Genomic DNA, 72,089 nt, shown 5'->3' on the forward strand with positions numbered 1-72,089 from the left:
CTATTTATAAGGTTTCGCACGCATGGAGCCACGACTATTCTTTTTTGGTGAACCATGAGAAACATGAGTTGTTGGGATAAGGTAAGTAAACTCTGAAGTCTGTTTCGGACCATTTCCTGTGTGGTAATGTTTTGACATAAAAAAATATTTATCTAATAATGTAAAATATTGATTTTTTTATATATTTAAAATAGTTATACTAATTCTTATATTTTAAAGTGGATTTTAGTTAGGTACCATTTTCTAATCACAATAATGCAAAAAGCATAATAATCTACCACTGTGATGGAAACCAAAGCTATCCGGACTCCGACAAGCTCTGCCACTGCAGTCACTTCTTTCTTCCTTTATCTTTTCCTTCCTTCACCTCCACCACACAGTTTTATAAAATCTCATTTCCTTCAAAAATATAGGGGCCATTTGTTAGAACAGAAGAATTTTAGTTTCTTAAAATCTGAAATTAAGAATATTTGTTTCTTTTGTTTTGATTTTATTTTTTAAAAATAAAAATTTCAAGAAAAAATGATCCCAAAGAGAAAGTAAAAAAATAATCTTTCAGAAAAATGCTTAGTTATAGTGAAAGTACCATATCACTTATTTTCACCTAAACAAAAGCAAACGAAGATTTGAAAAAAAAAAAATTCAAATTTTAACGTGAAAAAAACGAGACAACTTTTCTTTTAATTTTTTTTTTCATGCGAATTTCTGCGAAGAAATGATATAAATAATAATAACAATAATTATAATGATAAATAAATATAAATAATAATTGTTTTATCAATTAAAATGTTATTTCAATTTATTAAAATTATTAAATTACTCATCAATTTCTAGAATTTTTTTTATCTAAAATCTTTTTATTTTTATTATTTTTCCTTTAATATAAAGAACATCTTTCTTCTTATTAAATTCATACTTCTGAATCCATGTTCATAAACAAACTCATGTTTGTTATGAGAAATAATTTTATTTTTAAAGATCATGTTACTGTTAAAAGACATATTTATATAAGTACACTTTTAAACTTATATAGAAAACTCTTTGGAGTGAATATTCATGCCTGATATATAAGATGTCAGAAGAAAAGACAAGATATCATCATGAAAGATGATTGTTCTACAACAATAACTCTTAATAAAGTATTGAGACCCATCATTAAAGCAAAAATTCAATCAGAAACATATTATGTCGTACTTGTGGCATTGTAAGACCCACGGGGAAAGTAGTCTAGGATGTGATTTTAAAATTTTGTACAAAAGATGGTTTTATATTTCCGTGACTTCTAAAATTTACAAATTTAATCATTGTCAACAATAATGATTTTAATTTTATTTTTTGTACGTAGTAAACTTCTTTTAAGACTCCTTTTACTGTTTTAAATAAGATTAAGAAGTATAATATTTTTCATAAAATAGTTATTAAGTTTCTGATTAATTTTTATTTCTATTCAAAGTGTATGTATGCATATAAAACTCTTCTCCTTGATTTTGTAAAGTTCATATGCATTTTGAACAAGAAATATATTTGTTAAAGTCTGTAAGATTACAAAGTATTTGTCGGAGTTTTTATTCCCACTTTCAAAATAAATATTCAAATTATTTTTAAAAAAAACATGTAGAAAATAGGAGTATATTTGTTTAATAAATAGTTAACATAATTTCAAAGGAACCAACTCTTAAAATTGGAACGGAGCAACAAATTATCAAACATTGTTAATCATTAAATTAATTTATTTTTAATTCAATAATTTTATTAACTAATTTAATCGTTTGCCCACTTATTTCACTCAGATAGAAGGTGGAAAATTTCGTATCACCCCTTTCTCCATAAAGCACTTTTTATGTATTTCTTAAACAGCTTGACTTACTATATATATATATATATATATATATATATATATATATATATATATATATTTTGTGGAGGAACTTTTTTTAAGGAAATATATATATATAAAAGAGATAAGAATAAAAAAAAAACTAGTGTCTCTAAAAATTAAAATTAATTTATATAAGTTAATTTGGATTTGTTTGGAGCAACCTCTATACTCTTCTAAAAAAGAAATAATTTGGCTAATCTTGTGTAAAAAAATTATCTAAATATATATTTGAAATTAATTAATTTGAGAAGAAATGTATGAATGAAGAGCACTAATCTTGAGTCAGAAAATTGGTATAGAATTTCATTGATGAACCTCTGTGGTCAACTTTTTCGGTTTGAACGTACTTGTCTTGGAAATGTTATGTGCATATATAGTGAAACATATTTAAGGAAGCATGTGCCTAAGTAGATACGACAAATAGTGGTTTGGTAAAGTACATACGTGATTGGTATAAGCATCACTCTCAAAAAAACATGACCACAAAATATTTATGATATTACATATATAGCGATGACTACTTGGCCCAGCCGAAAAGATAAAAAAAAATTACGCAATTGCATGCACATCGTGAATTTCGTAACTGTTATTCATCAAGTATTCCTTCATCATCTATGTGACTTCACAAAAGTTTAAGAAAATTATCTTTTAATTTCCTTGGCTAAAGAATTGAAACCTAGTTTTTGGTGTTCTTCGTGGAAGTCTTAGTTGTTTACTTGTTATTACATTTGTTATTTGGCTACCAACTCTAACTCTGTTTCTTAAGTAATTAATTCAACGAACAGGGCACTAAAAACCAAGCAGCAAAACCCACGACACCATTTAACACATTCACATACTAAATTTGATGAAGTTGTCGCATGATAATAGTAGGTGTTTTTAGAAGTTCATAACCACACGACTTGCATAAAGCGACTTTTTCCCGATAAATTAATTAAGCTTCATGTCCAATTCTGTACACTCATTTTAATTTCAAATAATAAATCACAGGAACTGCATTATTGATCATATTGAATGTCACCTAATTCCACGTCCACTAACGTACACCATTCATGTCCATGTGTTTGAGAAAACATCTTAGTTGTTGGTTCAACAAAAAATGTTTGAAATTTTTCTCTCCTTTTAAAAGGCACGTTTTAATAAAAATAATAAAAAAAAATAAATATAAACTAAGATATAATAATGCAAGCCATCCTATGTTTTTTTTTTCTGATATATTCAATAAATCTTACGTCACTTCAAGATCAAAATGAAGTTCAAACACAATTTAAATATTCCTACATCTCTTTTTCAAATGAAATAAATTACACAAATTATACTTCAACTTTAAATAAAATATACTTGATACCCATTTGTGTTTAACATTGCAACGCTGATATTTTTTTTCTTCATGACATGTTGCAGGCATCTTCTAGTACGGGTATGTTCGCAAGTATTTTTTCTTGTTTCCTTCTTTAAGTGGTTAGTTATTTTGGATGTGTCTTAAAGTTTTTTGAAATTTTGAGTGTTGACTTTTTACGTTGGGAGATTATTTTATCAAATATAGCGGTGAAGATTATTGATGTTAGAAGAGAGAGAAATCTCAACAGAAAAACATTGAAAACCAAGAAAGGATGAATATTATAGTTGTAGGTTAAGTGGGTTTTACATGGAGGATTTTGAAGGGTTTTTTGACAAGATTGTAGATTATATCGAATTTGTATGTTTCAAGCGAGCCACCACTAGTCGGTGATACGTGAGTATCTCTACCTTTCTTCTATTAGGTGGTGGTAGTTAATATCATTCTTTTACGTATCACTCTTTATCAATAGATTTATACGCAATTATTTATTACTAGAAAATTATTAAATAATAATTAAATTTAAAAATAAAAAGAATAAGCTTTTACCGTGATTAAAATTAATTATATCTAAAATAATCTATGTATCTAAACAAAAAATTATAAATGATTAGTAAATTAGAGTAAAAACTAACATCTAATATTAACTACTATGATTTAAGCTATGTACTATTATTGATTTTAAATTCTTTTGTATTTTTGAATTAGAGACTAATTTAGAATTAATAATAATAATAGCTAATATTTTGGTAATTAATGTTTGACACTGATTTAGATTCTAATTCATAAGCTAATTATAATTTTTATTAATAATGGAGACTATTTTAAATATTAATAACTTTTAGTTTATAAAATAGTCTCTAATTTAGTTAATATAATGACTAATGATTTTTTGTCTTTAAATTTTATTGGTATTTAATGATTTTCTTTAATGCTTGTTGGTAAATGAGATTTTTGAAATTGTACACATCACATATCTTCTTGATAAAACTTTTGCCTTGGTGATTTAATATATCTTCCCACCCAACATTCACACCAATGATTTATTCGACTTAGTTTGTTGGCTTGGCATAGTTTTTTAAATGATTCATCTTCTATACGAAAGTAATTGGTTGATTGTTATATCTCACCAAAACATACCGAGACATTACTAGTGTTATCCAACATCTTAGTCAATTCATCTCCTACACCATTTTGTAATTTAAACAACAATTTAAAAATGTTGTCTAAAGTAAAAAAAATCATGGTTTTAAGTTTAGACAACGATTTTATCACAATTTTTCAACCATAGAATATACCGTCGTGGCCATTGCTAAAAAACAACGATTTTTTTTTCTATGGCTACAAAATTTTATAAAACCATTGCCTTAGAAGCAAATAATAGAGCACACTTTTTAGCCAACGTGTTATTTCATAGTTTTATGCAAAACAATTTAAAATATTGAGAATCAAACTTGTGACCTTGATTCTAATACCAATTATTGGATTAAGTTTTATCATTAAGCCAAAAGTTATAGCTAATAGTTAAATTGTAACTCTTTTTTCTTAAGATTGTAGCAACTAAAGTGTCATGATTTGATTGTGACTTGACCCAGTACCCTCCATCATAAGACAATTGATCCATCTTACAATAATTTAATTAAGTTACATGATGATAATTTTAAAATATTTAAAGTTAAATTATCACACTTAAAAAATGTGGTATAAACTATCCACATTTTAACAACTTTTGCCTACAACTATCATTATTTCTACCATATTGCTTAAAATAAATAGACAACATTTTTTGTATATTCTCTAGGTTTAAGGCAAATAAAACTCACTATATAAGTTACAATAAAAAAAATTGTGACTTATTCCTATTTTATGCAATGGTTTTCTATTTGTCGTTGTGCCAGCATTGCCTAATCTATAGGCACGAAGAAGATTCATAGTATATAGTATAACCGATAAGGAAACAACATAAGGAAGATGCCACAATTTTATTAGTTTGTCCACATTTTCTATGGGTAACTTTTAAAAAAAAGTTGCCTAAATAATTAACGATTTATAAAATATGGCCTTTAGTAGTTTTAACTCACACCCATATATTTGTGGTAATTTCTATTTAGGCAATACTTTTATAAATGTGGGCTAGTTCAGTGTGGTCTAAAGTAGAAAATGGTGTCCATTCTCACTTCTGTTCATTACCAAGTAGTATTTCATATACTTCATTATTTGAAAAAGCACTTGGTTTTAGTTTTTCTTTTTCTCATTGTCAATGACACTCTTTAACTTACGACTTTTGTTGATAAAAGAAGAAGATGAATATCTTTTTTCAAGAGAAAGCTTTGATAATGATTATCAAGTTGAAAAATGCAAGCTTAAGTGAAGACAAGAAATGCTTGAAGACTTGTAAACTTTTGTAATAAGCTTTTTGTATTTTGGTTAAGTCTACTATTTAGAATTGTGTCTAAAAGAACCAAGCAGCTGCTCACTGAAAAATTTCTAAAAATGTTTTTAATTTTGCTAATACCGCTAGAGTAATTGATTTTACCTTAAGATAGAACTGCCACCACAGTTGACTCCTCATTCTCTTTCTCCTCCTCCTTTCACTCTTCTTTTTTTCTCCTTGCTACCACTGCCACCTCCACCATTGACACCAATCTGCTGCCATTTTTGCACTATTGTCAATGCTATATTGTGAGGCTCATTTCCTTTTCCTCCTTCCCTCCACCTTCTTCTTGTTCTTCTTTTTCTTCTCCTTTTACTACTACATCTCTTTTTTTCTTACACATTTATAATTCATTTATAAAAATTTATCGTCAGATTAGGCAGGAAATTTGGTAACTAATTTATTAACAAATTTTGATCGATAATCAAAGTTTTATTTTATCGACAAATTTTTAATGGTGGATTTCATAAAATTAATTTATAAACATATTTCGCTAAATTGAGTGAAAAATTTGACGCCTAATTTAGTGGCAATTCTTTCTTCAATAATTAATTTTATTTGATTGGTGGATTTTAAGAAATTCATATCGACGGATTTATTGAAAATTTTTATCATGAATCAAAGCGGGAACATATGGTCATTTCATTGATAGATTTTACCGACAGGAAAATTGTTAGTATTAACAATTCTAGATTATCAACAAATTTTATCGACTGATATTTTTTGTCAATAATTCACATTTTATTTTACCTACAAATTTTGTTAACGAATTTACTTATGTTGATAAAATTCATTGATAAATGATGTTTTTTGGACGAATTTATTTCTATTAGTAAAATTCTATCACTTTTCATTCACTCGTTTAATCTCTTGTCTCTATTAAATTAATCAATTATCTTTATAAATTACTTTTAATTAAGTGTTTCATGAAAGTATAAAGCATGTTGAAATACATTTCAACATCATACAAGAATAAAGTACTACATTAGGTTGATTAAATTTCATTTTCTCTTCGGTTGGTGTATATCTTTACGATAGATCTTTCTCCTTCAATATTTTATGACTTTTGTTCTAAGTTGAGATGCCAAATATTTATTCTCAGTTTGAAAGTGAGTCTTTCCAATAGTTTATTAATTACTATATTAATAATACTTTCTTATTGTAATCGTTTTTTTAACTCCTAATATTTTTATACGCACATACAAATACACACATCTGTTTATCATCAATAAAAATAATAATATATTTTTATCCTCTTAGCATGCATAGTCTTTCCATGGTATTGGAATCTATTCTAATAAAAAAATTTAGATCTATCATATCCTAACGAGAAGTTGTTATAAATTCCAAATCAACTAAAATAGATATTTTAATAGTTAGAATAGACAGTTGTTATATTTTAAATCAAAATGGACCTGTTTACTCTTATGTATCACAAGTTTGGAAAGTCCTATTTGTTTTTCTATGCAACAACTTTCTATTTGTCAGCAGTGTAGGCTCCGGCATTTCAAATTATATGAACTTGCTTCTCATTCATTATACACACTTTGGCTCTTAAATCCAATTTTATGAAATGAAGTTGGCTTTTACTTCTCAAAATTTGTAAGTTTTTTAATGAAGAAAGATACGAGAATATATTCTCAAATAACTATGAAAGTTGGTGAACCTAATTGTGGCAAAGAAATTTCATTATCAGAAAAAGAGGCCTGGCAAGAATTTAGCCGCAATAGCGGTGTTGTTGGGGCGGTGTTGTTGGGTGGAGAAAGAGAACTTTTGTTATTTGTTATGTTCGTTAAATACAACAATATAAACATTTTAATGTTTTTTATGTCGATTAATAAACTAACGTAAAAAAATTTTCTCCATTGCATGGCAGTATTCCACCTATATCAGACGTAATTCTTAGGCAAAAATATTAAAAAAAATATATATTTATATTTTTAAATAATTTTAAACTTTACTAAAAGTTAATAATATATTTAAACAGAATCTATTATTAATTATATAAATATGGCAATCCTAACATGATAGTTTACAATTGATACTTAAAAAATTATGCACACTCAAGTTAAATGTATTTTAATATCTTATCTCTTTATGAGTATGAGTCACCTCATATTTATATAATATAATACTTTTAGTCAATTATAAAAGTTTAAATTTATGTCTAATTATTTTAGAAATTTAAATTAATTCCGTATTACTTCCTTTCATAAGTCAATAATATTTGAAGCTAGAATTATATATATATATATATATATATATATATATATATATATATATATATATATATATATATATATATATATATATATATTCACATTTACGACTCTCTAATTAACATAAGTTAAATACAGATAATAATAATATATTATATATTTTTTAATTCAATCTTGTTAATAACTTATTGAAGCCCTTACAATCAAATACATTTCCATAACCCTATAAAAATAATGTAAATTAAAATTGTATTAATCATTAAATTTATTAGTATTAAATTATATAAAATAAGAAACAAAATAGAATTGAAAACTCACACGTAAAATATGTTCGTAATTATTAAATTGTTAGCTTTTTTCGCAATGAACAAAGAAAAATCTTAAGAATTTGATCAATAATTATTATCAACTTCCAATTAGTCTTATAAGTTTTAATAATCTTAGTAGTAATTATAAGTTTTATATTAATTTAGAAATTGTATACTAACTAGGGTAAAATTCATCAATGTAAACATTTTTATTTTCTATGCTCTTAATGTGAATAAGGTTACAAAAATTCATAAATGTAAACATTATTCCACGCAATTGAGGTAATGTAAAACCTTGAACATTCAAAAAGTTAATTTTAGAATAATGTGACGACAATTTTTTTTTTTACTTATTTTTATTATTTCCTATAATATACTTATAAAATTTAAAGGTAAAATTATACATAATATATATATATATATATATATATATATATATATATATATATATATATATATTTACAGTACTGTATGCAACTTATATCTACACCGTTTAGTACATCTTATATTTTCTACACTACAAGAGAAAGAAAAATATTTATTTATATACAGTTTTCCCCTCATATATTGGCTTTCAAACAGGTGGAGGGAAAATGTTATGGATAGGGTTCACTTGAACTGTTGGGGGTAAATAAAAGGTAACTCCGATTTGTCCTTCGATGACAATTGGCGCATTCGGAGCAGATAGAAAAGTAATGGTAGAGTTTCCCGTTCCCTGAAATGTTACAGAATTATTCACTGTATTGGTTTACCATGCATCTCCCGGAAAAATAGCCACAATATCAGCGAAGAAGGGATCAGGCATGTTGGGAGCAGCCATCTATGATAATGTTATAAAATTTTGTTTTTCACACACAATCATAAAATAGGGAAGTGAGACAAATATAAAATAAAAACAGCATATCATAATAAAATAAAATGAAATGAAAATTCTCCCAAATCCATAAAAATGGATTTTTATTATACTTTTATAAAAATATTGATTAATTTTGTAGTGACTAGTCAGGATAAATGAGCTCATGGCCAACAAAGTGAACATATCAACTTGAGTAATACTAACTCGTTTAAATCTCCAAGGTCATACCTCCAACTACAATAATCAAATTTTTATTTATCATAAATTTTATTTTAATATTAAACTATAATAAATAAATAAATAGATAGGATCAATGAATAACTAAAATAAATATAAATAAATAAAAAGAGTCGGTACGTAATTGAGGATAAATATAAATAAGTAAATGAGAGTAAATATAAATTGAATAAATAGGACCAGTGCACAACTAAAGATGAATATAAATAAATAAATAGGAACAAGAACTAAATATAAATTAGAATGAGGTTAGAGACACCTCACTTAAAGTAAATATAGAGATAAAAGTAATTATAAACAGATAAAAAATAATCAAAGTAAAAAGATTTTTTTTTTCTTTCGTTCTCAATATCTCTCCTCTCTTCCTATTCATCCTATTTATACTCTTATTTGTAATGATTACATTAGTTCAAATTTAACCTCATTTCCTTTGGTTTCGCTAATTACGTTTCAATTGAATTACTGGTTCGCACATTTTTTTTTTCTTCACACTAACATGATAGAATGACATTTATTATTACTTTATCCTTTCATATTTATTTTTTTAATAACTTTTACACGTTATCTACTTGTTACCCTTTTATTCTATTTTATTATTATTTTTTCTTGCTTTAATAAAATTACCTTATACGGTAATAATTTAATATTAATTCCCATGTATAAAATCTTATAGTTTAATTTGAAAATATATATTTCATATATAAGTGATTTGTTTTTTAAAAATCTAATTAATCTTATTAGGATATATTTTAAAATTGTCCTCGATAATTCTTAAATTATATGAAAAAGATAATTATAATTTCATAAAATATTCTTACTAAAAAAATATATCTCTTTTATTTTATTTATTTATATTATTATTATTTTGGATGTTACAAATAATATACTAAATATATTAAAATTAGTATAAGCTTTTAATAAAGTATATTTACATTTAAAAAAATTGTATTATTGATGCACATAACACATCAGTAGAAGTCACAACAAGAAATGTGATGGAAAAACAATTATTGGTAAAATAAAATTTATAAACGAATATTATTGATGAATTTTAAAAATTTTATTATAAATGTTTTTTTAATAATTGATCTGTCTAAAATCTGCAGATAAAATAGAATTTATATCATTAACCAAAATTTGTTGTTGGTAAAATTCATTAGAAATTCAGATTTTCTTTTTATAGATAAGTATTTTTGTTGATAAATTTCGATAATAAAATGAACACCATGTTTTTTAAATATGTTGGTAAACACATTTTGTTGAAAATCTATTGGTAACTGTACTTTTTGAAAAGTGTCAATAATTTTTTTTTCTTCTAAATTTGTTTGTAATTTATTCGATATAAATGGGTGCAAATTTTTCTGTCATATTTGATAATTTGTTTTTATAAATTAATTGAAGATTTGTGTGACAAAGAAGAGAAGAAGAAAGAAGAAGAGAAAAAGAAAGAAGAAGAGGAGAAGGAAGTGACAACAACAACGATAGAGACAGTTATAACAACAATAATAGAGTTGTGACAACAATAGAAGTAGTGACAATATGGACAATGGATGGGGATGAGGAGGAGGAAGAGGAGAATGAGGAAGAGTCACAACGAAATGTTGCAGCATTAACGACGTAAGAGGAGGAGGAAAAAAAGAGGAAGTAGAGGAAGAAAAGAAAAGGAAGAAGAAAAAGGAAAAAAATGGAAGAAGAAAATGAAAAAAAAAAAGAATACGAGGATGAAAAAAAAAATCAAATCAAGATTTTTACCGACAGATAATTACTAATGAATTTTGGTTGTCAATAATTACCAACTGTCACATATGTAATTACTAACTGCAAAGAAAATCTATCGATAAAAGTTATAACTAAGATCTTAATAATAGATGTTTTGTCATTAATAACCGTCGATAATTTTAATTTACTAACAAATTCTTTTATAATACCAAAAATTTTTGTCCATCAATACACCTTTTCGAGTAAGAATATAAAAACATCCCATTCACATATAAAAAAAGAGGATATTACTAGCATTTGCTATGACTTTATAGGTATACTTAGAAACGGATATTGAGTAGAATACAAAACATTTTTACAAGAACAAAAGATGATCTAATAGAAGTAGGACTGGACAAAATTATTTGAACTGTTTCAAAATATAAAGTGTACTATATTAAACTAAATTTACCGAATTATTTAGAGTAGAAATTTAACTAAACTATTTAATAGTTCACTTTTAAAAAATTGAACCACCGAAAATACAGTTCACTTAATTGATGAGGTAACTAAAACTGCTTTTAAGTGTTGATTGATTTGAGTGCTGCAAACTTGAGGCTCGCTCACTTGGCCTTCAAGCTCACAATGCAATTCACCAATTACAGATGCATTAATTGAGAGCTCCTGATGATATTATTGGAAGGCGTCTCGTCTTAACCAGAAAATCATTTCAAGTTTCGTAGTTACGGAAGTTGAAACATTCTTTTACACCCATTTCTTCACTATCCTTTATTTTTTATTTTTCTTTAGATATACAAAAGTTCATTTTTATTTAAACCATTTCATCCAGTAAAAGATTTATTATGTCAAATAATTCTAAACTAGTAGTTAATGCAACTAGAGGCTCTACAAACTATATAAAACCTACGACAAAAGAATAAATTAAAACTTTGATGGATTTTTTTCTATTTACATTCACCCTCTTTGATTTATTTTTGCTGTAATTTTTTTCAAATTATATAGTATAATGGTGTATGCAGTTATTATTTACATATTATAATAATATCAATAAGGTAACATCTCTTGTTATCCTCTACATTTTTTAACCGTTGATAAATGTATATTGTAAAATTGTACTAATTTAAATTGCATTAATTTAATTATGGTGCCGTGATTTAAAATAAAATTGATATTATATTTCTTCATCATAACTAAGTGATAATTATTTTCACTTTATCATAATATTGATAATGATTATATATGTTTAAGAATATATTATGTAATATTCGAATGTGATACGACTAACATGTTTTTCAGATATATATAATAAATCAATAGTTATATTAATTTAATTAAAAAACTCTAATTCTGAAATAGTAAAATAGATATGGTATCGTGAAAACATATTTTGCACAAATTCAATAATCTAAGTATAAAATAAAAATAGAAGATGCATTTTCAAAATAATGCAGTTCGGAAAAAATATTTAATTTATAATAATTCAGTTTATATTAGAGTCCAATTCATTTTAGTGATTCAGTTAATTTTTTAGAATAAAAAAAAGGTAAATTCAGTTTATTTGAATGATTTTTCAATTCAGTTTACTACAGTTTGAACAGTACAGTGTACTTCAATTCATTTTAACGAGTCCTAAATAGAAGTCATCTAAAAAGCAATAATTACATAGAGTTTATAGTAATTCACCCTTAACTCTTATGATACGTTATTTGTTTATTTTTATTTTTTCAAAACTAGTTAAAAAGTTGATTACAAACGAACTATACAAGACATTCTTGACAATCACAAATATAAGTCATTATTGATTATTCCTTCTTAATCTCTCTTTTAAACTAAAAAAATCTAAATATTTTCTAACAAGTAAAACAAGCTCTGAAACTAAAAGGTTAAATGGAAAATAATTAGTTCAATATTATATTATTATCATCAACCCTTTTAATACAAGAGTCATTTAGGATTCACGGTATGCTATTTGAATCGTAGCATATATAATTCTATAGGTTATTTCTCGCTAGATTTCGCCATTGCACTAAACTGTTGAAGAGTTAGTTATGGTTTTGAAAAGTTGCAAGTTCCTTTCGTTTTTATAAGCACTCCATACATTTATAAAAATTTAAATAGTAGTTCTCAGTGGAACTTAGTAAGGCAAAGTGGTAAAACCATTAAGGAGGTGTTCCTTGAATGAGTGTGGTCACCTAAACCCAACATAGGGATTACTTGGAGTGCTATAAATTAAAGAAAACTATCATAAAGCAGAGACTTCACTTGCTCCTCTAGTCCTGGAAGGGACTGTTTTTCGTCGTAACTATACATCAATGGTACAATCCTTGCCAGATTCAGTGAAGCCTTCGTGAATGTTGGATGAAACTGTTTATGAAACAAGCATTCTTGGTTCAGTCTCTTCCATGCATCACAAATCTTACTCATCGCTCTTTCTCTTGCTACTTCTCTCGTGTACTCTGGCTTATCCATCATCACATAATCCACGTACGATCCATCATTGCCTTTTTGATTCTCATCCTTTACAGCAATACCACTGTGGTAATATTATAGACTCAAATTTATAATATTAACTCTATCAACACATAAAATTTGTTTACCTGTGCACTTCCCAAGTCATCCCAGAGTCGAAGAATTGTTCCTGGGGAAGAAATGATGTTAGGATTTCTGTCTATGATCTCAACATTTTCCTCGGTTAATCCCTCACCCAAAAGAAAAAAACTGTGAACCAACATAATATGCACTCCAGAGCTAACACTCCCATTCTCTAAGTATTCTTCAGCACCGGGCAACTTCCCAGACCCAAACCATTTTGCTTCAACTAGGAAGGCTTTGCACAGACTCTTCCACTGCACAAAAATCACCATCTATTTTACATTCTATATATATGATCATCAAGATATCAATGTTCAATTATGATAAAATTCTCAATATGTAGATATAAACCAAACTTCTTGCACATGCATCACTGAAAACTTCACATGAATCTTAGTAAACTAAGGATTTACAGTAGAGTATAAAATGAATCATATGCGGGTATTCTTTTACCGCATTTTGTAGTGGGTGTATGGGGTTCCACCCGTGCTTCTGATACACCTTGGAGCTGATTTCATTAGTGAGATTATAGAGGACCCTGAAACATGTCTTCATGTAATCTGGTAGTTGTTCAAGGGCTGTAATATCCCATCTGCACGGTTCTTTATTAATCTTTGTTTGTAATTTGATCTATGAAAGTTCTTATAGTAAATAAGTGGATTCATTTACCCACCTGCAAACGGCTTCTGTGAAAAGAGTTAACTCGTCTAGAGTCCCATAAACATCGAAAATGTCATCTATTATGTAGATCAAAGATATTGGTTTTGTGAGTTCAATCCTTTCCTCTGATAAAGTAGGATCCGCGAAGCATGCCAACGACCAAATGTACCATTTAAGGGGTTGGTTTCTCGCATACACTAACTCGTTGGCTAAACCAAGCCCGCTCCACCATCTGCAAAAATGATTGAACTGTGAGGACTCATCATGATAGCAAAATACCTTAGTTTATCAATAATATTAAACTTCCATCATACTTCGAAATTTGATCAATCTCTCGATGGTACGAGCATTGTAGCAAACTGAAATTCATTTTCGCAATCTCTCGAAAGGAACTTAGCCATAGATTCTTGTTATGAAAATCGCCCAAGAAATTTCTAGCGGTAAACAAGGCGAAGCTTTTGTGAAAAGGGTGTTCTAAGGTTCTCTTCACAAGCTTATCTCCATGACTATCGATGCAATCAACCTTTTCCTTTAGGACCTTGCCACTAAATTTTTCAGCTTCAGCAAGTATGTGTTCCCCTCTTTATGCCTAACTGTGAAGCTTCATATATGTCTACCATCCCCTTTATATTTTCACTAAGTTCTGGCTTGAATTTTCCCTCCTTGTTGGTGAACTTTTCAAACACTTCTGTGATGTTTCCAATGAACAAACATTAGCCCTCACATAATATAAAAAGGGAAAAGCAATCATTTGGCCCGTGTTTGTTTCGGTAGAAGTGAATGAGGAGAAAAGAGCATCCAAGAGAAAGAAGCAAAAAACGATAAAAACTGTGCCTCTTGGTGTTGCAGGATTAGAAAAATAAAATTACAAAACGGATCACACTCACATCCGAAAACTTCCACTCTTTTGTGTGAAGATTTGCGCATGAATTTTCGTGCAGTTCATATTTATGCAAGTAGTTTTCGAAACCAGATTCTCTATTAATCTTTTTGATACGGTTCTTTGCTGACCATTAAAAATAAATGTTTAATATTTTAAATATTTTTTTAATATATTTTAAAATATTAAAATTAGTGATAATTAATGTATTATAAAAATAATAATCAATATATTAATAAAAAAATAACACAAAACATCCAGGAGAGAATCCAAATTCGTAATTTTCATTTAGTAGACGATTTAATATAATCAGCTTTACATAAAAGTTAATCCATCGGAGAAAATAAACAGCAACAAATATTTTTAATATTAGAATAGAATGGAATTTTATTAACAATACAATTTCAAACCTAATTTATTACTTTCATATATTTCTATTCCATTTTTCTTTATTAATTAACAACTTATATTTTCTTCTTTTTTCTTCTCTTACTTTTCTCATCTATGTATTCTAATCTCTTTCATAGAGCATAACATAAACTTTGTCACGATGGAAAGGAAAAAGAATAACATGTTTCAACGTGTTTAATTTTGTGTTCTATGCGCAACTAGAAATCATTACATATATAGGAAGAGGAACGTCTCCATAATTTAGATATTTTTTTATCCAAAAACATACGCAAATATGAAAGTATTTGAAGTTATCCAACCCACATAATTTAACTAAGTTTTCTCATTAATTAGTCGAGTGTTTTGGACTTAAATAAAACTTTCTTCAAGAATCTATACACAGGTAATAATACTTTCTTGCTGCTAGGTGATCATTGGATTTTGAATAATCCAATCCACAATCATTTTAGATTTCAAATTTATTTATTTTTCAACTGAACTAGTTTAAATTTTTTTAAAGTATAAATCAAAATATTTGAATTAAGATTTAAATCCAGATCTAAATATTTAAATCAAGTTCAAGATCTAGAATCCATTTTTTATAATAGAAATTTAAATTGAATTTTCTTAAACTTGTCTCCTTAGGACTCTAACACTATCGAATTTGATAAAATTTTGGTCGGGTCAACTCGGCTGAATTTCAACATGGGGCCGACTTGGTTAACTTTCAGTCGTGGCCGACTCGATCGAATATGCCAAAATTTTGGTCAAGCTCAACTCGGTAAAATTTGACCACATACAACCGAATTTTGATCAGGATGGACTTGGTCAAATACGATCAAATTTGGGTCAAGACTGACTCAAAAAGATTTCGGTTGGGATTGACTTGACTGGATTTTTTTGATTATCTATATTTGAAAATCTGGAGTTAGAGAATGGATATTTATTCCATAAAATATATTAAATGTAGATTATATTGAAATCCAGATCCAATAAAATGAATTTTAAATAGACTAAATTTTTTGTAAAATGAATCTTAAATGGATTAGATCAAAGAAAAATAGATTAAATTAAGAAAATTGATTTTTTTAGCCACTCCTACTTGTTACACATTTGTGTGGCTTTTAGCATATACATATTTGTTGAAAATAATCTGAATAAAAAATCCACATTAAATATAAAAAAATAAAATTAAACACTAAATAAACTAAAAGACTCATAAATTCATTATATTAAAATTTTAAATTAAAAATAATATAAAATTCTTATATGTGTAAAAATAATATAATATATATAAAATTAAAGTCTCTAAATGATAACCCCGGTGTCAGTATGGGAATGATTAGATGAAGATATCAAGACACGTGGAAGTATAAAGTTTAGTAGAACCAACCTTGGGACGCAAAGTAACCATGTTGTCTGAATAGCCTGAATCGAAGTGCAATCTGATGAATATGATTACCATAACCACTCCCAACACTACTACAATTCGCGTATTGCTTCCCTATCAATGCTTCTATTTCGTCTTGGAAGTAGTAATCAATGTTTAAGCGCTGCATTACATCAATCATCTGCAAACCTTTGAATGAGCTTTCATCCACACTCTTCCACAATTCATTCTTCACCACCTCCACTTTCTCCCTCAGATTCCTCCTCAGATTTCCCTGCCAAGGAAATTCATAATCACTTCAACCCTTCATGTATATGATTGTGTTTGTTTTTTGTGTGTGTGATGTGGTTATCATTTTCAGGTTCCAACAACAAGATTAGCAAAACATGAAATTTTGACCTACCGTTTTGTATACTTCTGCGCTAGACCTTTCCTCCGGAACAATGTTCCATTTGTTGGAAATGTGAAGAGCATCAAGTTTGGAAGAGTTGAAATATTGAGAATGTTGAGCCTTTGGTGCAACAATTTGAGGTTTGGAAGAAAAAATGCAGGACACGAAATGCAGTGCCATGGCCAAAACATATGTGCTTAATAGATAGATAGACACACTTGTGAGATGATGAATCACCGTAGTTTGGTACATTTATAGGGTGAGGAGTGAAAATGTTAAATAGTGCATTTAGATATTTTAAAGTGACAACAAGACTTCATGTACGATATTGTAAAGTGATAAGACATCATGTACAGTATATTATTATTCGACAGTTCATTGTATACGGTAGCGGTTTGAAGACGTTGAGTCAGTGAGAGTAACTAGAAACAATCACAATTTTAAGATAAAAATAAAGAATTAGGGGTATAAATATGTAAAAGTAAAAAATTAGGAAAATAAATATATAAAAATAGAAGAAATAAAATATATATTTTTAAATATTTATTAAATATTTTAACAAAATCAGAAAATATAGTTACACATTTCTTATATATACCAACTTCACCACCCCACCGACAATATTGTTGATGACGAATGACTATACATAGAACACAAAACTAACGAAACTGAGCCATTATTTCCAACTTTGCATTGTTGGATGGTACAATACAATCCCATCAAACTAACCCATACATTGTTTTCAAAACGAGTTAAGCATGGAGTATCTATTCAAAACAATGACATTATCTCTTACGATTGAGGTCGTAATTAATTTGGATACGAAAGATAACTTAAATTGACCGAATTATTAATTAATCATTAATAATAATAATGTATTATCTTTTTTCATATATAATAATCGTTTTTTTATTAATTTCTTTATCTGTTATCGTTAAAATTTCATGATTACATATTTTTTAAATTATATTTCCATTTTTATTATGCATTCAAAATTCTTTGAAAACTAAAAGGAGAGAGAAAATTAAAGGGAATATAATAAGCAAAACTTATTTAAAATTACATTAAAAAACAGAAGAAATTAAATGTATTCTTTAGTGAAAATCCTTAAACACATTTATATAGGAATAAAGGGAATAACTATTATTGAATCTACTATATTATATTAATTATGTATATTTAAATATTACAGCAGGTGACTCATTAACCGATTTTAATTCAGTGTGGACCAGTTAATCGAATTTGAGATTTTCTTATTGACTTTAGGTGATGGTTTTTTCAAACACGATATCTAATCCTGTCTACAAAGCCCTTACGTACACGTTATGAAGCATTTTTTAATTAAACTACCTTTAAAAGGTGGAATATATTATAACCGATTGAAGCATATGCATTGTATGTCCTATCATATATAGTACTACTACTGTTCCTGTCCTAAGAGTTGATGATGATTCTTAATTTAGCTACTTGAAATTGTGCAAGAAGATGTCCCAACTAAAGCAATTTTGTTGGATATGATCATGCACAAAGTTTATGTCAAGTTCAAAATGCTTTTAAATGGAAAATCATATTTTGACAAAGTCTAGGTGGCTGCTATGTGGCACAAGGTTAATTAACCCCTATTTTCGTGTGTTTTATTTTTGCTAGATGTATGTCATTTTGTAATTTTAGGGTTTTATTTGTATCTGGGTCTTGGTTCTCAAGATTTTGTTTTTGTAATTTGAGAAAAGTGTTAATTTTTCGCTAGATGGTGATGATGGTTATGTGAAACTAAGCGTATTGGCGTGTGTTGTTTCTGTGTATAACACACAATGTTGTTGCGTTATGTATGAATGTCATGAATAGGGATTTGGTTAGATTATGTACAGTTGAATTTTAGTTTGGTTCCATACGGATGGTATAACGTAAAACAAGATCTTTGTTAGAATTGTTAAAATGAGTAATCCGGCTAGTCTCATATCATTTAGTGAGTCAATCCAACTCGATTCACTTATATTAGCAAGTCAAAAAAATTCGAACCTGTCTCGGTCCAGCCTACCACAGGTTGGTGGATTAAACGAGTTGGCTCACGGACTCACTTAATTAAAAATAATACAATTTGTTTTATTTTTTTGTCAGTTAAAACTAAATTATAAATTAAAATCTAAATAAACTTTATACAATCCAAATAAAAACCAAATCACAAAAATACAAATTATCTATGTGTTGGCTAAAAAAAACAATTTAATATGATCCAAATGCAAAGCTCAACTTAACATAAAACACTTGTGTAACTCTTTATTTGCGGTTAGTGAGTCAATCCGGCTCACCACGGACTCAATCCGGGTGAGCTGGGTTCTAGATGAACTGGATCAAAAATTAATCTGTATTGAAATTTATAAAAAAAATTTAAACTAAATCAGCACGAATCCGTAATAAATTTGGTTGACTCGCAGGTTCCAATCTATTTTGACGCCTCTAATCTATGCTCGGGAAGAATAATTCGATACAAACTACACTGATTTGAAGTATTGGACCTTTATAGTGGTATGGAAACTCCTCGCTTAAGTTTCTTTCAATCTGGTAACAGGCTTAATTTAATCAAGTTTATTACTTTTATGTGTTGGCTACTTTAATTGTGACTGCTATTTGTCTTGGAAAAAGTTATAAATCTTGACATTTTCTTTTTGAATATTTCAGGAGGGTAACATTGCACAATATGTGAAATCTAAACCTATTCCTGAAACTAACAATGAACCAGTTAAAGAGGTAGTTGGGGAAAGTTTTTCAAGACATCGTTTTCAAGTCTCGGAAGAATGGTATACTTGTTCCTTTTTTCTATTTTAGTTTTATTCCATGGATTATTAGATTTTTGGTACACACTGTATTCTTAAAAAATATCACATTTGTAATATTCCTTGTTTTTTTATGGAGCATCTTTCAATCTAGATAATAAGTACATCTTTAGTTTGTACAATATCATCGACCTTTACGTGAAGCACATAAATATGATTTTATATTTTTACCACATTTAATTTTCTACTTACTAAAAAACTCATATTTTCAGTCAATTTTGTTTCGAACTTTTTTCATAGGAGATACTTATAAATTTTTTATGAAAAATTTTTTTATAGAAAATTGCTGTCAATATTTTTGTAAAATATTTTATATAAAATACTTTTCACAATAAATTTTGTAACAAATACTTACAAATTTTATAATTTTATAGGAAATAATTACGAATTTTATAATTTTGTAAGAAATAATTACGCACACAGGAATTATCTGTCAATTAATATTCTTAGAAAAATTAGTAAAAAAAGTATTTTCTTACAAATTTTTTTTAATAATTTTGCAAGAAAAATCTTATATAATATGAGAATTCTTAGTAAGACCAGTTCTATTTGTATAATCATTGCAAACTATATATGAAGGATATAACTTGGATTTTTTCTACCGAAAGGTGTTCTAAACATTAAAAATATTAGGCTTAATTATCGATTTAATCCTCTAACTTGTTTTGGTTTAGTTTGGTGCCTTTATTATTTTTGGGCTTAATTTAGTACTCTATTTTTTAAAAGATTTAATTTGGTTCCCTTATTATTTTTAATTCAATTTAGTCCTCATTCTTTTTAAAACGATCCAACTTTTTCCTCTCCAAATTGAGATTAAATTAGTAATTAAGTTTAATTACAACTTATATATACATGTTAAAATAATTTTTTAGAATTTATACATCAAACCACTCCTCCTAAATGTAAAAAAATTTAGTATTTAGGTAGAGTGTAAAAAATAAAATAATTTTAGTATTTAGGTGAAATAATTTGATATATAAATTATAAAAAATTATTTTAACATGTATATATAAGTTGTAATTAAACTTAATTACCAATTTTGTTTTAAATAGAAGAAGAAAAGATTGGATCGTTTAAAAAAAAAGAATAATAATAATAATTAAGGAGAGCAAATCGAACCTTTTTAAAAAATTAGAGGTCTAAATTAAATCCAAAAATAATAAATGGATCAAAATAAACAAAACATACAAATTAGAAAACTAAATAATTAAGCCAAAATATTATTTAGTACATTTTGCCCATAGGTGGTATTTATGTTGGAGTGGTTTATAGTTGTTTTGTTTCAATGTGTTTTCTTACAATTTCAACACTTTATGCATCTTTTAGACCTTATATTCTTTTTTATCAACAAAAAATTAAAAAATTAAAAAGAACAAACGAGGGATGCTCTAACCTTTGTACAAAAGACTAGACTTGTCCAATAAATACCGAAACTTGGCATCATGGCCAAACAGCAGGAAGTCTACAAGAAAAATCTGGGAACATATAAAGAAAAAACTTTAATAGTAATCGATTTAAATATAAGAATAGCAAAAGCTAATCCTCTATAATCATCCCAACAGAACCAGCATTGACAGTGGTTAAAACACATAGGGTAAGGGTATATTCTAAGTGTAGCTTCTTTGAATTATTCAAGTAAGTTGCTACTTTTGAGTTATATGCAGAGTGCAAAAGGAGTTTGGCTAGAAGCAACAGATTATTGCCAAACCACAATAAATTTCCCTGGTGACACAATCCTAAAATGTGTAAATATTCCTAATCATTCACTGACCATATTCGAATGCTAGTATCCAATCTTTGGAAAGATTTGGGATGCTTGAAGGAACTTCTTCATAGACCATTTTATGCAAGAGAAATTAGAATAGAAAAATGAATGTGACTTCTTCATAAGCTAAATTTAGTATATGCATGTGTTAAAAATAAGTAGAGGAACTATGATAAAGGTTCTACAAAGTTACCTAGTGCATAAACTAGTTTTAGTTTATGAAAAGACTAATTTCAATTTTATTCTTATATTTCTCTTTTATTGGAGTTTATAAACAAGCTCATCCAAAGAGGCTCCTGGTATTCAATTAGTCACCATTTGTTTTCTCGTAATTTATGTTGCAGATTAAATGGATTTGTCCAATTGCTCCTACACGTCCTGTAGCTATATTTGGTGGGTCATCTTTCTTTTCTTGTTTGATAAAGTAATATTTTTATGGTGTGCTCCCAAATTTCATAATTGAAGAAGTTCTTAGCAATTTTCTGAAGTATGATATAATTTAATTTCCTTTATGAACATTAAGAATTCAGTTGTACTTGATGACCATTCCATTTGCTTAATTAATCTAGAATTAGGGAAAGACATTAGCCACTTAAGTCATTGGCTTGATTATCTTTATGACTTTAATTCTTTTTAATAAGGAGACTTGGTGCTCCAAATTATATGATAAGGAAGTTTCGCACAATCACATTCCTATGCTCTCCAGTGGACAAGAGGTAGGTCAACTAGGTTGCTCTGATGGGTTTTACCATGAAGATCAATTTATAGGTCAACATATTATTTTAATGTTATTATTAAAAGAAGAAATTGGGTTAAGCTGTTCACATGATTTCAATATTTGACAAAAATGAAAAAAAATAACAAATGTGTTTCAAAAACTAAGTACGAAATATAAATTTATTATGTAGTTAACTGAGTTACGAAATATAAATTTATTATGTAGTTAATTGAGTTACGATTTTAAACACTTATATGATATGTATGTTATAGGTTAACATGTATCAACAATCACAAATGATGACATGATAATTATTTACACAAAAATGAACTTTAAGAAATTACCATGTTATCGTTTGTGGTTGTTCATGTATGTTAACTTATAACTTAAACATAAGTATACAAAAGTAGTAACTCAGTTTGTCACATAATTTATATTTGGTACTTAATTCTTAGAACACATTTTTTTTTTAATTTAAACCATGTGAACCTCACAAAATTACCACATCAGAATTTGGAGTTGCTCATTTGTTAACATTTAACATACGCATAAGTGTGCAAAAATTGTAACTTCGTTTGCCACAATGAATTTATACTTGGTACTTAGTTCTTAGAACATAATATTCCTTTTTAAAAACAAAATATAAAGCTCAAATGGTACAAACTTTGGTAGAGGTGTCTAAATCTGATATTTGCTTTTAGTGGCGGATCTTGACCAACATTGTTAGAGAAACCAAAATAATACATCCAAAATTTATACATTTAATTATTGGCATTAATACCGTAAAAATGAATACATAACTTAGTATAACAATAAACTACATCATTAACGAGAATCAAACCACACTTAAAATCCAAAAGAAAAATTGATGATAATCAAACCACACTTAAAATCCAATTATAAGAAACACAGAGTACAATCCATTTTCTTCTATGTTCATAAAATAAAAAATTAATATACAATAGACTCATTAAATAAATTATTAAACTAATATTTCACTATCAAGTGACACAAAAGATAATTACCTTCTTCTTTATTTCTTTGAGAATAGAGGAGAATAACTAAGATATGAGAGCAAAAATAATATATCTTTTTCTCTTGAGAAACAAAAGAATATTGACATATAATGGAACCACAATTAAAATCTGATTATAAAAAACACATAGTACAATACTTTTTCTTCTATGTTCATAAAATAAAAAAATAATATAAAAGAGATTCATTAAATAAATTATTAAACTAATATCTCACCATCAAGTGAGACGAAAGAATTACCTTCTTATTTTCTTTCTCGAGAATGAAAGAGAACAAAGGAAAAATAAGAACAAAAATAAAAATATTTTGTTCTTTTCAGATACAAAAGAAAACGAAAACAGGTAAAAATGAAATATGAGAACAATTTATGAGAAACTCAAACTATAATGAAAAATAATAATAAAAATATCTTGATAAATTTTTTATTCTTTATTATGTATGGTTTTATATTTTATTATTTATTATCATCAATTATTATTTTTATAAAAGAAAAGAATATTTGATTTAATATTTATAATAAAAAAATCAAAATACATAATATCTATCATAAAAAAAAATTAAAATACCTATCATAAAAAAAAATTCTAAATTTTTGGGGGGGCCATGGCCCTCTCTTGCTACCATTATCCTCCGCCACTGCTTGCTTTTAAAAAATATAAATTGTATCCCAACTTTTAAAAAAAATGCTTCAATTAAAAACATTTTAGACAAAAATTATCAACGTCGTTAACGATGTGCCACGTGAGTATGTGAGTTTTTTTTAATTTTTAATTTTTTTAGCAAAATAAAATGTCACATGTCAAGTCCCTAGTGTGCCACATGGCATTTTCGGTGCCATGTGACAATGTAATGTCACGTGTGAGTGTTACTATCAAATGTCATTGTGTTGATTTCAATTTGGTTTCCATATATGTCTTCTTAATTCAATTTAGTCCCTGCTTATGTATATTTGAATTAATTTTGTCCCAATATTTTTTATAACTAAATAATTTTTGTAATTCATTTTTTATAAGATTAAAACTAATTAAGTATAAACATTTTTTACAAAATTAAGTTTAAAGTTATAAGGTTTAATAATCCAAATAAAAATAAACTTTTGCATTAAAATTAAAATTTTATTTTTCATTATATTAAAAATGAAATACAGCAATACTTATTTATTTGAAATGGTTATTTACCCATTTTTTTAAATAAAACAAATAGTTAAATGAAAAAATTTCCAATATTATATAGAGATTTAATAGAACTTATTTTAAGTTTTTTTTTTGTTCAAAAAATTATTTCTTATTTTTTTAATTTTTAGAAACTCCCGTGAATCTATTGATGTGGCTTGTTTTTGATTTAAGTGATCTCAAGATCTAAACTTAAAATACATCCTGTCTCACTCCCATGATAATTTTCTTCTGAGTGAGTCATGGATGAATCTTATTTTATAAAAGACGCATATGGTTCTTAAAAGTAATTAAAATTAAAGATGCATTAAATTGAAAATTTCTTAACATTTATAGAAGCCTTCAATCATTGATCGAAAAATTTACAGCTTCTTTTAGCTTGATTGATGCAAGAATTAAAATTAAATAAACATATTAATTTTTTTAAACAGGATTCTAACTTACCCTTATTTGAACACCAACAATTTTATTTGGCTGTGATCTACATTATGTCAGTTGATGTAAGATTATTTGATGAAACACTAGTCTGATCTTGCAGAATACTTTGCATGGCACCACCATGAAGCAACGATTTAACATACTCTTCTAGCTTGGACAGAGTATTTTTGTCATAACTGTACATGAGAGGTACCATGCGAGCAGCATCGAGGCAAACTTTGGTGAAAGATGATGGTAACGGATTTGCATCTCTGAGACATTCTTGGTTCAGACGTTTCCATGCATTCGAAATCAATTCAGTGGCATGCTCCCGTGCCTCTTCAATGGAGGCTTCTGGGTGCTCCATCATGTAGCACTTCAGATACGACCCATCATTGTCATCACCTTTAACATCCTGCATTAATTATTTTCTTGTAAGTAAACAATTTTACATACATCATGGGTAACATCCTACGTGTTAATGATGTTGTTGATGCACATGTGTGTTTCAAGGAAAAATGGTGAAGTTAACTGATATTTGTGGTCCACACCCAAATAAGAAAAGGATGTTTCTCTTCCTACCTGGTCCCCTTCCAGGTCATCACACAACCTTAGAATGGTGGCGGTTGTAGATATCAGTGTCGGCAATCCCTCCATTACAGCGACTGTTTCCTCCGTTATACCCTCACCTATGAAAAAGAAAGCGTGCACAAGAATCATATGCACCCCAGTGCTCACTATTCCGTTCTTCAAGTACTCCTCTGTCTTCGGCACGTGCCCTGATCTGAACCATTTTGCTTCTTCCAGAAAAGCATTAATGAGCATTACCCACTGTAAGCCCAATTAGAAAAAACAATTATCATGATTCTTGAAGGATGTTATACGAGGGTGTTTGTAGTTAATGAAAATAACCTCGTGTGTTGTGTGTTTTCTCACAAAGAGAAAATATATTGGTATGTAATAGTTATAGTTTTAACGAGATTTTACCAATTTTACTAATGTTGTTATAGGATTCCATCCGTGTTTGAGTTGGACCTTGAAAGCAAATTCGTTAGTTATGCCATAAAGAGCCCTAAAACACCCTTTCATGTATTCTGGTAATTGTTCCACGGCAGCAATGTCCCACCTGCACATGTCCAAAACAGTCACTTATCTTAGCTAGAGAATATACGCAAAGCAATAAGCAAATATTTTGTCCTTCTCCTTTCCTTTTACCATGAAAACTTCCAAAAGAAAAAAACAAGCTTGTGTAATACCTCTTGACAGCTTCTGTAAAGAGAGTGAGTTCATCAATATTTGCACAAAAATCAAACATATCATCGATGATGTAAGCCAGGGAGAGTGGTTTTGTGATTTCAATCCTTGCTTCTGAGAATCGTGGGTCTGGAAGGCATGCCATGGACCACATGTACCATTTGATTGGTTCGTCTCTCGCGAAAGTCAAATCATTTCCCAGACCTAGCTCTTTCCACCATCTATAATTTAACACACATTGTTAATTTAATACCCTATGAATCATTAATATTATATAAAGGATGCTACTATTATATAGAACGCTACATTCAAATTATATTAAACAACTTGTTTTTCATATAATTCATTAATGATAACGATAATTTAATAATACAAGAAGTAATGTAATTATTGAATTGATTGCATAATTAACGAATTATCACCGTTTTATTTCTCTTATATTAACTGCAACTTACTTGGAAAGTGCAAAAATTTCCTTCAGATACATAGAGCTGATGATTTCAGTGTCTGTTCTGAATAATTGTTTTAAAGAGATTGTCGATTCTGACTTTTGTACCGCCTTGCCAAGAAGTTCCCGCTTAACTTCCTCCAATGTTTTAGCATGTCTTATTTGAAGTTCATCCTGAAAGATTAATATTGGAAGGGTGAGCTAGTTACAAAAAATCTCAAACACCGCCATGTGAAGCATAAATAAAGAAAGTGACCCTTACCCTAGCTTTTCCCTTTTTAGAAATGTCGATATCTTGCTGCAATGCAATGGTGAAATGGCTTTTACTACAGTGGGCATGCTCAGGGCTCAGCTTTACAGCCAGAATTGCTGAGCATTTGTTTGGTAAAGCAAAGATAGAGTGAAGGAAAGCCATTGTAGGATATATTAAGGTTCGGTGTCGTTGAGAAAGACGAATGAGAGAGTATGAGAGGAATGTAGAATAACATGGAATTTGACTCTATTTGTAAGGTTTCACCGGCATGGACCACGCCGTATTACACTATTTGGAAAAGGACAATGATACTTTAACCCACTTTTTTTGACCCACTATTTCAATCACCATTAGATCATACATCACATCACCAAAAAGAATAAAAGAATAAAAAAAGATGATCTAATGGTGATTAAAGCAATGGGTTAAAAGTGGGTCAAAAAAAAGTGGGTTAAAATATCATTTTCTATTTGGAAAATTGTATATTTACACTCAACTTTGCTCTTACTTCCACATAAAATATTGTATTTAATAAATATAAATAAAATTTTGCAATAAAATAATAATATTTATGAATGTCAAGTCAAGTGGGAGTATAATAAAACAAACTACCAAGTAGCATGATTTTTTGGTGAACCATAAGAAACATGCGTGGGAAATAGGGTTCGTAAAATCTGATGTCATTTTGGAACCATTTCATCATTGAACACGACTTCATCTTATCTTATCCTATGGTGATATTTTGACCTCAAAAAATATTTATCAAATAATCTAAAAATATTGATACTTTTTTATATTTAAAATAGTTATACTAATTCTTATATTTTAAAGTGGGTTTTATTTAGAGTATCATTTTCTTATCACAATAATGCAAAAACTATAATAACCTTCAGCTTTTGCGGTGTTACATAATGGAGACAAGGTTCCACAGCCTTGACTTTCAAAAACTTCCTGTCTTCCTGTGTTTTAGTTATTAGGGTAAGTTCTTTTTTAGAGGAAGGATTTGAGAGAGAAAAACGATGGATTTGAATGAATTTGAGAACGAAGGTTATGTTATTTTTTTAAAAGAATTTAAAAGTGATTGTAAAGTAAATTTGAAAATAAAGTTTGTTAAAGTTTACCAGTGACTTAATTAAAGTGAAAAAAAAAAGATTTAATAGATAGAAATAAAAAATGATTGAATTTTCCCTTGATGTTGAAAATATGAAATGAATTTTAGATGAGTTAAATTTTTTAACATCAATAGCGAAAATACAAGCGTTGTCACACATGTGTGTTCACATTTTCATAAAAAATTATTAATTTTTAAAATAGTTATTAAATGTAAAATTAGAAAAATAAAATATGTACACAAAAAATGTTTTTAAAATAATTGTTAAAGAAAAAGAAGATTTTAGAATAAGAGTAGGTAAACTATTTATAAAATAATTAATTTTTAAAATAATAATTAAGGGTAAAACTGGAATAACAAAATGTGGACACCAAAAAGGATATCCACTTTATGTATTGTTATAGATTATTCATTAATTTTGAAAAAAAAATTAATTTTTAAATAATCCCTTTATTTATGAAAAGAAAAATTAAATATTTAGATATTAATAATTATTGTGAACAAAGAAAGCTATATTTTTATGATATAATTAATATTTAATTCAAAAATGATTTAAACGGTGTTACAGAAAAGAACCAAATAAAACACAAATTGTGAAAATGAGGATCATTTTAAACATTCTGTAAAAATGACGACCATCCGCAATAAATACTACGGAAATGAGGACTAAATATGTATTTAAGTAAAAGAATATTCAACTTTCATTTTTACTTAAAGAAACCGCGTAACCGCACGTATCATATGATTTAACAAAATAATAGCGAATAAAATATTACAATATCAAATCAATGTACTAAATTTAAAAATATCACAAGATATATATCAAATTTATCTAAATTTTTAAATATCTTAAAATATATGTCACACTCTACCAAAAATTACTATCAAGTGATGATCTCTTCATAATATTGACACTTCTTCTCCATTTTTTTTTTCATCCGTGAAATTAAAATTATATCATCTTAACACCGTTAAAAATAATTAAAAATAGTGCACAAGTGAAAAAAGAGTACATGTTTTAAAATCTATAATTCCTTTTTCTGGTATACAAGGTCAAATAATAATGCATCAACCCATATCAAACTATAACTAAAGGTAAACTCAACATTTTAAATTAATCTAAGAAGATAAATTTAGGAATATAACCAAACGTTTTATAAATATCTCATTTCCTTTATAATATTTAAGGGGCCATTTGATAGAAAAATAAAATTTTAGTTTCTTAAAATCTGAAATTAGGAATGTTTGTATTCTTTGGTTTGATTTAATTTTTTAAAATAAAGATTTCAAGAAAAAAATGCTCCCAAAGAGAAGCTGAAAAAATAATCTTTCCGAAAAATGTTTAGTCATAGTTTAAGTACCATATCATTTATTGTGGTAAATAATTAAATTTTATTTAAAAATATCATGTACTATTAAAAAAATATTTATATAAACTTTTAAAAATATCTAGAGAATTTTTGGTGGTTGATGTTCAACAAGGTCCGAAGTATAAGATTTACATTTACAAAATATTGCATCGAAGAAAAGAGAGAAGATATTCATGAAAGATGAGGAGTTGTACCACATTTTAAAAAGGGTTTTGAGACCCACAAAGAAAGTGACTCATCATTAAAGCACAAACTCAATGAGATTTTGAGACCCACAAAATAAGTAGTACAAGATCTTATTTTAAAATTTTCTACTTATGAACCACCATCTAAATTTCAGTCACTTCTAAAAATTACAATTCTCATTATTAATCATTGTCAACAATAATGATTTTTTAATATGACCTTTTTTTTTCATATTAAACCTCTTTTAAGAGTTCTTTAACTGTTTTAGATAAGATTAAGGAGTGTAATATTTTTTGATAAAATAGTTATTAAGCTTCTGATTCATTTTTATTTCTATTCAACAAAAGTGTATGTATGCATATAAAACTTTTCTCCTTGATTTGGTAAAGGGCATATGCATTTTGCACAAGAAATAATCTCTGTTGAAGTCTGTAAAATTACAAAGTATTTTGTCAGATTTTTTATTGTCACTTTCAAAATAAGTATTGAAATTATTAAAAAAAATGTAGAAAATAGGAGTATATTTGAAAAAGAAATGTTGTCTCAAACATTGAAATAATAAATAATTAACAGAATTTCAATGGAACCAACACTTCAATAGGAACATTAGGAGCACCGTCCAGCGCAATATCTAACGCTCAGTGTGAACGCAGAGTATTTTTGGCCAAGCCGGAAGAAGAGGAGGAAGAATTGGAATCGAAAACGACAAATATTGTGTTGTCGGTCGGAAATAGTATGAGTTAAAATTATATTAGATAGGAAAATGATTTTAATGAAGCCTCGGCGAACGTTGAATGGAAATGTTTATGAAACAAGCACTCTTGGTTCAGACTCTTCCATGCATCACAGATCTTACTCATCACTCTCTCTCTTGCTATTTCTCTTGTGTACTCTGGCTTATCCCTCATCGAACAATTCAGGTATTTTTTCCATTGTAGGCAAATGGCTTTGGTTTATTACGGACATGGGCAAGTTTTTTTAAAATTATAGAACTAGGCAAAACGTGTTGGGGGTGCACGTTTTCATATGAAGAAATCGTGTAGTCCCCATACATTTTTGTGGGTCAGCATGGTCAGAGGCGAAATCGTGTGGGAGGTGAACGTTTTTGGTGTCGTAATCGATTACCGTTTGTTGTAATCGATTAGTGCATGCTGTAATCGTGCAGGGGTTTAACGTTTTTTAAGCAGTAATCGATTACCGTAGTTTGTAATCGATTACTGAATGTGTTGCAGTTTTCTGGGTATTGTGTAATCGATTACGCACGAAGTGTAATCGATTACATGCGTAATTTTTTGAAAAAAAAAAACATTTCACTCGATAGGAAAATAATGATGTATAATATAGTTGAATATGAGAGTAAAAAATAATGATATTAGTGAAAAAAAAGATTACAATCAATTAAAGTACTAACATAATAATATCAATGTCAAAGTGCATTAAAGAAATACAAAGTTTTTGAATGAAAATAAACATTGAAATGCATCTAAGATGGAGGAAATTGGCGCCGCACATAAGCCATGTCTTCCTCAAGTTGTCCAACCCGAGCATCTATACTGTCAAATCTTGAACCAACAAAAGCCCGGAGATCGCGGATTTCATGGATAATATCATTAAGCATAGCAGCAGATGCATCCTGGGTAGGCTGAGGCGGTGGAGATGGTGTTCGGTCATCATGAATAGGTGCATCCTGCATATCACGTTTATGAATCCATTCACCATTTTGGTTTTTTACAAAACCAAAGGAATGAATCACTTCAGCACCAATTAGACCTGTTCTCCAATTAATCTCCTCAAATGGTTCATCATCTAGAGGAACATTAAACTTAATAAAAATGTCAGTAATATGATTAGCATATGGTAAAGGGGCATGGTCTTTTAATGCCTTTTTCATCCGATATCTAATCAGATGACCCCAGTTAAGCTGCCTTCCGGTCAGCATTGCCCACATTAAGATAATGTCTTCTTCAGTAGCTTGGGCAAGGTTAGTTGATCGGGGCACCAGGCATCGACATAAGATGTAGTGCAGGATACGTGTTTCCACTCTCATTTGCCCTGCCAGTATTCTTCCTCCAATATTTACATTGTCACGACAAATCATCATTTTTGCATTGTGACTTGAATAATCATCTCTCCATTCCTGAACTATGTTTCCCTCAAAATAGACCCTTTGAGTGCCCAATTGAGTGATACGATAAAACATATCTATATCCATCCTAATTTTCACATGCTTAACTTCACTAAGAATAACCCCTTCCTCAGTAATTTGTAAGTTGGAATAAAATACCCTAACTAATTCCGGATAATAACGTTGACGATTAGTCAAAAAAGATAATAATCCCAAGTTGTGGAGTATATCATAGCACTCAAAATTTTGCTCAGCAATAAAATCATCAGGATATCTGGGTTCAAGAATATCTCCGGCAGAAAATTTTGAAGTATACCTCTTGTATTGTGCTACGGAAGAGAAAAGTCTATGTGGTTGTGAAGGTGCGATTATTTCTTCAGGTTCGTTGACGGCGGGACCGCGGCGGCGAGCACCGACTTGAGTCTTGTGTTTCCTTGACGATTCTGCCATTTTAGGGTGTTTATGAAGATTTGAATCGGTGAGTTTTGTAGAGAATTGAAAATGAGAAAGATTGCAACAAACAGGAGGTGATTTGGTGAAGATATGAAGGCAGAATGATGAATTCACGGAGGAGAGAATGGAGGCGCGGGTGGGGTTTTTGGGATGCAGCGGCGGAGAGAGAAAATGTTGTTTTTATAATGGAAGACGAGTCGTAATCGATTACAGGGTTTGTGTAATCGATTACGACGTTAAAAATAACATTCCAAGGGCTCCTGAAAGTTGTGTAATCGATTACAGGGTTTCGGTAATCGATTACGAAGGAAAAGAATCAGTTCCAGTGGTTCGTGGTAGAGTGGTAATCGATTACAGTGTTTATGTAATCGATTATGAATGTAGAAATAAATTTTGGCAAATTCTCCTGTTAATCGATTACGAGAGGGGTTGTAATCGATTACGAAGGTATTATTTGTGTTCCAGGTTGTCGTGTTACTTGCGTAATTGATAATGTTAATTTTTACCATTATCCAAGCTATATTTCATTAGCAAAATCATCTCTTCCAAAGCTTTTAACCTACTTAATCCTCAATTTTACCTTACTTTTGTAAATAAATACATTGTGGGTTACATTGATCTAAATATATTACTAATCCCCATTTTTGTGTCCTTTTTGTAGATGGGAAGCTTTGTTCCTAAAATCCAGACTAATGAGTGACCCGAAATAGCAAAGAGAGAAGAAAAATGTCAATAGGAAGCGCCTGGCGACGCGAAGCCAGCGCCAGGCGGAACAGACCGCCAGCCACGCGCCAGCCAAGCGCCAGACAGGCGCTACTGTAGTCACCGCCTGGCGGCACTTAGTCACCGCCGGACGGCAGCGGGAAGAATTGCCCACTGTTTGGTGTCTTGCGCCTGGCGGTGAGACCCTTCCGCCAGGCGCCCTTTTTCGCTGATGTGTCAAGTGACCCCTTTTTCTTCTGTTTTCGCGGAGGGAATCTGATCTTTGGCATTTTGGAGGCACGAAGAACACATTTGGAGAGCTTGGAGGAGTGCTAGGGCTTGTGGGAACAGCTCCATCTTCCTCTTTGTATCTCTTTCTCTTCCATCTCTTCCATTTTTAAGCTTGAGCTCTCCATGGCAATGGAGAGCTAAACCCATTTTTGTTGGGGTTAGATGTAGCCACGAAACTCTTGTGTAAATGCAAATGTTTTGATTATATATATGACTCTTTCATTAATTGCTAGTCTTCTTATTTCTTCACTTAAAGCTTGCATTGATTTAGCCATCTCTTGCATGATTTTTGGTTCATGGGGTGTGAAAATATCTTTTGAAACCTAGATTTGGAATAAGAGAACTCAATGGAGCTTGTACCTAGGAATGGGGCTTGACCCATTGGTTGTCTTAAGCCCTTGTGCATAAAGCAAATTTGCTTATTAAGAGTTCAAGGAATTGACTTTTAATAAGGAAATTTAGGCTCAATCTTTTAAGGAATTAGGGTTTGAGTAATGTTGTGGGTTAGCATTAGCATATTAATGAAGAGGATGTTAAATTGTAGTTGCATGAGAGCATAGTTGGTGAATTCTAACCCCGGCAATATCAAGTCACATCATTTCTAATCTTTTCCACTCACTAAGTGCCTTTAACTTTCAAAGTTCAATTTTAATTATTTATGCAAAGTTTAATTTCATACATTAAAACTCAAAATATGGATTTATTCATTAGTTTAAATTAGTCACTAATTACGCAATTAATTAGTATACACGAGTCTCTTGGGAAACGATATTCCGGTCTTACCGGTTACTACTTGCGCGACTTGGTACACTTGCCAAAGTCTTTAACAAGTTTTTGGCGCCGTTGCCGGGGACCCGTGTCTAATACTAAACTATTGTGTGATTTTTGACTTATTTAGACTTAAATTCTTTTGTGCATATTTACTGTTTTTGTTTACTTTTTTTTACACACATTAATTTTGGGCTAACTTGTAGTTCGAGCTTGCTTCTGTTGTTGCTCTATAGTTTATGCAGGGTAGGATCCGTACAAGGAGGACTGCATCTTCAGAACCACTCCTTGTTGATCCCGAGATAGAGAAAACTGCCCGTAGAAGCAATAGTGCCACAAGGAGAAGACGAGCTCAAGCACAACAAGTTGTCCATCACTCTTCTGCTTCAGACACTCTTTCATCTACTTCTCAGAATCCTGATCCTTTGCCAGAAGAAGAAATGGTAGACAATCCTCATGGTGATGGTAGAGGTCGTGAAAGACGCACTTTGGAAGATTATGCAGCGTTCACAGACCATGTTAACTTCAACAGTATTGCTAGGCCAACTGTCAATGCCACCAACATGGAGATGAAGCCAGCTCTTATTCATCTGGTGCAGAGTAATCAGTTCAATGGCCTGTCTCATGAGAATCCCTACACTCATCTGGCCACATTCTTGGAGATATGCAATACTGTGAAGATCCATCAAGTTCCTGATGAAGCCATACGCCTGAGTCTCTTCCCGTTCTCACTAGCAGGACCTGCAAAAGCTTGGTTGAATTCCTTTCCTGAAAATAGCCTCACTAACTGGGATGATGTGGTTGCAAAGTTCTTGAGCAAATATTTTCCCCAGTCCAAGGTTAACAAGGGAAAGCAGGAAATCTCGACATTTCAACAAGATATGGATGAGTCATTGGGCCAAGCATGGGATAGATTCAAGGGACTGTTGAGGAAGACTCCCATTCATGGGTTTGATCAACCTACACAGCTCACTCTTTTCTTGGCAGGACTTAAATCCCAGTCAAAGCTTATGTTGGATGCCTCTGCCGGTGGGAGTATCAAGTGGAAGACGCTAGAGGAAGCTTATGAGTTAATAGAGAATATGGCAGCTAATGATAATGAAGCCTATACTGAGAGAGCCCATTCTCAAAAGAAGGGTATTCTAGAGCTTCAATCTCAAGATGCTCTATTGGCTCAAAACAAGATTATGACTCAGCAGCTGGAGACCCTGATGAAGAAATTGTCACAACTTCCTCAAGAGCTTCAAAATGCCTCTGTAGCTCAACTCCAACAAGTGCAAAGTTGTGAGTTATGTGGAGGAAACCATACCAATGGGCAATGTGCTATGTCAAGCACATCTCAAGAGGAAGTTAGTTATTTGGGCAATCAAGGCCGATCAGGGAACTATAATCAAGGATGGAAACTTCACCAAAACATGGGCCAAGCAGGACCTTCCAATAGGCCCCCACATCAACAAACTTACCAACATCCCTCTTTAACTGACAGAACCTCAAAGCTTGAGGACATGATGCAACAGTTCTTGCAAATGTCAATTCAAAATCAAAAGAACATTGATGCATCAATAAAAAACTTGGAGGTGCAAGTGGGGCAATTAGCCAAGCAATTGGCTGATCAACGAGGAAGTTCTTTTTCCGCCAACACCGAAGCCAACCCCAAAGAGCAATGTAAGGCCATCTTCACTCGAAGTGGAAAGGAGGTTGGGCTAGGTTCTAAAGAAAAGGTGGAGGCTAGAGAAAAGAAAAAGAATGAAGAAGCGATTCAAGAGGAAGAAGTTGATGAAGAAATTGTAGCAGAGGAGGAAGTTAATAAAAGAGAGGAAAATGAAAAAGAGAAAAAGAAAAAAGAGAAAGTTGTTGTGAAACCCCTTCCCTATCCTCAAAATCCTTCAAGAAAAGAGAAAGAGAGACAGTTAGCTCGGTTCAAAGACATATTCAAGCAGCTTGAGATCAAGATTCCCTTTTCTGAAGCACTGCAACAAATACCCTCTTATGCAAAGTTCATGAAGGAATTCCTTGGCAAAAAGAAGAAGTACATAGAAGAGGAAACTATTGAAGTGCAAGGGAATTGTAGTGCCATAATTCAGAAAAATCTTCCTCCAAAATTCAAGGATCCGGGTAGCTTCACCATCCCTTGCACCATTGGAAATCAAGATATGGGAAAAGCTGTTGTTGACTTAGGGGCTAGCATTAATTTGATGCCCCTATCTATGCTTAGAAAGATTGGTGGTCTCGAAGCCAAGCCAACAAGGATGACCTTGCAACTAGCAGATAACTCAATCAAATACCCTTATGGCGTGGTGGAAGATGTGGTGGTGCAGATAGATAAGCTCAAGTTCCCGGTTGATTTTGTGGTGATGGAAATGGAGAAAGATGAAGGGGTACCACTCATTCTTGGGAGGCCATTCATGAAGACAGCCAAGGTTGTCATCAATGTGGATGAGGGAACGCTGAAATTGAAGGACCAAGATGAGGAAGTGAATTTCAACGTTTTTGAAGCTGTGCAAGAATCAACTGATGAAGAAACTAGTCTTAAGGCCATCAATGAAGTCTTATCTGTGACTAGTAGACCGTGGCAAGCTTCTAAGTTGCTTGGAAAGTGCTCAAATTGTTTCTCTGCAAAAGTGAATGAAGAGAGGGAAGAGAAAGATGATGCTCTAGTTCACCACCACTCTTTGATGGGGACTAATGGACTTAGACCTGGCCAACCAATTGTGATGAGAAAGGAACATTTGAAGATTTCTCCTAGAAGATTCAAGTCAAATTGGGCAAGGCTGTGGGTTATTAGAGACATCAAAGTTGATGGAAGAATTGAAATTGAAGCTCCTTATTCTAGAAGAACTAAATTGGTGACTAGTGATCAATTGAAGTTGTATAGGTGTGAGGTTGGGAAGGAGCACACCAAAAGCAACAACCAAGCTTAAGCGCCTTATCCGTCAGGCTCGTGACGTTAAACAAGTGCTTCCTGGGAGGCAACCCAGTGCTCTAAACTCATTCTAGCTTTTAAATTTCGTTTTTAAGATAGCTTTGTGTTTTTATGCATGTGTGAAGTGTGTTAGCATAGGTTGTTGTGTTTGAATTGATGTTTAAACTTTGTGCTAATTTTGTTGCATGCATTTGTGAATTTGTGGAAGCATAGCCTAGAATGTTGTTAAGCATGTTTAGTTTTAGGATGGTGTTAGCATGTGCTAGTTGTAGCATTTTGAATTGAGTTTAGCCTTTGTGCATCATAGAATGTGGTAGTGTAAAATTGGGTTTGTGAGAATAGTAGCAGCATAGCTTGTGTAGTAAATTCATATCTTAAGTTAAGTTTTGCATGTGTTTTGTGAATTAAATGTTTTTGCTTGAGTGTGAATGCTTGTTTTAAAGTTGGAAAAGCTTGAAAAAGATGCTTGCAAGAGTGAAAGGTTGGGTGGAGTACAGTAGAGTCAAAACCAACCCATACATAAGCCAAAAACACAAAATTCCACCACTGCAGCTTAACCGCCTGGCGGTGCATTCCCTCCCGCCAGGCGCCATCTGTCAAATAAGCCACTGGTACACTTGCCAAAGTCTTTAACAGTAATCGATTACAGGCTTTGGTAATCGATTACATTGAACAAATTTGGGGTTGTGTAATCGATTACGGTGGTATGAGATGTCTAAATTTTGGTAATTGTAATCGATTACACTTTCATGGTAATCGATTACCACACACTTTCATGATAACAATTTTTTTTTAGCCTTTGTACTGCATTGATAAGAAACTTTAACATATTCCATTAATTAAAGAAAAATAAAATGAGAAATAAGTTGCACATAACTTCAAATGGAAAGCAAAATAAAAAATAAAAAAAGATTTACGGCAACCATCTTATCTTCTTCTTCCCCGGTGATCCACAAACCATCCAGAATTGATATCTTGGTATTCTTCGAAAGGTGTTGGTGGTCTGATGTCTCTAGTTTGGATGAAAAGCTCGATATAGGAAGAGATGCGCGGTTTTTTGACAGATTGGTCTAGACTTTGTACGTGTGTCCAATAACTGATCATTTGTGAAACATCAAAGTCACATTTGATTTCCGCGGTGTCATGATATAGTCGTCTGTTGCGTATTGTTGAAAGGCGACGATAGTCAATTTGTTTGACAACTCTACGGTCACCACACTCCACTAATTGAGTTACGGTTTGTAATAATTCATTGTAGGTGCAATCATGTCTGATGGAGAAGGTTTTCGTGGAATCGGAACGAAACTCAAGACCAAAACCTAATCGACTCTCTATGATACCAGCACCCCTTAAAGGTCCACCAAAATAAAAATAGTTGATGAAGTTGGGAGAGAGTTTGAGGATGATGATGATGGGGTGTTTGTAGTTAAAAGAGAAAGGATTTCTTCAGGTGATCTTGTGAAGGTGACGTACAATTCAATCATGGTGTTCAAAGGGAAAAAAGACTTACATTCCAACATTTGAAAAACATGTTCATCTGTCTTTATTTCAAATGCGTCATAGACAATATTTCCTTCAGAAGTCATTGTGGGTCGTCTGAAGTATAGGTTGTTAATGGTTGTGTGTGACTGGCTTGGAATGGCTGCACAAACTCTTTGCTTCAGCATGTTGTATGTGCAGTTGTATGGAATGCGAACAATCTCCAGAGTCTGGCATATGAACTTCGCCCCATCCTCACAGAGTTTGATTTCACCGTTTGTGTATAAGGCAGCTATGTAAGAATTGGAGAAATCATGCGACTCTGTTATGCCAAACATTTCAGGGGAAAATTGTTCCATCTTTGGGTTTTCTATTAACAAAGAAAAAGAGGAAGGAGATGTCAAGCAATTGATGTGTTGAAAAGTTGAAAGTTTGCATTTGATGTAGTGTGGGGATGTGGTTTTTATAAGCATAGTAGTTGCACAATTATTGAGTGAATGAAGAAAGACAAAATGATAAAGGTTGAATTCATTATGTACATATGCAATTGTCATATTGAAATAATACACATACAAAGTACAATATTGTCCCATAATGTGATAACTTTATTTCACAACAACATTATTCAACGGTGGTTGCATGTGCCGCATGGTGGCCTTCATGTCGGTCGTCGAGGACGTCTCTCAGGTTGTGGGGGAGGAGGGGGTGACTCACTTTCGTCATCAGTATCTTCCATTTCCACAAATTCAGAACCTCCTTCTGACACATTAAATGGAATTTCAGGTCTGTAGTATGGTTGTGAAGACGAGGCACCTCGGTATGCAGATGGTGGAGTTAGTGCTGATGTCCCAAACATTTGTGATGGAACACCCCCATAGCTGGAAATGTGTGGGCCAACTGAACCACCATAACATTGCGCTGGACTTGATCCAAAGTTTGAAGGTGCTGGAAAAAAACCATATGAACTGGGAACCTGTTGAGATGACGATGGAGGATGCATTATGTGATCCCAATTCCCAAATCCAGCAGATACATTTTGTGACTGAAGGAGGCTGGAAAAAGGTGTATCCGGACGAAACTGCTGATGTGAAGGCGGATTCTGATATTGCTCCGGCATGTCATACTAATACAAAATATAAAAAATTAAATTTTATTATTTAAAATCAATTATAATAAAAAATTTAATTAACATGCAGGGAATGAAAAATTGATTCTCACTTCATCATCGGATGATTGCGCATTAGCCGTTATATACCGAATGGTATAATTTATGTACCATTGCATGTAGGGCGAGTTATCACGCAGATGGCCACTTTTGGTGAAAGGTTCGCCCTGAACAATGGAATTATGGCGATTATTCCATAGCATGATAAAGTGATGGTGATATTGCCTCCAATTAATTTCCCCTCTTCTTCGGAGATCAATTCGGTGAACCTCATCCAGGTTCATCGGGTCGCATGGGATGTTTTGTCGCCAACCAAACTGTCTAACTACCCGGTCAACTTGGTGCAATTCAACCGTCGCAAAACATATAAGAGGAACCAATGCCCGACTAATTGGAGAAACATTTATTATTATCATGCGATTAACATGTGGCTGTCGATATGGTGTCCATAAAAACTGCAAAAATTAGTGTTAATAATTTGAAAAGAAAAAACTAAGGGAATTTCAAGGAACAAAATACTAGAGCATGGATTGATAATGAACCTGCTTTGGTTGAATTTGATCAAATTTTATCCGGAAACCAACCACAGTTGTTTGGTCATGGAACACAGAACGTGTTTGTCGACACCATCTCACACTTAAGGGAAACGCAAGCCCAGCCACAATCTCGTCCTCCGTGACTGGTTGTATTTCTGGAGAGATGCATGTAAATCTCTCCCACGCCCAACACTGGAGCAATAACATGCATCCACCAATGTTGTCTTGATGGAATTTTGTGCTGTGATCCAGTGCACAATAGAGGCATGCCAATACTGCGGAACCCCAACTAAAATTTGAAATATGCTCCAAATCTGTTAACAATGGCAAGAACATAAAATGCACGAGACTGGCTGATGTATCCGGCATCAACATGCTGCCAATCAAAATGAGAATGTGTGCTCGTGCATACTGTCCAACTGTAGCCAGTGTTGCGTCATCCGGTAATTCTCGGAATCTGCTATTTAGCCATGATAGCTTTATTCAGTTCCCTGTAAACATATTTTCGGGAGGAATATCCCCCAATAAATCTTGACACAGTTGTAGTAGGTTTCCAGAACTTCCACCGGTGACGGGTTCACCATCAATTGGCATCCCCAGTTGCAGTGAAACATCTTCCAGGGTAACAGTTGTTTCTCCGAGTGGCATGTGAAAGGTGTGAGTTTCAGCCCTCCACCTTTCACATAATGCTGTTACCATTAGGTGGTTAATCTCCATATTACTCACTTTCAGAACGTGACCAAAACCAGCTGCATCAATTACCATTCTGACCCTAGGGTCAATAAGATCTGTATGTTTTAGTATCCAGATAGAATGGCGTCATGGTCGGAGGACCCTCTCGTTTCCTTCCCAAATGTGGTTGGTGATGTGATCGTCTTGATGACGCAACACGGACAAGTTTGCTGGGAGGTTGTTGTTCTGAGCCATAATAAACTACATAAAAGTTTATGAAAATATTAACAGAATATCATTTGAACTTAATCACTAACAAAACAAACAAAAAACAAATAATCATAAAATTTACCGAACCTGTTAGGAAAACGGAGGACAAATAAATTTTTCTACGCTACAAATCCAACTACTACAGGAAGGCAATGAAGTATTCAGTGATGTGAATGTTGCACCTCATATGGATACTTAAACTACCTCACCACACTATTCACTCACATGCCTTACTTCTCATTTTTCTCTCTCTCACGTACTCCACCACCTGTCTAAAAAATAGGACCCTATTTTCCTATACCTCCATGCACACCACCACATGGCTCCCTATGTTTGCCACTCAAACCTTCTCTTCAATAATAATCACTTTTTCAGAGAATCTCATACTATTTCTCACATTTGCAGGTAGCAGAAACATTTCCAATCAAACCATTATTGTGAATACTATCATGTACAACAAAAAAGGATGCATTATTTTCAATAGTAATGTGCAGAAGCGTGATTTAATTTGACGACAGAAGCGTGAATTTGTAATAGTATCATGGCAGGTGCAGTCCAGGAATCACGCCGAATCGAAAAAATGTAAGAAGAAAACGTGCTTGGGGGGCACGTTTTCTGAATAGAAAACGTATGGGGGGGGCACGTTTTTAAAGTAGAAAACGTGTGGGGGGGCACGTTTTCTAGTAGAAAACGTGTGGGGGTGCACGTTTTCTAAAAAAATTATTTTTTTTTTCCTTTTCACACCCCTTAACCCCTCCTTTTGCACACCAACCCACTCCAATTCTTTGTAGTAACTAAAACACTTATATATTCTACCACACTACCATTGTTTCTCTTATCAAAAGTTCTCTGCATACAAGCTTCACATCTGAAATTTTCTGATCTATTTTTCGATCTAAAAAATTCGGGTCTAAACTTTCATACCAACCTGTTCAAAATGAGTTCCTGGAATTATGGAGGATCTTCTTCGTCTAATGCAATCGATGACGAACCTATCATTCCAGACATTGTCGAAGAGTTTACTTCCGATGATTTTGAGGAAGACAATGCAGACAATCAAGAAATTGTCCCGATTCCTCCTATGGATTATAATCCCTATGGGGAAGTCCAACTACAAGAACGCATGCAATTCGATTCTAAAGAGGCAACGGTGTCTGCCATCAAACATTATCACATCACTAATGGATACAGCTTCAATGTGGTAGAATCAAAACCGCATCTTTATGTTGCACGATGCATCCATTACAACAATGGATGTCAATGGCGTCTGAGGGCTAGTTATAGTAAAATCCGACATCATTGAGAAATCAAGTCCATTGATGGTACACATACGTGTTTCTCTACATTAATGTCACAAGATCACTGCAATCTAGATTCGACCCAAATTGCTTCCATTGTTTTTCATTTGGTCCGCACAAATCCAAGCATTCGCATCAAAAGCTTGGTCGCTGACATCAAAAGTCGTTACGGATACACAGTCACATATAGAAGAGCATAGATTGCAAAGGAGAAAGCAATAACAATGGAGTATGGTGATTGGGACCAATCTTATAATGAAGTTCCCAAATGGTTACTAGCTGCCTAACAAACCAATCCTGGGACAATTTTTCAACTTTCCGGTCCTCCAGTTAATATTGATGCTGAGGATGGAAGTTCCACATACATTATGAAACGTTGCTTCTGGGCATTTGGACCTTGCATTGAAGGTTTTAAGTATTGTAAACTTGTTGTTCAAGTGGATGGAACCTTTTTAACAGGCAGATATCATGCCACCTTGCTAACTGCAATTGCTCAGGATGGAAATAGAAACATATTTCATTTGGCATTTGCAATAGTAGAAGGTGAGACAAAGGAGGCATTGATTTGATTTTTTCAACTACTACAAGAGCATGTAACTCCTCAGCCAAATCTCTGCCTAATTACTGATAGAGGCAAGGGAATTTTGTCAGCCCTACGATCGGAAGAAGTTGACTGGGAATCAGACAATCTTCACTCTGTCTACTGCATACGTCATCTGGGTTCCAACTTCAACAACCGCTTTAAAAATGCCGATCTCAAGAAACAATTCATTAACTTGGGTACGACATTTTCCTAACTTTAAATTCCAGATGCACAAAATATTTCCTATACATAATACTTTTTCATTTCATTTTATATTTCTTTTTCACAGCTTATGAAGTCAAACAACCTACCGTGCAAGCAAAACTTTCAGCTATGAGGTCCCAATTCCCACAAACAGTAGCTTGGATTGATAAAATCCCCTTACATAAGTGGTCTCAGGCTTATGATGGGGGGCGCAGGTACATGCACATGACAACAAACTTGGCGGAGTGCATGAACTCTGTGCTTAAGGGGGCTCGCTCATTACCTATCTGTGCACTTTTGAAAATTACATTTCAAAACATAAATGCTTGGTTTGTTGAACGCGGCTTACAGGCAGACTCTATGTTAAGAGCTGGACATCAATATCCAGAAGATGTCACAACCTTGCTCCAACAAAATCAACAGAAATCTGCATATTGTCATGTTCAACGCTACGATCGAGATAATTCAGAATTCGAGGTGCAAGAGATATCGAGCCCCCATTACTATCGGCCAAAACCAATCTCATTCACTGTCAGATTAAACGATTGGTGGTGTGATTGTGGTCACTTCCAAGCTAGTCGATTACCCTGTCAGCACGTCATAGCTGTTTGTTCTTTTGGTCACATGCCACTTTCAAATTTTATCGATCTAGTTTACACCCTTGATAACATAAATAAGGCTTATCAAGTCCAATTCCACCCCCTGCGAAATGAGGACTATTGGTCAACATATACAGGTCCTAATTTCAATCCAGACCCCCAAACTAGGCGTAAGGCTTCGGGACGACCTACAAGGACTAGGATCCATAACGAAATGGATCAACCCGTTACGGATAAGCCAAAAAAATGCTCTTATTGTCGCATTGAGGGTCATCATAGGGGACAATGTCCATTTCGCCAATAATTTGTACATTTTTTATTTCAATTAATTTAATTTTCAATGTTTTTTTCTTCTTTCTACAATGTTAAAACTAAGACAATTTTCTATGAACATTAATATTTCTTATGCCTTCATCAACTACAAGTTCAAATACTTTATTCTTTTATGGAGCAACAAAACTTTATCAAATGAGAACAAATTATTATGCTCGCCTCTGTATCCAATTCTAATTTAACAACTTTGTTTTTCAAAATTTGTACTGTAATCGATTACAATGGTATTGTAATCGATTACAATTCACTCGAACAAAATGCATTAACCATGTAATCGATTACACTTCGTCTGTAATCGATTACATTACACCCAGAAAACTGCAACACATGCAGTAATCGATTACAGCCTGCGGTAATCGATTACTCAATGAAAAACGTATTTCCCCCCCCCCCCACAATTTCATCTAAAAACGTGCACCCCCCAAACGATTTCCTTTCAATGTCGTTCCCCTCCACACGATTTCCTTTGAATGTCGTCCACCCCCCACGCGATTTCGCTCGTTGACAAAATCAGACCGAATAACGTTCGGGGATTACACGATTTCTTCTTAACGAAAACGTTCACCCCCAAAACGTTTTGCCTAGTTCTGTAATTTTTAAAAAATTTGTCTATATCCGTAATAAACCATACTCATTTGCCTAGAAGGGAAAAAAAACCGACAATTCACGTACGATCCATCATTGCCTTTTTGATTCTCATCCTTTGCAACAGTAATTTATAATATTATTAGACTCATATAATACCACACGTTATTTTTCATACCCAGTAATTTACTACCTATTGATAACTTTCTCAACACAAAATATGTTTACCTGTGCATTTCCCAAGTCATCCCAGAGTCGAAGAATTGTTGTCGGGGAAGAAATGATGGCAGGGATTCTGTCTATTATCTCAATATTTTCCTCGGTTAATCTCTCACCCAAAAGAAAGAAAGTGTGAACCATCACAATGTGCACTCCAGAGCTTACTGTCCCATAGGAAGGCTTTGCACAGACTCTTCCGCTGCACAAAAATCATCATATATTTTACATTCTATATGATCATCAAGATATCAATGTTTCATTATGATAAAATTCTCAATATGTACATATAAACCAAACTTCTTGCATATGCATGACTGAAAAATTCACATGAATCTTAGTAAACTAAGGATTTACAGTAGATATGATTTTAGGATGATGAGAGAGAACATAGATTAACAATGATGCTGTAAATAGTTTATCTGTTGCCCCTTTTTTCTCTTACAATCGCTTCCTTTCGATTGCCACAATATCTTGATATTAAAATTGAAAATGTATTTTGTAGTAGTGTTAGGGTATAGACAAGGGAAATGAGAAAAGGATAGAATTCTTAAATTTGTGGGACTCACATTATCTATGGCTGCTGACTCATTGGTTAATTTCAGATTGCAGCGATGTGCTTAAATAATCATCATACAATCCTTGTATATTATGAGATATAAGACAAACGCCATCCTTTCAAATTAAACACATTTCCTCGGAATATATAGCTTGCATTAAGTAAATTTACTTTTGTTCAAAAACATTTATCTGTTAACAGTAATGGCGTCCCATGAAATTATCTTTTTTTATGTTTTAATTTGACTCATGAGAAAAAAAAAACTAAACATAATGAAAGTTTTGCCATGGAAAAGTAAAATTTGAATACAATGTTGAAATCATTTGAAGGTTCAAATGGTTATTGAAAACGCCTTTGCAAGCATGCCATAATTATTTTTCATTCCGTTGCAAACTCTATCTTTATGTCCTGAATTGTGACAGGTCCACCGTATTTTGGCACCAACGTCACCACAATGGTATCATCATCTTCAGCTTCCAAGTCTTCTAACAAATCCGTTATTCCCAGTCTAAGACAGGTTTTGACCATCTTGTTTCTGTTCATAGTATGTGACACACTCACAAAGCTTCCTGCAAACTCACTATTGCCTGGGTTGATCTCCTCTTCATCTTCGTCGTTGATAAACACATCAAACTTCAAATCTTTTTCCATATCAAACTCAATTCCATCAATCACCAACACTTCTTCCTCTTCTTCCTTCTCCTCCTGGCTCCTCGACAGCTTTGGCCTCTTCACAACAGTGCTTACCTTTGAATTCAAAATCAGAGGAAACGTTACACTCGTAGCCTCAGCAGCTCGTGCTGCACTAACTCCAAAACTTTCTGCAAATGCCACCTTCTTCTTAGCTTTAGCTTTAGATTTAGATGTTCTAGGCTTAGGCTTCTCGCGGAGCCATGGAATTTCAACATCTTTGTAAACATACCCCAACTTTTTGGTGTCACATGAATCTTTCACCTTTACACGCACAAGGTTCTTGTTCTCATCATAGAAATAAAAGATAGATTCCAGCCAATCCTTATCTGTGAAATCCCTTCTCTTCCCACGTGGTAATGTTTTCCATATGTTCCACATTCTATCGACGTTGGCATGGTGAGCATAGAAAAGGGGGTCTCTTCCAGCTGAATAGAAGACTCCCAAGTCCTCACGGTGAGGCTGTCTCGGATCACCAGTCCAAACGTGAACTGGAGTATGAGGAACAGTCTCTAAGGACCCAGCACCCCCAGGTTCACCACCAGCACGATAAGGGCTTCCTAGGAAGAGCGATGGGATTTTCCCACACGAGACAACACTTTTATACATTGTAGCGAGGTTATTAGAGATTTGCTGTTTTGGACTTTGACTGGCGTCTTTGTTTTTGTTGTAGTCTAGGTTTACAAGAGTTGGTGGTTGATGATCAACATTCCGGCGAGGGTCATATAGAGGGGAGTTTGTATCTGTGAAAATGGAAGGGATTACCATGCCACCGTAAGGGTTGTCCCAGTTCCAATATGGAATAGAAAAATCTGGGTCATTAATCAAGCTTCCCAGTATTCTCTCATAGAAATAAAGGTACCAACGATGGAAAGGGAAGAATAGCCAGGAACCGTGGACTTTGTAGTCAAGTTCAGGGAACCCAACTTGGTGATAGGCATCATTGCAGTAAGCACAGTGGATATTAGCTTGTTGGGTGAAACTACGAGGGTCATCAGGAGGAAGGGCTTTCATCTTACTCAGAGCTTTCTGATACTTGGCTACGTAGGTATCATCCACATACTGAGCAGCTGGTCTAACCCTAGGGGTTCTTCTGGGTCGTGGAAACTTGAAATCTATGATGTTTGAATATTTTGGAGGGCAACAATTGGTGGGTGGTACATCTGATGGTAACTCCGGTAGGCCACAACCTTTGAGGTTAGGGGAAGTTGGAGCAGCAATGGCGAAAGGATTGTCTGCAAGAGTGGAAGCACCGTACAGTCCTCCAAACCCAATCAGAACGTTCCTCCTATTGTGTGATGCTTTTGGTTCTTCATTTGGTACATTGTGGTTGGTGTGGCATGAGACTTTGTAGAGATGGTGGCGTTTTGGTTTGCGATGTTTGGTGAGGTGTGGGAAGGAAGAAGAAGATGATGAAGAAAGGGGAATGGGGAGTGATGTAATGGAGATACAAGGCATGATGTTGATCTTCTTCTGACTCCAACTCATCTACCACATATCCTTTTTATGGTCACATTGCAACAACCTTGCTCTTGCCCAGATAAAAAAACGGATTATTAAGATATTTTCCCAACCATCACATCAAATAATAACTCAAACCAAATAATGTAATAATGTAAGTTTAGAATACATAAATAGGAAAATTATATTTTGGAAAAAAAATTTTCAAAGTTGACAAAATTACTAGAATTAAAATAGATTATCATTTTATTTTTTAACTAAAATAAAATAATAAAATAATATTTTTTTAACTTAAATTGATAATTTGTCAAAAATTTGTTAGAAAAAACTTTGTTAACCTATCTTTTCCCTACATAAATATGTGTATCTATAGTAGGTTTTATAAGGGTAATTTAGGTTTAAAGTTTTTTTTTTTTTTTATAGATTTGTTGTTTCTTTTAAAATGTACCGGTTATTTCAGATGATTTATTAAAAATCTACCATCAAATAGAAAAGAAAACAGATTTTAAATATATAAATACAAACTTAAATTAACCTAAGTGAATAATGTTTTTTGTTTGGAAAATATTTTTTTACTACAATTTTTTCTGAAAATCTTAGGTATTATTTTTTAAATGATTTTCCATTTTTTTATTTTTCTATTTTTAATATTCTAAAACTACTTAAACAATACCACAGTAAAATAAAATTGTCAAACTATAATAATGATATCTTTTGTTTTACATATCACCACATACTTAAAACCTTATCCTCTACGAAGAACAGTCGTTTCAAATTATTTAACTATTTCCTATACGTCTGATATGAAAAGACAAAATTTAACATTAAAATTCTTACACGTGAAATAATTTGATACACGTGTATATATGTATATAATAATTTTATTGGCCAATATAGTATTGAAATGTTGAAATACTTTGCAATGTAGAACAATAATAATTATACAACTATTTTACATAATCTTCGTCGACATTATAATTTCAAATATCCACGTTATATACAACTATTGAAATTTAAGTTTATGCTTTTTATTTGTAATAAAATTATAATTTCCATTTTCCATTTACAATTACTTTTATTATATTATAAATTTTTTAAATTTGTATATTACTTATAATTAAAAAATTATTATATTTCTATTTTAAATGTTCTAATTTTATAAAATAATATTTTTTAATTAATCATCTTTCGATTTTAATTTATAGTCGTTCTTATCTAATTTTAAGCTTAATTAATTTGATATTTTTAATTGAGTTTTTATTAAAAAATATTATATTGAATACTCTAATTTCATTAATTTGATCTTATTCTATACAATCTCCTCTCACTCAGAAGCTAACTAATTCTTTCTCTCTCAAAATACAAACATACTAATAAGTGAATTTGACCAAGAGGAAATGAGTGAGATAATCTCAACAATGAAATACTTAAACAAAAAATATAAAATATTTTTAACATTCAGTAGAATAAAATATTTTAATAGAACTCGATTGAGAAAAACTAAACTTTATTTAATAGATTATTTTCAAAATCAAAACTTTTTTAAAAAAATTTGAACTCCATTCTATAATCAATTAAAAATTTGTTAGACAAAAAATAATTCAAAAAATAGAAATGTTGAAAAATCAAGCTAGCTTCGAATAGTGTGATGTAACATCCCAATTGAATATTACAAATTTAAATAATAAAATAAAGAATTAATAAATAGATCTCATTTATTGAAATGTCAATTCTCGAAAACGCGGAAAATTTAAAACTTTATTTCAATGACAAATACTCTTAAATTCATACTTATAGAATTTCAAATAAAATATTCAAATTTGATAATATAAAATTTTACAATTTATTCCAAAAGCATAATAAAACTCTAGTAAAAACTCTTCTCCCAAGACTAGCCCTGCTCTGGATCTACACCTCACCAGATCCACCTACAACATCATCTACTCTCGTGTGTCACGTACACGATTATCGCTAAACACAAGCAAATAGGGTGAGATAACAATAAAAATAATCATATATACAAGCGGGTTGGACCTGAATGTATCTATGTTGAAAGTATGCTCAAAAACCCTAAACTGCAAACATATGGATATTTCGTTCGTGTACCTTGGAATGCCAATTGGAGGAAATCCAAGGTTAAAACAATTCTGGCAGCCCATGATTGAGAATGTTAGCAGGCGATTAGCTATCTGGAAAGGGAAACTTATAAGTATGGATGGCCGAGTATATTTAATTAAATTTGTTCTATTTGTTCTGCCTCTATACTATTTGTCCTTTATAAAATGCCAAAATACGTGAGCAACAAACTCCTAAAAATGCAAAGAAACTTCCTTTGGGGTTGGAGTTCGGAAACTAAGAAAATAGTATGGGTCAAATGGGATAATATATGAAGATCAAAGGAGGCAGGGGGACTTGGCATAAGGAACATTCAAAATTTTAATGATGCACTCTTAGCCAAATGGAAATGGAGATTAGGTACGAAGGATAATGGGTTATGGAAACAGGTCCTAGAGTCAAAGTATGGGTCGTGGAGAAACCTTAATGATCCTATTGTATTGAAGTTTGCTTCAAGATGGTGCATAGACACCCATAAGGTGTGTGGGGGCACGTTGCAAGGTCTTTGGTTTGATAATACCATTGAGTGAGTGTTAGGTGATGGGAAAAAAGTGAAGTTCTGGGAAGACAAATGGGTAGGGGAAGAAACACTTAAAAGTAGGTTTCTGAGGATGTACATGATATCAGATTGTAAAGATGGTGCTATTGGGGAGGTCGGTCACTGGGAGGACAATGTCTGGCATTGGGACTTATTATGGAGGAGACCACGATTTATGTGGGAATCAACTATTGAGAAACAACTCCTCCTCGTTATTGATGGGCCACGGTTACGAAAGGGGTATTTTGATACTTGGAAATGGAAAGAATATGAGGATGGGATATACTCAGTAAAGACAGCTTATAAAGCACTGCAGAAAACTGTTGAAGAAGTACAGAACAATGAGTTCAAAATGCTGTGGAGCACAAGAGTAACTCCTAAGGCTCAAATACTAGGATGGAGAGCATTCTTGGATAAATTACCGACTAAGGATAACTTGCTTAAGAGGGGGATTGAACTACAACATAGTCTTTGTAATGCACACGAAGAGACTGCAGACCATCTATTTTTCTCTTGTAGGGTGACCCAAATAGTATGGAATATGTGTGACAGGTGGTTGGGGTTATGCATTGTGCACCATATTAAAGCCAGGATCAACTTTCAACACTTCCATATTTTTTACTTTAATAGTAGACAAAATCTTGCTTTGCAAGGAATGTGGTTAGCTATTATAGGAAAAATTTGGAACCATAAGAACAGTGTAATCTTTAAACAAAGGAACGATGTAATCTTTAAACAAAGGAACCCTATAGAAATCTTTAGTCAAGCTCAAATGACAGCTTGGGCGTGGATAAAACAACTACCTTGTTCTCCTATAGTGATTGGTGCTTATCCCCACATACATGTCTAATATCTCTGGTATTGATTCTAATAATTAGAATTACAACTTTCTCAAACTAGATCCGCCACTGAACCTACTAGTATTCTCCACATACAAAATTAAATGAATAAAGCAATTGTGAGTGGATCTTGTGGATATAGAATAAGCCAAACAATTAGAAGAGATGAGGAAAAAATGTGCAACAAAATAAAAATAAATGATTATGAAACTAAAGACAAATAGTATAATATATATATATATATATATATATATATATATATATATATATAAATAAACAGGGGTCGTTTAATGACTTATGTCATCTAATGCTTAGAACCCGGTGAATATAATTTATGTATACGTCCAATATCTTAACTCGTCTAATACTTAGACTCTTTTAATGCTAAGACTTAACCTTTGCATTTTCCATACTTCCTACCAATACTTAACACAAGGCCATGCACGCCCACCAAGGCCCATACATGCCAACGCACGCCCACGAATGCACATGCGTGATTATGCACGCCCATGCATGCCTATACACATGCACACACACATAGAATTTAAATATTATGAATATTATTTTAAGAAAATGCTGAGTCTGGTTTCTCTACCTGGTTTCTCTACCGAGGTTTTTTATGTTGTGTTCTACTGAGCATTAAAAATACATTATTTTGGTGTTTTAAAGATAACTTTAATATATTTTAAAACTTTAAAATTAATGACCATCAATGTATTTTAAAAGCACAGTAGAGGAACAACATACAAAAATCAATAGAGAATTCAAACTTGAAATTGACTTATTAGAAATTATTATTTCTAATAATTTAATTAAATAAAAATAAAGTTATTAAAACTCTCATGTAGGTTGCAGGCTAATCCACAAACTCGTGGGGGCTAAATGTTATGCAAGATGGGCCTAAGAAATTATACTACATTTCTTATGTGGGACGGGTTGGGCCAATATGCTTTTTATGACCAAATGCGAGGTAGGCTAAAATGGGCTGAGTCGACTTGCATTGTAATCCCTATATTGGTTACAACATATCTTTAGTCTCTTAAAAATCTAAAACCAAGAGAAATAAATAATAGAATTTTCATAATACTCTATTGCAAAACATACTTGCATACTTGTATTTATTGATGAAAACAAACACGTAAGAGGGAAAATGAGGATTATATGTTAATATTAGAGAAACTCCATCGTAAAGTATACACTTCTTATGACTAAAACTCTAAAACTACTTTATCCTCCCTACAAATGAAAACATAACCAAAGAAAGCAGACAATCATGATACCATGTGAAATGAATTTCATAACAAACAACATTGAAACTATTGAGGAAATGGAACAAACAAATATATCAAGAGAGACGAAAAAAATAAAATAAAGGTAGAAAGAAATATTTCACTTAGGAGTATCCATATTTTGTGAATACACTTAATTACTATTAAAAAAACTTATATTTCATGTCAATTTTATTATGAAATTTTTTTCGTAGAAAATATTTACAAATTTTGTTATAAAAAGAAAATTGCTTAAAATTGTTGTCAATATTTTTTGCAAAATCTTTTGTATAAAATAATTTTACAAAAAAACTTGTAAGAAATACTTGAGAATTTAATAATTTTGTATAAAATAATTATCTACAAAAGAATTATCTGTCAATTAAAATTCTTAAAAAAATGAGAAAAAAAGTCTTTTTTAAATTTTTTTTAATAAATTTGCAAGAAAAAATTCTAGAATGTTGGATTACATTGCAACTATAAATTTATATTTATGATACAAAATAACATTTAATGAAATATTGAATTACATAGGTTTGAATTCCAATCCAATAACAATTGAACGTGTTTTTGTTCCATATATAAACTCGTTCTCAATAGAACTAAGGTAAAGTGCTAAACCATTAGGGAGGTGTTCCTTGAATGAGTGCGGTCATCTTAAACCAACATAGGGATTCATTGGATTACTATAAATTAAAGAAAATTATCATAAAGCAAGGACTTGACTTGCTCCTCTAGTCCTGGAAGGGACTGTTCGTCATCGTAACTGTACATCAATGGCACCATCCTTGCCAGATTCAGTGAAGCCTTCGTGAATGTTGGATGGAACTGTTTATGAAACAAGCACTCTTGGTTCAGCCTCTTCCACGCATCACAGATCTTGCTCATCACTCTTTCTCTTGCTACTTCTCTCGTGTACTCTGCCTTTTCCATCATCAGACAATTCACGTACGATCCATCATTGCCTTTTTGATTCTCATCCTTTAAAACAGTAATTTATAATATTACTCATATAATACCACACGTTATTTTTCATACACACAGTAATTTATTACCTATATTGTTAACTCTCTGAACACATAAAATATGTTTACCTGTGCATTTCCCAAGTCATCCCAGAGTCGAAGAATTGTTGCCGGGGAAGAAATGATGTCAGGGATTCTGTCTATGATCTCAACATTTTCATCGGTTAATCCCTCACCCAAAAGAAAGAAAGCGTGAACCATCACAATGTGCACTCCAGAGCTTACTGTCCCATTCTCTAAGTATTCTTCAGCACTGGGCAATTTCCCAGACCCAAACCATTTTGCTTCAACTAGGAAGGCTTTGCACAGACTCTTCCACTACACAAAAATCACCATCTATTTTACATTCTATACGATCATCAAGATATCAATGTTTCATTATGATAAAATTCTCAATATGTACATATAAACCAAACTTCTTGCATATGCATGACTGAAAACTTCACATGAATCTTAGTAAACTAAGGATTTACAGTAGAGTAGTATAAAATGAATGATATGTGGGTATTGTCTTACCGCATTTTGTAGTGAGTGTATGGGGTTCCACCCGTGCTTCTTATACACCTTAGAGCTGATTTCATTTGTGAGATTATAGAGGACCCTGAAACATGTCTTCATGTAATCTGGTAGTTGTTCAATGGCTGTAATGTCCCATCTGCATTGTTCTTTATTAATCTTTGTTTTTAATTTGATCTATGAAAGGTGTTATTGTGAATAGGTGGATTCATTTACCCACCTGCAAACAGCTTCTGTGAAAAGAGTTAACTCGTCTAGAGTCCCATAAACATCGAAAATGTCATCTATTATGTAGATCAAAGATATTGGTTTTGTGAGTTCAATCCTTTCCTCTGATAAAGTAGGATCCGCGAAGCATGCCAACGACCAAATGTACCATTTAAGGGGTTGGTTTCTCGCATACACTAACTCGTTGGCTAAACCAAGCCCGCTCCACCATCTGCAAAAATGATTGAACTGTGAGGACTCATCATGATAACAAAATACCTTAGTTCATCAATTATATTAAACTTTCATCATACTTCGAAATTTGACCAATCTCTCGATGGTACGAGCACTGTAGCAAACTGAAATCCATTTTTGCAATCTCTTGAAAGGAACTTAGCCATAGATTCTTGTCATGAAAATCGCCCAAGAACTTTCTAGCGGTAAACAAGGGCAAGCTTTTGTGAAAAGGGTGTTCTAAGGTTCTTTTCACAAACTTATCTCCATGACTGTCGATGCAATCTACCTTTCCCTTTAGGACCTTGCCACTAAATTTTTCAGCTTCAGCAAGTATATCTTCCCCTGCTACGGCTAACTGTGAAGCTTCATATATGTCTACCATCCCCTTTATATTTTCACTAAGTTCTGGCCTGAATTTTCTCTCCTTGTCCGTGAACTTTTCAAACACCTCTGTGATGTTTCCAATGAACAAACATTTTAGCCTTCAAATAATATCAAACGGGAAAGCAACCATGTTTGTTTCGAGAGAATGAAAGAGGCGAAAAGAGCATGGAATTGACAGAAGCGAAAGAACTCTCTCTTGGTGTCGCGGGATTAGTAAAAAAATAAAAAATAAATAATTAAAGAAAAAAATAATTAAAATTATAATAATCAAATATTGAATAAAATTAATATATATATATATATATATATTTAATTTTGTTTTTATATAATACATTAAAAAATAAAAAATTAAAGATAATTAAATTTTAAATTTAAAAATGAAATGTTTAAACGAAAATATATATATATATATATATATATATTATTCGATATTCGGAAGTTCATAATTTTATCAATGTCGATATTCAATGATATTTGTCCTTTATAGGAAGTTGATATCTGAAATTAGTTTTGAGAGTGAGATTTATATTATTTGATCAAATAGTTAAAGGGTATTTTTGAGATTTAAAATGTGTTTGAGAGGTAGAAGAAATTTATGAGGTGCAGAAAGAAATATCCGTGCATTTATTATAAAAGGACAGGTGCAGGAAGAAATATCCGTGCATTTATTATAAAAGGACATTTTCAGGTTAAAAATCTAAACCCCACATTCGACAACTTCCGCTCTAATGTGTCGAGATTTGCTGATGAATTTTCGTGCAGTTTGATTTTTGTTAGAAGAGGTTTTTTTTTTTATTTTATGTTGAGTAAAACATCATTTAATATAATCAGCTTTCATAAAAGTTAATCCATCGGAAAAATATACAGAAACAAATATTTTGAATATAAGAATAAATGGAATTTTTTTAACAGTATAATTTTTTATATCTTTTTCTTTCAAACCAAATTCATTTTCATTTTTTTCTTTTCTATTTTTCCTTATAAATAACTTATATTTTTTCTTATTTCTTCTCTTCCTTTTTCTCATCTTTCTACTTTAATATCTTCCCTAAAGTATAACATAAGGTTGTTAGGATGGAAAAATATTGAAGATTTCACAACAAGTAGACAGTAAGTTCAATTAAGATATAATTAAAATATATATGTGAAATAATCTTCATCAAAGTTTATTTTTAAAAATAATTTAGACTTAACTTTATGTTTTATGTAATACCAAAGTCTATCGTAAAAAAAAATTATTAAATGTATTTGTCACTCATTATTAATGTATTATGAATATTTAATCTCATTCACAGTATATATTTTGTGACATGAAATTGTAGTATATATATGGAGTCACCTCTCATATCTTTAAACTAAAATAAAATTTTATCTTGGATTATTATTTGTTTCCTTTTTTTTCTCTCAGGTATGTTCCAGATATTTTGCATGTGTAATATTTTTAGCCGCACAATTTGTACGAATGATTGGATGAAGATGATGAAGACGCGTGGAAGTATAAAGTTTAGTGGAACCAACCTTGGGACGCAAAGTAACCATGTTGTCTGAATAGCCTGAATCGAAGTGCAATCTGATGAATATGATTACCATAACCACTCCCAACACTACTACAATTCGCGTATTGCTTCCCTATCAATGCTTCTATTTCGTCTTGGAAGTAGTAATCAATGTTTAAGCGCTGCATTACATCAATCATCTGCAAACCTTTGAATGAGCTTTCATCCACACTCTTCCACAATTCATTCTTCACCACCTCCACTTTCTCCCTCAGATTCCTCCTCAGATTTCCCTGCCAAGGAAATTCATAATCACTTCAACCCTTCATGTATATGATTGTGTTTGTTTTTTGTGTGTGTGATGTGGTTATCATTTTCAGGTTCCAACAACAAGATTAGCAAAACATGAAATTTTGACCTACCGTTTTGTATACTTCTGCGCTAGACCTTTCCTCCGGAACAATGTTCCATTTGTTGGCAATGTGAAGAGCATCAAGTTTGGAAGAGTTGAAATATTGAGAATGTTGAGCCTTTGGTGCAACAATTTGAGGTTTGGAAGAAAAAATGCAGGACTCGAAATGCAGCGCCATTGCCAAAAAAATATGCCAATTCAGATGAAGCAGATAGATAGAGAGAAAGGTGTGAGATGAATGACCATAATTTGGTATATTTATAGGGTGAGGAGTGAAGATGATAAATAGTGCATTCCGATACTTTGGGGTGACATGATATCATGAACAGTGTGTTATCATTTGGAAATTCACTATAGAGTTTGTGTGGGGCCCATGGATACATACAACACATAAATAATGAAGCTTCAATTTTTTTCAACTTTCATTGTAGGATGGGACAATCCCACTACTCAAACTTACTGAATACAATTCAAAACGAGTTTAAAGGTGCACGTTGTTAATTTATTTAAAAGGTGCTGGTTAAATTAGGCTTTCATCCTTGTTTTTCAGGGAAATCTTAAATATTTTTTTTCTTTTTGTATATTTTGATTTTATTTTCTATTTTAAAAAATTTGATACAATCTGATTATTTCATTTGTAATTTTTTATTTTTTTTAAATAACAAACTTATCACTTGTTAAGTTGGTATTGTGGCAGTATACAATGTGATAATGAAAGTGTAATATGTCACTATTACACCAATAGTTTAGTTCTTATAGTTATTATTTTGATTCAGTTGCATTTTTTTAAATTGAATAATTTTATTCATATTTAAATTAAGATCAGGTTTATCTTTTATATAAAATTTATACCGATATCTTCACTAAAATTAATATTTTTATTATACATTTTTAATAAATTTAAGTTTATTTAAATTTATATTTTATATTTAAAGTTTATTTTAAAATTGATCTCTAATATAAACTAAAATGTAAAAATTCTTAAAATAATTCTTCTTAAATTTTCACATCCCCACACCCAATTTAAATAAATTTGCTGAAAAGATAAAAAACAAATACGTTATTTAACAAAAAGCTGAAATTGATATTTTTTATACACTTTCTCCGTTTGAAAAATACTTACTTATTTTTATATACATATTTTTGTCTTTCTTTATATTTTATCAAATACTTTTAAAAATAAGCTTTTATAAAACTGAAATCATTACTTTTATAAAATCTTAAAAAATTTAAAAAAATACAAACTAAAACATCTTTAATATTGTTAATACAATAATAATAAAAAACATCCGACTACATCAAATTTCTTTAAAATAGACACATCAAAATAAATAGACCTGTTTAATATTTTCCAAAAAAGCATTAGGACGGAAGAATAATAAATGAAAGACACGATTTAACCTAATCAATTTAAACATACCTGAATAATTAATGTCATTTTCATTTATAATGGAAGAAAAGATTGTCTTTTTATTCGAAAATAAAGAAGAAGCACATGCATGTAAAAATAAATTTGTCTCTTTTCGCATGATATAATCGTGATAAAAAAGGGAAAAAGATAAGAAAAAGGAAAAAGAATCTTTGAAACGAAAGAACATGTTTTATAAGATAGATACTGTTTGAGGATGTGACTACAATATTCACACCTAACGCTGCGCTGTCCACAACTCACGCGTTATGTCCCACATCAACACTGTCATCTACTTAAGATTTCAGCTTACTATGTTCACATTATAATTGAAAAATAACACATCAGGATGAATAGTTCATAATATTTTAGAATGAATTTGAGAATTTTAAATCTCTCTTTGTTTTTAGTGTTGTCTTTCTTCTGTATTTTTTAAATATTTTAATTTTAATATATTAAATAATATTAAAAATCTTTTTAATCTATCAAAATCAATTAATTTTAAAGAAACAAAATACAAACTCGAATAACAACCCTTTCACTTTCAGAAAACCATTTCTAGATTTAAATATTATTTTGACTCTACAAATATGATTTTGTTAATCCATGTTAGCTTTTTAACTCTTTTTAAATCTTAAACACCTTTTATTTCATTTAGAATAAAATTGAAAAACAATATCAACATCAAAAAGATAAATTATTTTATATAATAGTACAGAAGTATAAATATGACACCAAATTCAGGCTTCTCGTTACAATATAATATAAATTGATACTCAATTAGGTTTAAACTATTATTATTTTCTTAAATTGCAAGATTTTATTTTTAGTTCCTAATAATTTACTTTTCACTTCTTTATCCTTACTATATCTTTTATTTCAATTTTAGTTCCAAAGCGATTTCGGGAGCTCTTTACACGGTGAAATAAAATTATTTAAATAACATTTTTTTACAAAAATAAAATATCATAAATTATTTACCAGGAAAAAAAATTCAATTTTATTAGGGATAAAAAAAATCACGGAAATTATTAGTGGAAATATTCTTTATGTCTATGTTTTATATTTGTAAATGTTTGTAGTTTTTAACCAGTTACTCATTTTATTTTTAGCGAAATGTCTAACCTAATAAAAAATCATTCAAAAAAATTAAATTCCAAAATATAAATATAATAAAAACTAGGTTAGAGATTTTGTTGTGTCTTAATTAACTCTAAGAATATAAAGCTGACACCATATATGAAGCTAGTCAAACTAGTTTGTCAAACTTAACTTATTTTTAATCTTCAAGTTTTAAGTTAATTTAGTATTGTATAGTGTCTTCTAAGTGTTTGCAATATTTATCAAAATAAATAATAATTATTATAATAATAAAAATAAAACAAAAATACGGATAACAAATTATTCGTAAAGTCAAACGGTAAATAATAATAATATAAATAATAATAATAATAATAATAATAATAATAATAATAATAATGAACAAAATTATAAACGAAGTAAAGAGTAGAAATAGTTAACTTTGACAGTTGACAAAGTAGGAATAGTTAAGGTTGACCCACGTATAACAACGTTGTCTTGAGAAAGAACACTTTCACTACAAGACAAAATAAAATGATTTGTCTCTCCCAAGATACAATAACTCGTTAAATTAATCGAGTGTAATGAAAGATCTATGAACCTTATGAAAATCACTATTTTTAAGTTTTAAAAGATATGATAGAGAAGAAGACAACATTGTTGTATGAGTTATAGTGTTTGTTATGTTATTTATTTTCTCCAGTGGTATTTATAGATAGAAGAGATACACTTATGAGTAAATTGTAATAATTTTAGTTTTAAAATTAAATAATTTGTAATAAATAAAATAAATGTAAAAAACCGTTTATCCATAAATAGCATTTACCTTTAAAATTAATATTGTATAAAACATTAGTAACATCAGGATTTTCTTTTAGTTATTTATTTTTTAAATTATATTTAATATTTCAAAAACTCTCCCACATAATTTAAAAAATAAAATAAAACAAATTATATCCTCTTTTAAATCAAAATATTGTATTTCAGCGTAAAGAACCTTCCGAGTTTAAGTATTACACCTAGCGTTTATAAACTTCTAATCATGTTAATTTTTACCATTATCTGAGTTATATTTTATTAACAAAATCAACTCCTCCATAGTTTTTAACCTACTTTATTCCCAATTTTACCTTGCTTTTGTAAATAAATACATTTTGGGTTACATTGATATAATTTTACCACTAATCCTATTTTTTGTGTCTATTTAAGAAGCTTTGTTCTGAAACTTAACAAGATAGTGACCTTGAGTAGCAAGAAGAAAATCAAAATTTGAAATAAATGTAGATAACAAAGTTGTTGGACACCATGCAAAGGCCGTTGCGCGACAATGGAGTCAAAAAGAAGTACCAAGTTCGTAGAAGGCTAGCGTCGGGTGGTACAAAGCCAACGCCAGGCGCCAACCTAATGACAGGAACTCGGTGCCAAGCAGTAACTTTTGGCGCCAGGTGCTAGACGCTCCAGCAAGTCAGCACCAAGCGGTACAAGATGGACGTTGTGCGCTAGAAGTACGTGGCCTCTTCTCTTCTCTTTTTGATGCTCACATTTGGCGGTGGATAGCTTGCGCTAGGCGCCACTTTTGATGATGTGGCAAGTTAACTCTATTTCTTCTGGTTTTCGCGAGGGAAACACATCTTGAATGTTTTCGACCTCGAAATACACATTTTGGAGCGCTTGGAGGTCTGCTAGGGCTTGTGGAAACTGTCCCTTCTTCTTCCTTGTATTTTCATCTTCTTCTACCTTCATTTTGTAAGTTCGTGCTCTTCGTCATAATGAAGAGCTAAACCCTTTTTGTTGGGGGTAGATGTAGCCACTGAACTCATGCATTTGTGAATGTTTTGAATATACATCTACTTCTTCCATTAATTTGTAATATCTTTGTTTTTTTTATTAATGTTTGCTTTGATTTGGCCATTCATTGCATGATACATGGGTCATTAGGTATTTGGAAATATCTTTTGAAACCTATACTTGGAACAAGATACCTAATGAAACTTGTATCTAGGAATGGAACTTCCAATTAGTTGTCTTAAACACTAGTTCCTAAAGCAGGTTCACTTATTTGGGGATTCAAGGAACTGATTCTCAATAAGAAAACATAGGTTCATTCAACTAAGGGATTAAGGTGTGAGTAAACTTGGGTTGACATTAGTAATTTAACAGTGAAGAGTTTAGTGTTTTATATGCCTCATAATGAAGTTGGTGAAATCTAACCCAACAATATCAATCCATTGTATTTCTTGTCTTTTCCATTTTCTAAGAGTTTCAAATATCCAATATCACCTTTTATCTTTTGTCCAAAATTTACTTTCTTGCACAAAAACTCAAATTATAGATTCATTTTTTAGCTTAAATTACTTATTATTTGCATGATTATTTGATATTTCACGAGTCTCTTGTGAAACGATATCTTAGTCTTACTGGTTACTACTTGCACGACTTGGTACGCTTGCCAAAGTCATAACAACTTCCACCTGAGAAATTGTAGATCTTTAATTGTCTTGAGTTACATATCCTATAACTAGATTTTAGTAAATAACACATACAATATCAGTGTTAGAGTTTGTTTTAAAATAACAATTTTATAAATTTAAATATAAAATTGTAAAACAATTCTGTAAAAAGTTAAAATAAATATATTTAAAATTTTAAAATAAATTGACTGAAATGTAATCAAAATAACATATATATGGACCAAATTGAGATTCAGACAATGACTTGACACGTGTCACCTTGACTGACTTGACATGTGGCACTATATTGATATGACACGTGACATGAATAATTTTTGAAAAATAAATTCAAAAATAATAAAAAATTCAAAAAGAATTAGGAGTTGACACGTGGTACATCTTTAACAATGTTACCACCATACTAACGGAATGGACCTAATTGTTACGCATTTTCAAAAATATGAACCTAATTGAGACTAAAAAAAATCTTAGAACCTAATTGAGATTTTTGAACAAAAATATCATCGACTTTTGCAATAGAAGAAATAATGATTAGTGAAATAAGGTAAAAATATTTTTCTCTAAGAATGTTAGGAAAATATTTATCAAAATAAATAATAATTATTATATAATAATAAGACAGAGATATTGATAACAAATTATTCATAAATTCAAACAGGAAATAATAATAATAATAATAATATAGAACAAAATTATAAATAAAGTAAGGAGTATAAATAGTTTGGTTGAGGTATGCATAGTGTTGTCCTTAAAGTGACAACGCCCCCACTATACGGGACAAAACAAAATAATGTGTGTTTCTCTCCCAAGATATAACAACCCGTTAGATCAATTGAGTGCAACGAAGGACCACTAAACCTTAAGAACACCACTATTTTGAAAGATAGTACAGAAAAGAAGATGACACTCTTGTATGAGTTGTAATGTTTGTTATGTTATGTTATGTATTTTCCCTATGTATATAGGTGATATTTATAGATAGAAGAAAAACACTTAGGACTAAACGATAATAAATCTAGGTTTAAAATAAAATAATTTGTAATCAATAAAATAAATGTAACAAATCATTTATTTATAAATAAAATTTACCTCTAAAATTAATATAACACAAAACATTGATAACAGTAAAATTTTATTTTAATAATTTATTTTTAAAATTATATTAAATATTTTCAAAATATATATATATATATATATATATATATATATATATATATATAATTTTAATTAAACTAAAATAACTTGATCTCAATCCCACTACTATTACAATTTCACGTTAAAATTAAAAGACTAAAAACGTGTATATATATATATATATATATTCTGTATTTAGTATTTAGTTCCTTAATCAATCATTTTTTCTTTTTTTGCTACACACTTGTTTTCTATTTTTTCTAATTGTTTGATTTGTTTTTATTTTCTTTGTTCACTTTTATCCTTAATGTTTATTTTATTTGAAAACTTTTTTTCACTCAAATATTTTTTGTTATCTCTCAATGGTTTGACATCTAAAATGTTTATTCACATCTCTAAGGCACATTTTATTTTAACATACCCTTAATTATACATCTGTTATATTTTTTTTTTATACAATTTCTTCATTCAATGATGTATCGAATCGTTTCTATAGCACGCATTTGATCATTTTTACTATATAATATTTGTATTTGTTGTTTTTTTTAATCATATGCAGTATGTTTTAATGATTTTTTATATAATTATTATTTTTTAAGTCATTCTCATAAATGTAATTTTACCACCGTAATTATATAAAGACGTTTAATTTACTATAATATATGATAATTAATTGCCATTATCATGAAGTTAAAAGATGAAAAATCCATGTTTAAGTTTGAATTATCCTTAGTTTAATATTTGTTTTATGTGTGATTTCATTCAAATAGTACATTATAGTCTTTAATAATGTATAAAAAAAATAGATTCCATTATAACTTAGAGAAATAATGTAAAAAGACATTTAAAATATTTTTAAACTTGAATATTTGTTTTTTTATTATAAGATTTTAAAATATTTTTTAATTTTATCAACTTTGTTTCATTAAGGTTTTTAAATGAATAGATGTTTTGGTTTTCATGAAAAATTATTTATGTGTAATCTTATAATATTTTATATAATTTTTTTCACTTTTATCTAATTGTTACTTGTACTCTAATTTAAAATTTATACAATTATCATTTCTTTTTAAATATTTGACATTGAATACGTTCTTTCGTATTAAATAATTGATAATTTTTTTGTTATTTATTAATTAACTGATATTCAAACACTAAGGAAGTAAGTATGAACATTGGTACAGATAAATCCGTTATTTGATGAAAATACGAATGATACAAAAATATTATACCCATTAGACATAAAAATGAGAATAAATATAAATTTTTACTTCAATAAAAGGATAAAGATATATATAAATTTTTACTTTACAATGGAATGATAATACAAGATGTCCTCACTTCAACTGTTACACATCCCTATATGTATTTTTCGATTAAGGTAAATTGAAATTTCTTTTTCCGTTTTCAGATTGAGTGAAAATATATTATCGGTATGTACAAACGACACTTATTTTTGGTTTGTTTAAATGTGGTTTTTTTAATTTAAGCTTTTATTAATTATTTAACATTAAAATTTTGATTCACAAAGCAAGAGTTTAAATGGTGTATGGTGTGCTTCTATTAGGTCACATCGAGTATTGATATTATTGAGTGAAGGATAATTGGAGATTTGACTTATGAGCGACATTGTTCACATTGAGATAAAATGAAGAAGCACATATGTGTGATTGTAATGGGCATAAAATAGATCTGTCCCGACCATGGATGAAGCCAAATCAAGTATCACGCTTAGTCTATTAGACTAAGTGACGGGGAAAACAAACAATATACCAGATAATGCAGATATAATTTCTCCTAACTTTGTAAGAATCTATGAGGAGCAATAATCAAAGAGCAGCAATAATAAATCACAAAAAGTACAAATAAAGGCACCAAGATTTTTAACGTGGAAAACCCCTCAAATCAAGGGTAAAAACCACGAGTCGTCCAGACCAAAGAAATAGCTTCACTATGATCAACAAGAGTACAAAAGAGTCTTAATCAATAGCACAAATTAGTGCCAGCACCCAACTAAATAACAAAGCAACAAAGCTTTCAAATAGAGAAGAACAAGAGAGGAAAACCTCTAAAAATCACTGCTGCAGTGCGAAATTAATATCTCCCAACTCAGACCTCGTATCAAAGATCCGACCGGTCAGAATGAAGAGCAATGAGTTCCGAACCTGCTGTAAAAATTTCAGCCCGATCCAACGGTGAACGAATCCGCAGCGCCGAATTTACTGCGACAGCTCTATGAAAAACGTGAACAGAATTTTCCCTCTACCTCTCCCGCTATGTGTTAGGACTTTCAGTGTATTCTGACTCTATTGTTCTGCCTCTCTCTTTATTTTATAGCCTCCTCTCCACTAGGTTTAAGTGAGACATGGGCTTCTCAAATTTTGGGCTTTTTCTCCACATAGGAAGGGAGCCCAATACCCAACACTAAGCTAGCTCACAGGCATTAGCGGAACATGCAAGAGACTAGGGGCATGCCCCCAAAAATTTTGAAATCTTTTATATTATAGCTAATATATCAAAATTAATGGTAATTAAATTGATTATTTTTTATTATTTTATAAAATACAGGATTTAATGTTAATAAATAATAAAATACAAAATTAAATATAATAAAGAATAAAAAAATTTATTAAGATATTTTTATTTTCTTTTCTACTATTTTTTGAGTTTCACATAAATTTTTCTTATTTCTCATTCTCATATGTCTTCTTTCATTTTTTAAGAGAAAAAGATCGATTTATTTTTCTCATTTTTTCATTTGTTCTCTTCTATGCTTGTAGGAGAAAAAAAAGATAATTTTTTTATCTTACTTGATAATGAAATATTAGTTTAATAATTTATCTTATGAACATCTTGTATATTTATTTTTTTTATTTATGAACATAGAAAAAAAATTATTGTATTGTATGTTTTTCTATAACCAAGTTTTAACTCTAGTTTGATTATCAACCATTTTTCTTTTAGTAATTACGTCTCTCAATTTTTTATTAGGTTATAATAAATTATTTTTTAGTTTTCCTTTAAATAGGTATATTGATGGAGAATAAAAGAATAGATTCATTTCTTAAAAGTGATAAAAGGGAAGTTACCTATGAAGATGAAAACAAGACAAATTCAACTTATTCAGGTATACTGAAGCAAGATACTTATGATTCAATTGTTTAATTAGAGGAGTCATTTCTTAAAAGGTTCAAAGAGTTACATGTGAGAAATTTCATATTAATTCTTTGGAACGTGATCTAGAAAAACATCTTCAAATATGGAAATATCCAATGAGTCAAAAAGATATAATTAGATGAGTTTATTTAAAATGGGGTCCATATCAAATACAGCTTCAAAACTATCCTTTTTCTAAGGAAATTTCAATCTAATTGGTTTAAAAAGAGCAAATGACTATTGTTTGAGATTTGTAGATAAGGTTAGTAATATAAAAGGACGCCTTTTTGATATTGTGCATGTTAAGAATACAACAACCGCCACTCTAAAAAAGGAATTGAGTGTCGTTCTCTCTGGACATAATTTTGATGTTTCCAATATCCGCAGTCAAGGGTATGATGGTGCTAGTAATATGAAGGGAGAATTGAAGGGATTGCAAGCATTATTTCTTAATGATAATCCTTATGCTTATTGTTTACATTGTTTTGCTCATAAACTACAACTTGCTTTGGTGACTGCTTCAAGAAAGGTTATTCCAGTTCATCATTTTTTTTTTCAAATTTGGCTTTTATTGTAAATGTTGTGTGTTCCTCTGGTAAACATCATGATGAGTTACAAGTTGTTGAATTAGATGGAATAATTCAATTGTTAGAAATGGGTGAACTTGAAACTAGTAAAAAAAAAATCAAATTGACACTTTAAAATGAGCTGGTGATACTTGTTAGAGCTCACATGTTTATTCCATTTGTAGTATGATGAAGGTATATAATGCATCTTGCGTGGTTCTTCAAAAAGTTATTGTTGATTGATCAACTTATCTCAAAGGGGTGATGTTGATGTTGCATTTAATATGTTGTCTTCATTTGAGTTCATATTAATTTTACATATGATGAAAGAGATTATGGGAATTAGTGATTGTCTTTTCCAAGCTTTGCAAAAACAATCTCAGTATATACAAAATTTTGATTCAAAAGTTGAGAGAGGATGGTTGGCAAAATTTATTGAAAGACATGATATTTTTTTGTGATCATGACATTGATATTCTTGATTTTAATTCTACTTATGTTGCATGTAATGGTCGTTCTCAACATTAAAAAGATCTTGTCACTATGGAACATCATTTTATATTGAATATATTTTTTGTTACAATGGACAAGCAGTTGTAAGGCTTAAATGATAGGTTTAGTGAGCAAACAATGGAACTTTTAACTCTAAGCAATGCTTTAGTTCCTAAGGATGCTTATAAAGCTTTTAACATTAAGGATATATGCACTCTTGTGAACAAATATTATCTTTAGATTTTAGTGAGCAAGAGAAGATTACTTTAAAATTTCAAAGTCAACATTTTATTGTTGATGCTCCAAACCATCCAGATTTGAAGAATTTATCAACCATGCTTGAATTATGTCAATATTTGGCATGAACATAAAGTTCAAGGACATTCTACTTGATTGATCATCCAATTCGTCTTATTTTAACTCTTCCTACTTCTCATATACAACAAAAAGATTATTTTCTGCAATGAAGATTATCAAAACAAGATTACCGAATAAAATAGAAGATGAATTTCTTGCCGACAATATCATTATTTACATTGAAAAAGAAATAACTGAAAATTTTAGTTATGATTCAATTATTGATGAGTTCAAGGATTTGAAGGAACGAAGGACAATGTTTTAGATATGTGTGATTTCTTTTTTAGTTATTGTTATACTAAATTATGTATTCATTTTTATTGTATTAGTGACAATAATTAAGTATGTATACATTTTGAGTGTATTCTTTTGGCTTCCCCAACAATGTTGGTCAAGATCCACCACTACTCACAGGACTTAGTCGTCGGGTTAGTAAAGTATATTGGATCAAGAAGCTCACATAAAAAAGAAGACTTAATTACTCGGATGGTCTTCACTTTGAAGGGAGTGTGTCAATTTGGTATTCGCTTTTAAAAAAGTTTCAATTGTGTACAAACTTTTGAAGAAGTTCCTCAATTAGGTCCCTTTTAGAAAAAAAAAATAACTAATGACGTTAACATATGCCACGTATCGATTTGTGGTTTCTTTAATTTTCTTAATTTTTATTTTACTTTTTTATTTTTAAATTGTTGTCACGTGTCAGGTCTCAAGTGTGACACGTGGCATGTCAGTCTCACGTGGCAAGATAATGCCATGTGTCAATGTCATTGTCTAGTATCATTGTTTTGATTTCAATTTAGTTCATATATATATATATCTCTTTGATTTAATTTAGTCCATATATATCTCTTTGATTTAATTTAGTCCCTACATATGTCTCTTTGATTCAATTTTGTCCCAATTTTTTTAATAATTAAAATATATTTTGTAGTACATGTTTTTTTTTATAAAATTAAAAATAATTAAGTATAAATATTTTTACTAAATTAATTACTGATATTTATATTAAAATTTAATGGTAAAAGACATGAATAAATAAAACATGGGTTAATAATATATAATAGTGTAATATGTTAAAAAGTCATTTTTAATAAAAAATATTAGTATAACATTTATACAAATAATAAATTCGGTCTCAAATTGGAGAAGCACAAGATTGTTCTATTTGAAAAAAAAAATGATTAACAAAACATGGGTTAATAATATACAATATTATAATATAGTAAAATGTCATTTTTAATAAAAAAAATATCAGTATAACATTTATACAAATAATAAATTGATGTCAAATTGGAGAGAGACAATATTGCTCTATTTTGAAAAGAAATTTGAACAAAATTGAATCAAAAAGACATAAGTAGGACCAAATTAAACCAAAGAGACATACATATGAACCAAAAAGACATATATATGAACTAAATTGAAATCAAGATAATGACACTGGATAGTGATACTAACACATAGCATTTTCCTGCCATGTGACATTGATAGTGCCATGTGGCATTGACAGTATTACGTGTCACATCAAGGATCTGACATGTGATAACAAAATTTTTTTACAAAAAAAATTAAAAAATTAAAAAAAAAATTAAAATAGCCACAAATTAACATGTGGCTTGTTGTTAACGTCGTTAGTAACTTTTTTTAAAGGACCTAATTAGGGCATTTTTTTCAAAAAAAAAAAAGATGCAATTGAAACTTTTTTACAAGTGAGGACCAAGTTGACACACTGCCACCAAAGTAAGGACCATCCGAGTAATCAAGCCAAAAAAGAATTACAACAAAATTTCATGGGTCAGGGTTAATCCATTAGGTTACATTCAATCCAAATCAAGCTAACATTGATAGAGTTCACATCGTGTTGAGTTGAATCAAGTTCACATTGTACAAAATTCGGTCGGGTCATGTCTAACTAAGTTGAGTCTAACCCACCAAATGTTGATTCAAGTTGGACTCACGTATGATCTAGTCGAGTTGGCTTGAAATTAGTTTTTGTTGATTCAGTCACAATTAGTTAAAGGGCATTTCTTCCTGGATTTCTTGTTGCACCTCTATACATTTAAAAATTTCAATTTTACCCTTTTTTATTTTTAATTCTGAACTTCATAATTTGAAAATGTTTTGCAATGTATAATCTATAATCCAAAATATAAAAAATTATATTCTAGATTAAGTAATTCGGAATACAAAATAAAAAATATATTTCAGATTACACAATCTGAAATTTAACATTTTATATTCTGGATTGTATAATTCATAATATATTTTTTATTTCATTCCAAATTGTGTAATTTGAAATACAAATTTTGTATTTCGAATTATATTATATAAAATAAATAAAAAATACATTTTTTATTGTATAATCTAAAATACAAAATAAAAAGTGCATTCCAAATTACACGACCCATAATATATCTTTTAAAGGTAAAATGAAATTTGTGTTGGAGAGTGACGGCCATGCTCTAGTGGTTGGTTGAATGAAGGGCTGCAGTAAGAAGAAGATAGATTGGAGGTGGAGGAAGAAGATGAAATAGAGATGGAGTGGAAGAAAAAGATGGGATGGAGATGGAAGAAAGTATGGAGGTCTGCTACAGGAAGAGAATGGAGAAAAAGATGGGGACAAATTTGACTTTTTATTTTGCTTATGGTACAAGAAGAAAGTATTGAAATGCAAGAAGAAATGTCCTAGTTAAATTGACATAGATCAAGATTATTTATACAACATCAAATTAGAAAAATGTACTCCACATTTATAAAAAATAAAAAATAAAAAGTAGCATGATGACATTGGCCAAGAAAACCATATTTAGTATAGATTGAGAAAGAATAGTAATACATAACAACAACAAAAATAATTGTAACAAAATTTCGATAAAGAAAATATCTTACATCAACAACTCGAGTGAATATCATCCTAAACGTAATGATCAAAATAGACATGTCCCAATCAAAATTAAGTTGATGAACAAAATATAAAGAGAAGACACATAATTTGATTATACAAAAAAAAAAAAAATTTACTTTTTTAAAGTAAAACTTGAATTTCTCAATTTTTTTCTTATTTTTTAAAAAAAAATTGAAACTTTTCTAACTTTTAGTAATTCAATTATTCTCGTAAAATTATAAAATTTTAATTTTGTTGCCCCAACAACATATAAATAAACATTTTAAATTTTTTATAAAAATTAATCATCCTTTTAAGTTAATTTTTTATAAACATTTTGTATGGTTGATCACAATTCGGGTACCTTTCTTTTTATTTATCTTTCCCTTAATGCTAATTTAAACGCCCACGGTTAAAATCTTAAACGAAGTAATTAGTAATATATAAAGGCCAGTCAAAAAAACTTTAGTGGTGCTGAAAATAAAAGTATCCTGTGAAAAAACATAGTTTAGCCTTATTTTTTTACTTTCTTTTTTTTCTTGAACTCCGTTATTTTTTCTAACTATGACATTTCCTTAGGTACCATTAAAATATTTCCGAGTTTCATACTAGAGTTTATTTTAAGCAGAATACTTAAGTCGCTTTGCATGCATTAAGCACTGCCCCAAACGGCTAGTTTAAACAATGCATTCCCCTATCTAATTCTGTCTCTTGTTCCCAACACAACACATTTTATCATTTTTATAAATGTAAAATCAAGACTTGTTTGGCTTGTAAAAAAATGTAACAATAAAAGTAGTATCACGCTTTTTATCATTTTCATAAATGTAAACTCAAAACAGCAAACATTTCCATTGCGAAATAGAATTGGGTCCGGAACGCAAATCCTCAATCCCAGATTGGATATATTCTTTCTGGATTACCTAGCTGTATCCAAAAGTCACTACAATTTGCAGTGGTATACACAGTCATAGATCGCCACCAGTGCAACAGCAACGAAGCTATTTTAAAAGGAAAATGGATAAGAAAGATCTAAACTATAAGTTATATCTGCCGTAAAAAGGGTCCATACAAATGGGAATATTGAGAGCAGCTTTTAGGTGAAAATGAAGGTCACGTTCCTGCAATATGTCGTGGGAATGGCCATTTATATAAATTTAAATGTAAACATATTATACAACATTGATTCATGTTTAGAAGCACAACTGAAAATTGTAACTAGCAAATGATCATGTATACATTCTCCAGTATTTATGAGCATAATAAAGCAAAACATGCATGTGTAATAAGGGAAGGAGCAACCTCCTGGGCACCTTCAAGTCCCCCTTTAATGAAAGTTCACAAATTCAACTAACCTCAGAGCAACTACCAATTTGAACAAGGGAAGACTTCCCACCATGAAGTTACAGTATTTACTTCATCAACCAGAGGTTAATGAATTTAGCTTCTTTTCATACAATTTGGCACGTCGAAGAGCATCTAAGGCTTCGGCTTGTTTCCCAGAACGTTTCAAATTAAGTGCCTTAACTTTTTCTTCTTTGATTCTTTCTTCTAGCTGAATTCTCTCTTGGTTAGAGTTTTCAACTTTAGCATTGGGTTTCACGGTCTCTTGTCTTTCTGGGGCTTTTGATACAACAACGCCTACATCATTAAGTCCAACAGCTTTCAGAGCAGATAAGAGTTGAGGATCAAGAAAATCCTCAACAGTGACATCATCTACACCATCTAACTTATT

General features: G+C 30.7%; 6 protein-coding genes across 7 annotated transcripts in view; all 6 read right to left on the reverse strand.

Annotated features, from left to right (window-relative positions):
- Positions 1 to 13,048: 13,048 nt before the first annotated feature.
- LOC114177509 ((3S,6E)-nerolidol synthase 1-like) lies at positions 13,049 to 17,500 on the reverse strand. The gene is given in 8 exon segments (XM_028062885.1): positions 13,049 to 13,508; positions 13,589 to 13,837; positions 14,037 to 14,175; positions 14,257 to 14,475; positions 14,558 to 14,823; positions 14,825 to 14,931; positions 16,907 to 17,177; positions 17,307 to 17,500. Coding segments are annotated over 8 exon segments (1,707 nt in total). The 5' UTR covers positions 17,475 to 17,500; the 3' UTR covers positions 13,049 to 13,220.
- A 7,646-nt stretch (positions 17,501 to 25,146) lies between these two features.
- On the reverse strand, positions 25,147 to 27,414 carry LOC114178713 ((3S,6E)-nerolidol synthase 1-like). Its single transcript, XM_028064766.1, has 6 exons — positions 27,200 to 27,414; positions 26,945 to 27,111; positions 26,492 to 26,710; positions 26,223 to 26,361; positions 25,818 to 26,066; positions 25,147 to 25,650 (listed from the first exon to the last, which is right to left on the reverse strand). Exons 1-6 carry the CDS (start codon positions 27,350 to 27,352, stop codon positions 25,300 to 25,302), a joined length of 1,278 nt encoding a protein of 425 aa, XP_027920567.1. The 5' UTR covers positions 27,353 to 27,414; the 3' UTR covers positions 25,147 to 25,299.
- An 11,776-nt stretch (positions 27,415 to 39,190) lies between these two features.
- On the reverse strand, positions 39,191 to 45,524 carry LOC114178714. The gene is made up of 3 exons (XM_028064769.1): positions 45,505 to 45,524; positions 45,072 to 45,261; positions 39,191 to 39,721 (listed from the first exon to the last, which is right to left on the reverse strand). Exons 2-3 carry the CDS (start codon positions 45,201 to 45,203, stop codon positions 39,257 to 39,259), a joined length of 597 nt encoding a protein of 198 aa, XP_027920570.1. The 5' UTR covers positions 45,204 to 45,261; positions 45,505 to 45,524; the 3' UTR covers positions 39,191 to 39,256.
- Positions 45,525 to 45,804: 280 nt separating this feature from the next.
- LOC114178711 (polyphenol oxidase, chloroplastic-like) lies at positions 45,805 to 47,821 on the reverse strand. The gene has a single exon (XM_028064764.1). The coding sequence runs from the start codon at positions 47,794 to 47,796 to the stop codon at positions 45,997 to 45,999; it is 1,800 nt and encodes a 599-aa protein (XP_027920565.1). The 5' UTR covers positions 47,797 to 47,821; the 3' UTR covers positions 45,805 to 45,996.
- A 5,184-nt stretch (positions 47,822 to 53,005) lies between these two features.
- On the reverse strand, positions 53,006 to 57,052 carry LOC114178712 ((3S,6E)-nerolidol synthase 1-like). Its single transcript, XM_028064765.1, has 7 exons — positions 56,817 to 57,052; positions 56,417 to 56,687; positions 54,592 to 54,964; positions 54,291 to 54,509; positions 54,071 to 54,209; positions 53,624 to 53,872; positions 53,006 to 53,510 (listed from the first exon to the last, which is right to left on the reverse strand). Exons 1-7 carry the CDS (start codon positions 56,982 to 56,984, stop codon positions 53,223 to 53,225), a joined length of 1,707 nt encoding a protein of 568 aa, XP_027920566.1. The 5' UTR covers positions 56,985 to 57,052; the 3' UTR covers positions 53,006 to 53,222.
- A 14,433-nt stretch (positions 57,053 to 71,485) lies between these two features.
- LOC114178977 overlaps positions 71,486 to 72,089 on the reverse strand; it is a 5,275-nt gene continuing 4,671 nt past the window's right edge. For both annotated transcript variants that reach the window (XM_028065144.1, XM_028065145.1), the window contains exon 3: positions 71,486 to 72,089. This exon is cut by the window's right edge and continues 3,245 nt beyond it. In XM_028065144.1, the coding sequence (XP_027920945.1) occupies positions 71,775 to 72,089 (315 nt within the window). In that variant the 3' untranslated portion in view covers positions 71,486 to 71,774.

The sequence above is a fragment of the Vigna unguiculata genome, chromosome 3, assembly GCF_004118075.2.
Source record: "Vigna unguiculata cultivar IT97K-499-35 chromosome 3, ASM411807v1, whole genome shotgun sequence".
NCBI lineage: Eukaryota > Viridiplantae > Streptophyta > Magnoliopsida > Fabales > Fabaceae > Vigna > Vigna unguiculata.

Bases quoted from the DNA above. Each gene is read 5' to 3' on its own strand.
- LOC114178713 (XM_028064766.1), bottom strand. From the start codon at position 27,352: ATGGCTTTCCTTCACTCTATCTTTGCTTTACCAAACAAATGCTCAGCA. The intron at 26,711-26,944 runs GTAAGTTGCAGT...GTTAAATTATAG, and splicing joins GAAATTTTTGCACTTTCCAA to ATGGTGGAAAGAGCTAGGTC. The intron at 26,067-26,222 runs GTAAAATCTCGT...TTGGGCTTACAG, and splicing joins TAACAACATTAGTAAAATTG to TGGGTAATGCTCATTAATGC.
- LOC114178714 (XM_028064769.1), bottom strand. From the start codon at position 45,203: ATGGTTCACACTTTCTTTCTTTTGGGTGAGAGATTAACCGAGGAAAAT. The intron at 39,722-45,071 runs GTAAACATATTT...ATTTTGTATTAG, and splicing joins ATGACTTGGGAAATGCACAG to TATGACATGCCGGAGCAATA.
- LOC114178711 (XM_028064764.1), bottom strand. From the start codon at position 47,796: ATGAGTTGGAGTCAGAAGAAGATCAACATCATGCCTTGTATCTCCATT.
- LOC114178712 (XM_028064765.1), bottom strand. From the start codon at position 56,984: ATGGCGCTGCATTTCGAGTCCTGCATTTTTTCTTCCAAACCTCAAATT. The intron at 54,210-54,290 runs GTGGGTAAATGA...AGAACAATGCAG, and splicing joins TTCACAGAAGCTGTTTGCAG to ATGGGACATTACAGCCATTG. The intron at 53,511-53,623 runs GTAAACATATTT...ACTGTTTTAAAG, and splicing joins ATGACTTGGGAAATGCACAG to GATGAGAATCAAAAAGGCAA.